Genomic DNA, 60,948 nt, shown 5'->3' on the forward strand with positions numbered 1-60,948 from the left:
CACCCCGTTGCGATCAGGTTGCAATGCTTCCATCTTTCGTGCCTCTAGGTTCGTACCTTCTTCCCCCATTAATGTAAAAGTATAAACATACTTTATAAAGATATAAAGTCGAAAACATATAATAACGTAAGGTCAAAAATAGGTATGTATAGCAATATAACTTCAAAATAGTTACATACTGAAATAAAGGTCGAAAACTCGTACTGAAATTACACTGAAAGTGGAAAAGATTCGACCAACATTTGTAACGTCAAAAATACAAATATATAACTATAATAAGGTAAGTTAAAATACTTGTATTGAAAATCCAAATCTAACATGAAAGTTCCTAGCATACGTAATGTCACGTACTCCAAGAACAGGTGTGTGTCTTTGGGTCGAGCCCTAACAAAAACTAACTAGTAACAATTATCATCGACGGGTCTACCTATCCACTTGCTTAATGAACCTAACGAAAAAGTTATCGATACAACAGTTGGCCGCCCGTGATATTGACAACAATTGTTGTCTCGATAAGCAAGCAATAATTTCCCAAGGGTACACAATTTCCCATATCGTAAATTTAATCCTCCGAATACTAGTTCGCAAAACTCCTCTGTCAACCAGTGTTGCTTGTAGAAACTCTTGTACCATGTCTCAAAAGTGCCACCCAAAACGGAAATAAAAGCTAGCATCGTAACCACTTCAAACAAGATCGGTGCAAATTCTAACCATGCTGCAACCACAGAATGAGCAAACACGACATGTCTTCCTAGGTCTAGATAGCTCGTTCAGACGTCTAACCGTCTGGGAATGAAATGCAGTACCAAACAAACAACTTAGTACCCAATGCCTCCAAGTGATACTTCACAAAACTTAGAAGTGGAATGCACAACATGATAAGGTATCAAGGTGACGACATACCCTAAAACCGAAAAAGTGAAACACACAACTAAGTGAGCTGATTCAATGAACATTTCCCTCGAATTTAGCGAATGGCTATTCAGAGAAGGCTAAAAGAACATTCAAGAATTTAAGGGTCAAAACAAGTCCAAGGCTATTCAGAGAAGGCTAAAAGAACATTCAAGAATTTAAGGGTCAAAACAAGTCCAAGGATAATGGTTCACATCATGTGGTTCCAATCGTCAAGAGGGACACGTGTTACTCGATCCTACTGCATCAACGTGCAACCAACATTTAATAAAACACCACCATAGAAATTTTGAAATGTAAAAGCTACGATCATATGAAACAATACCTCGTTGTCAGAAACTTCGTTCGTTGTCAGCATTGCAATAAAATTGACTGGTTTCTTAGCCAAAAAGGAAATAAGTCTAAGCTTAAAGAGTAGTTAAGAACTGTTGATAGGATTTGACGAGGCCAAAGACATTTCGTATATCACAACACGATGTGAGGATTTTCAATTTCTAACAGTCGTAACCTCTTTTGGAAATTGATGAGAATAGCGTCTGCTACCAAAAAAAATTCTTAAGAAAAGCATCGACTCTAAACAAAAACAACGTTCAAAGAATTTGACGTACAATTGACTGTCGAGGTTTAGTGAACTCAACTTCGTGGTTGGAGTAAGCAAGAAGGTTATCGATAAAACAATCATCGAGAATTGTTCTAAGGATTCACACGAGTTTCCTTAGCGGGAACAAGTCAAAGGACATTGCTTCGATCCCAACAACTAACACTTACTAAACTTCGCAACATCTAGCACTTACTTGTTCTCTCCAACACGAAATTCGAATGTTTCAAATAACTTCAATAAATATATGACTCCGCCCGCCATTCCTAAGGAACGCATGTCGCATAGTAACATCACTGATTTAGATCTTACAACTCAAACCACTTAAATCTTTCAGTTTCACGGTAGATACGACTCTGCCTGCCTTTCCTGGGGAACACATGTCGCAGAGTAGCATCACTGTCTTGAGTTTCCAGTTAGTCTTAACCACCTCATACCACAAAGATTTTCCATTTCCCAAAACTCGTACGTTGATCCGATTCCACCCGTAATTCCTAGGGAATGCATGGGCATCGCTATTTCGGTTCCTCAACTGGTCTCAACCAGCCTACCTCTAATTGAGATTTTCTAAATCATGTCACTTTAATGTAAACACCGACTCTGCCCGGAATTCCTAGGGAACACATGTTGCAGAGTATCGATTCAATGTTGAAAGTCGTCCAATAATCCGTTACATCACTGATGAGGCACAATCCCGACATGAATTTTCTTCTTCCTCAATATGATGTGACTAATCACACAAAATGAAGGTTGCACAATCGTGCCGAAAGACAACAAATCTGGAAGTCATGACCGACACACTACTACAGTAACAAAAGATCCTAAGTATGCTTTGCATAAACCATACTAAGTATGCTTTGCACGTGCTGGCCGACACCCGAAGGTGACGAAGCCATACTAACATGCATGCGAAGTAATGAACATAAATAAAACTTGTAAATTTAATTATAATGAATAAGCAATTGTGGATTGTGTTCAGAGCATACATCTAAATCAAGGACACTATAAAGGAAATAATATAAAATTGAATGAACAAAAAGATGGGTTCTACACCAAAAGGACTTGAAGATGCTGATGCGGGAGTGCCTTGACACCAGGATTGTATGCCTCGATTCTAAGTCCTGAGGGGGTGCAAAATAAAAACATAAGTGGACCAATTTGATATATAAATAGTACTAAAACAGTTATTCAATAACGTACTAACCCCCAAAGTTTAAAGGAAACTCAATAGTATAATATGTAATAGGTTTTTCTTAAAACCCTAGCATGCCATAAAACCTTCGTAAAACATATATCTTATATAATGTGCTAAATAATGGTATCATAATTGACCGAAACAACTACATCACTCGACCCGTATGCCAAATATATGAAATATCTTTCGACCCGTAGGCCATTACATCACCCGTAGGCAGAACAATGACCACTAGATAAGCACAAAAACATTGAATATAATCTTTCCAACATACATACATATATCTCAAAACATCTTCATAGTATATAGTCATCCATCATATATACTACAAAGAGTGTAAAAACATGTTCACAAATAGTATATAGTCATCCATCATATATACTAAAAAGAACATAAATTTGATAAAGTATGGTATTCCAAAATATTCTCAATAAAGCATGATAATCATAAAGTGTAAATCTAACTTACTCATAAAACGTAACCATTAAATCATGTTTTTCATGTATGCATTTATACTATTAAAACATGCATTTTAGAAGGGGTTCACTCACAGTTACTTCGCCACAAACTAGCGAAGACAGAAACGCCATAGTAAATGCACCTAAGCATGTAGAGGGTCCAATTAATAAAACACTATCAAAACAATTGAATTTGGGAAAATGGACGTCGAATTACCATAAGAAAGATCTCGAGTAAATTTCAAAAAAGTCAACACGAGAATATTCCAAGAATATTCTTCGAAATATTCCATCCGGGTCGAGTCAAACGGGCCGGGTCAGCTAGGCTAGACCTAAAACTGAGCCAAGGGTTAATAGGTATGGGCCTAAAAGTTTGGGCTGAGTTCCATTTGGGTTTGAGCTTGGGTGGTTAGGACTGGGCTGGGTTCAGGGTGATTGGAGGTCGGATTTCGATCGGGAAACTCTTGAGCTCCGATTGAGCTCAAATCTTAACCAAACCAAGTCATTCCACATATCAAAATAAGCCCGAAAGACTAGGAATCAAACCATACCTTTGGTTCCCACAGTCGTGGCCGGAAATGGTCTTGAAGCCACCGAAAACCTGGAAAAATACTCTCCAAGCTTATCTACAATCAAACCACACCAAAATAGTCTCAAACATCACGTAAACACCCTACTTAACCCTAGCTAGGTGTAGTTAGGAATGGGATCAATTTACCTTGAAGGAAGAACACGTGCATGGTGACTGTGCACAATGCAGAGAAAAAGATAGCATGAGATCGGATAGGTAAATGAGAGAAGGGAGGGTTCGAGTGGTGGTGATGCTGGTGTGATGGTTGTTGCCCATGTGTATGTATGTTTGTGCGTGTGAGTTCACCGGTGAGGAAGGAAGAGTGAGGTCGAGAGAGAATTTTGAGAGAGAAATAGAGAGTGCTACGGAAACAGGAAGAAAGACAAAGAGAGGGAAAATAGGTCGGGGACAAGAATCAAAGGTGGGCTCCTTGGGCACACCAAACAATTAAGGCCAAAAACAACCCAATTCAAAAATATCTAGCCCAAACACAATGAAATTACAAAAATACCCTTTCATTTCGTAAATTCCGGAACGGGTTGTTATAATGTTCAACATAAATTCCCATCATTCATTAAGGCCCTATTTTGTACGTAAGGGCGGCGAATCGGCACATAGACCACACAACCAAAAACGCGCAGATGCGATATATTGGGTTCGTATCTGGTAACTAACTAAAAGGCCCTAGATGGTTTGGTCGCAACAGGCCTCAGGCGGACCAACATGGCTGAGTGCAATATTACATAGCCCCAAGCAACGATTGGGAGCTTGGTACATATGACTAACGATCGAGTAATCATTTGTAAGCGCTTAATAAATGCCTCTGCCAGGCCATTTTGGGTGTGAACATGGGGTACTAGATGTTCAATTTCAACCTCAACCAACATGCAATAGCCATCAAAAGTTTTAGATGTGAATTTTCCAACATTATCCAATCGAATAAATTTGATCAGATAATCAGGGTGGTGAACCCCGAGCTTGATAACTTGAGCCAACAATTTGGAGAATGCAGCGTTCCTTGTAGATAACAAACACATATGTGACCAATGTGTAGAAGCGTCAACCAAAACCAAAAAAATATCTAAATGGTCTGCATGGAGGGTGAATCGGTCTATAAATGTCCCCCTGAATCCGTTGTAGAAAAATGGGAGGATTCGAATGAATCTTGTCATAAAAATGCTTAGTAATAAGTTTTCCCATTGAACATGTTTGACATGCGATTCCTTGAATCGAACCTAAACTTCGGGTTAGTGAATGCTCGTGTGATGATTTGAGGATACGGTGCATTGCTATTCGTCCAGGATGTCCCAAACGATCATGCCAAAGTTTAATTTCATGCGTGGTCTCAGAGGTAAGGCCGGCCACATAGTCTGTCTATGGGGCGTATGGTCGTAGTATACAAACCACTCAGGATACGCTTCTGGCTATATTTGTAGGAAGTTATGCATAGAAATTCAACTCCATTTTCTAAGTGGGTTTCAGCGTGGTAATTGTTATCTCTAATCTCCTAAAACTCAACAAGACTCTTCCAGAACGTGGAGATTAAAGTGCATCATCAATGGTCAAGATTGTACCATTTGACAACATTATACGTGCCTTACTGTATCCTTCGATCAGATTGGATAGGCCTGAGAGGGTTGTTAAAGGCGCATTCTTAGGTATGAAGTTAGTGCAATAGATGCGTTCATGCAAAACGGTGTGTGTGGTTGCACTATCTGTCAGACAACTAACTTCCCCACTAGTCATACCTAAAATAAAAAATTAATTTGAATCGGTCACATGCATAAAAGTTCTTAAAACAAATATCCATCCAAAATAATTTAAGTATTCAAGGACAGAAATTAATTAAAACTTAATATCCAAAAACAAATCACCAACAAATAATGAGGGGGTTCGGGCACTACTATGGAATTCGACCCCATTGTTTTATTTTAACTAGAAAATAAGTTTGTCTAAGATTTTAATCTTCTATAGGTGTGGTATCCTCTTGAAAGTTAGAAACCGCCATCTTGGTACTCTTCGATTCGTCCACTTGCACAAAGTTTGATTCAAACTTTTTACGACAAGAATGATATTCAGCTATAACCTTCTGGGGAACTCGGCAAACACAAGACCAGTGGTCCTTAGAACCACAGCGATAACACATATCCGCATTTATGGTTTCATGTACTTTACCCTTATTCTTGAAGTTTGGCGCCTTGGGAGCGAGATTAGGGCATTTTTGGGCTTTGTTTCCTCCCTTAGATAGGCCTTGGCTCTGTTGACCTTGACGAGATAGCTTCTGGCCACCCCTACCACGCCTCTTTTGATGTTTTGGGTGTTGGTTCATGCTACCGTGTGCTTCAGGCAAAACAGTCATCTTAGTAGGTCGAGCTTGATGATTCTTCATCAACAGATGATTCTGCTTGTTAGCGAGAAGTAAAACAAAGATCAAATCTAAGAACTTGGTGAACTTCTGAGCTCTATATTGTTGCTGCAGAACAATATTAGTAGCAGAGAATGTCGAATAAATCTTCTCCAAGAGATCATCTTTGGTCAAAGTTTCATTACAAAACTAGAGAAGTGATCGGAATCGACAAACTTCATAATTATATTCATTCACAGACTTAAAGTCTTGGAAGCGCAAATGTTGTCAATCATGTCTGCTTTAGTCAAGAAGATGTCCTTTTGGTGATCAAAACAATCAGCCAAAGCAACCCATAATGCTCATGGATCCTCCTCAGCAAGGTACTCAGAATGTAGTGCGTCATGAATATGTCTTCGGATGAAGATCATGGCAGTGGCTTTCTCAGCTTCGCCAACCGAGTTGTCCGTCTCATCTTTATTTTTTTCAATTCAATTCTTTTAATGCATGGACATATATTTGATGCAATTCATGGCAATATCAAATTTACATAATTCAACAATTATGAATATAATGCATACACAATTTATGTAGAATCTAAAATTCAAAAAATGTAAAGTTGGGTCATGCATTATGGTGAATGTTCATGCTATCAAGGCTGCAAAAATATCTAGATAAAAACCATTGTTTTGGAAGAACCTGATTGCATGATGATATGGATTAACTAGTTTGATGCAGAAAAAGCTCAAAAGTCAAATTCCTAAGCGCAGTGGTAGGAGCGTGCTGATAATATGTTGTAGCCTATTTTATCTAAATAAGGGGAGAAGGCTGGCAGCAAGGGAAGAGAGAGAGGAAAGATGTGTTTGTAGAATCGTAGTGGAATGTATGTTGAGGATGTGTTATCCCCCTACGTAGTGCCTTTATTTATATAATAAGAGAGAGGAAATCCTTCATCCCCAAGGAATACAAGTCCATATAGGAAATAATAACTAGAATCAAATCTAATCTACGATTTACACAATCACACTTAAATTAGAAAAGTTCACAACAAGTTTAAAATGTGTCTAATTATATATACGTGTATTATAAACTAACAACAAAAATTTTATGTTGTCACATGTAAGTAATGTGTTCGCATTGATGACAAAAGTTCCAACACAATGAGTGACGTAATCAATAAAGTACGAACAATTTTGTTTTATATAAAGATAAGTGTTGACAATACATATTTTAAATTGTGCTGACGACAACTATTTTAATGATTCGTGTTGATAATGTATTTTCAAACAATCATTGTAACCATCATGTCAAAACGATTGGGGTCTAAATTTAGGGCCATCAAACAGAAAGAAGGATTACAAACCAATGAAATGGTACACATATTGATGAAGTAATGGTCTTTATGTAACACCATTTGAACTTCTGTCCAAAATGGTTTCAAGTATGAAATAAGGAATGAAATTTCTAATAGAGTTACTCAAACTATTTCTTGTTTTAATTGAGAAAAAGAAGAGGTCGGATTGTGTTTACATGAAATTGAACAACTAGAATTTGGAGTTTTACAAAAGAGATAGAGAAGGGGGAATATAAAACGTGAATCTTACTTTTATGAAGAAATACAATGTGTAATACAATATGTATTACATGATACAAATAATTCATTTGATTTTAAAGTCATTCTACTTGCATGGACATCGAATGTCAAATCCGCATTTACAACAAATCTCTAATGTGTTCACAATGACGACAAAAGTTTCAAAACAATGAGTGACGTAACCAGTAGAGTGCACACAATTTTGTTTTTTTATAAAGATTAGTGTTGACGATACATATTTTAAATCGTGTTGACGACGATTATTTCAATAGTTTGTGTTGACAATGTGTATTCAAACAATCATTATGACCGTTATGTCAGAACTACCGCAGTCAAAATCTTGAGCAACCAAACAAAAAGAAGAATCTCAAACCAATGAAATGATACAAACATTTAGATTGTCTAACCCCACGCCAACAAAGATATTTAATCCCTAACCCTAGTAAAAAGTAGGGGAATCCTCCAACCAAGTTGCAGATTTTATTTTTGCACTTTTGGCCATGAGTGTTTGGATAGTGTTCTTGGGGACCTGTCGAGTTTTGTTTGCTTCCCCCGCCCCAAAAACCTTACAGCCACAAAGCACGACTGCAACCAATGCATGCCACTTCTACTTTTTTTGTTTGGCCGGCATGCATGACACTTGCCCCCAACAAAACACCAAACCCTAACCCTAATTTCAGTTCCATATTTATCCTCATCTTTTCAGTAATTTCCCTGTCAGCACGGCACTACGAAATAAAGTTGTCACCTACGCGAACTTAATTTAACCAAACTCAGTACGAAAAAACATAAATGACACTGAAAATACAGAAGCAAAGAAAGGAGAGAGTTCTCAGTGTCTCCTAAACACAACGCGTCATATGTTATTATATCAGTGAATGAATACTTAAAAAACTTTCTTTCACAAACAATTATATTATTACCGCCTATTTATACTATCACACAAATAAAGATAAGACATACACACGTTAACAGATCTTACTTTTATTAAAAAATATTATAAATAAATATTAAGTGTACCACCGTATACCAAGTCCATTAAAAAATCTCAAAAAAAAAAAAAAAAAAAAAAAGAGCGCAATTATATGTAACTCAATTGGTTACAAGTATTCACTATTACAGACCAATGTCGGGTTCTGACTTCTCTCTTTCCTCTATCACCTAATGAGGGGAAAAAAAAAAAAAAAAGAGGACTCGGAAACTGTGACACGTGTCACGAAAAGAGGCATGTACCACGAACAAAAGGTGGTGCGATGGGTGAGTGTAGCAAGCGTTTTTCAAGCAGAATAGTCAGGAGAGAAACTTGATAAGTTTCTTTGAAATGGCCTTGGAGTCGAGAGTCACGAGCGGTGACCGACAGATTTGCGAGTACGGTCAAGCAAATGGAGGAGTGAGAAAGTAGAGAGAGGCAGAGATGACGAGAAACGGTTGGAGCACTTTTCTTGCATGAGATCCATGTGTTGCTGTTGCTGGCAAGCAAACCACCAAAATTATATTTCACATTTCTTCACACCCTTAAATTTCGGTTTTGATCAAATGGGTTTTTGGATCTTAGCTACCAAACCCTATCCCTTTCTCATCCAAACAAAAATTAAATAAAAGAAAATATTTTCCAATAAATAAAAAAAACAACCAAAAATATTTTTTATTTTCAATTTAATACATAAACCCAAAAATTATAATCCAGTTAATTACCTCTCAAAAGCAATTTTCAAAACAAATTGATACACGTCACGAACGGTAATAAACTTTATATTCAATTCGCATAGTTAATGAATTCGATATTTAATTATTATAAATTATTTATTATGTGACGTGACTCAATCATTTTATAAACAAAAACCACCTGAAATATGCTAGCATTTATATATGTGTATTTATATGCTTGTATGTGATGTGATGCAGTGATAGTGCTTATGAGGAAGTGTTGGGTTTGAAGATCCCAATAATATGTTGACAGTTAATGTAGTTGGAAGCAATTGGTTTTTCATTTGTGTGAGTGAAAAAGTAGAGACACTAAATAAAGTTAGCGTCTGAAAAAAAGCGGCGCGCTAGACAAAAGAATATAAACATTTTTGAATAAAAGACGCATGATTAATTAATTTATTTTTTTATAAAAGAAGCTGCACATTCTTCCAATCATGGTAAGAGACAGGTGAAATGAAAACAGTTTATATGTTTGACTTTTGTCTAGCAAAAACTTGTTGGAATCTATTGATCATGTGGGACCTGTTTAAGATTTCATCAATTTTAAAACTTAGCTATGATCCGTACGACACATCGTTACGTAGATGTTCTGGAAATAAACTCGACACAACAACATACAAAAAATGCATGAACATATAAACTTTCAGATAGGGTAGCCCTATAGTATGGTAGGTTAACCAATCCTTAATAAATCATGAATTATCAACAATATTAAGCAGAATTAGCACTAATCAAGATTATATATCCTCACACAAACTCTTTAAATTTCTTAACGACCCACCATGGAATGACCATCATGAACCAATTCCACGCGCGCCAAATTCAATCAACACCCAAAAACCTCCCCACCTAGAAAATGGTGCACCATTTTCTCATCCAATGAGGGGACCACTAACGCCGTAACCGATGGCTCCGTTAGCTGGAATCTGCCGTAAGGGTAGGGGCCAAAATAAAGCAAAATACAACCCCCCTAACTAGCATCGTGTTAATCGCCCAATTACTAACCGTACGACGTCGCATTCGAGCTAAGCGGACCCATTATTGACTTTTCCACGCCTGCACGTGCCAAGTGTCAAACTTTGGGCCAACCTCGCCCAGTAAAACCTCTTTAATTTTCTGTTTGGTCTCGTGTATCAGTCAGGATTCGACGCTTCACACGCCGTGGTCGTTGGTCTAAAACCAACTTCACATATTACCCCTGTAGTATCATATAATTACACTACTACCCCCATGTGTACGAATTACACTTTCCATTTCGTACCTGATCCTAAACAGTCACAAATAAATGCAAAGAACTTGTAGTTTAAGTAATATAAAACATTTATCACTGTACTCGTGGTTCTAAGGACGATCCAATGTCCTATGTATTAAAAAATAAATATACAGAAAGCCAACTTGGCTTGTGGTATTTGCCTTTGTTTTGTTTCAAAAAATTTAGAGGGAAGAGAGGCCATTCCGTTCTAAATTTGGGCATACCGCAAACCTTTGTGAGGACTTGCAAACAAGGTCTTAACCTTTTTTTTTTTATTTTACAAATCGCCACCAAGAGAAATTGCCAACAGTGAAAACTCAAATGTTTTTTGAATTTGACTCAATTAAATGACGAAGATAATATATTTTTTAGTGAGTGAAAATCAACTAGTAGTAAGTCTAGTGTATTTGTCTCAACTCAATCTAAGAGGTCTCAAATTTAACCTACCAAAAAGACGGCGGCTTTATATATATGGGAATCTTTTGATATAGGCGTCTCATTTTTTAATTTTCTAAATCAAACATCCCTGCCTTTTAGTGATTTGATTAAACTTTTTTTGTCATAATTTTAGTGTTACATGCACATTATATTGTAACAAATTTCCTATAATCTAGCCTTTTGATTACACTCTCCTCCGTTAGAGATAATTGTAATAAAAAAAAATAAAAAATAAAAAAGGTGGTTAGATTCAATTTATTTTCACAATAATGCTACAATTTAGCAATAATTATCTACGAATTAAGATATTTTCTTTCCAAAATAGTTTAAAATATTCTTAAATCCTCCTAAATCAAACGTACCGAAATAAGTTTTTCTTTTGGTATGTTAAGAGAAAATAGGATTGAGAATAATATAAACGTACCAATACACAATGTGTACAAAATAAAAATAATGTACCAATATTAACAATAAGTATCAAATTAAACGTACCAAAATTACAAATAAACATCCAATTAATGATTTTTGTAAATTCAATCATACCCGCAGATAATATATACGTAATGTATTGTACCTAATAATAATTCGTCAACAACTATACTTTAAAAAAAAAAGCAAAAAAATTTATAATTTCACAAAAAAATTGAAAACATTCCACGAAGCTTTTATGTTGATCACCAACTATTTGAAAAAGAAAAAACTATTTGGAAAAAGAAATAATATTAAATGTTTGAATAACAAAAAAATTAAAAAAAAACTATGATCGAAAAAACATATTTAGAAGAGAAAATATAGTTTAATTACTAATATCTCCACTAAATAAGCAAAAGTGATAAAAAGATAAATTCAAAAAGTATTTTAATTTTAAAAAATAGAGATGACTATTAGCTAAAGCACTTTAATCAAATTTTAAAAAAGCACAGATGTTTAATCTAAATAATATAGAAAAAAACACTTTAATCAAATTTTAAAAAAGCACAGATGTTTAATCTGAATGATATAGAAAAAAAACACTTTAATCAACTTTTAAAAAAGTACAGATGTTTAATCTAAATGATATAGAAAAAAACAATGATATAGAAAAATGATAGAGGATTCTAATTTTCCCTATATATATATATATATATATATATATATTTTTTTTTTTTTTTTTTTTTTTTTTTTTTTGTGAGTGAGTGTAATACTTAGCCCTGCATGCTGTGAATGCATGGCTCCGAGACACCGTGAGTAGATTATAAAGTATTTGTTAATTAATGTACAAATACACAGAAAGAAACAGAAAAGTAAAGTAAAATTAGTTTATATAATTTCGTGTTTAGTATTATTATATTAATATAATAATATTAAAGACCAAGTCGCTTACCGGGAAAAGGTGTTATCAGTTATATCTATTGGCTCCATGGGACTTTGTGTTGTTTGGCTTCTTTCTTCTCTCTTCACATTTCTCTCACTCCCTCAATAACTTTTCAACATTTTCGATTCTTTCTGAGTTGAATGAGATCTGGGCGGTCACTTAAATTCAGGGTAGCTCTATAAATCCTCTCGGTTTTTACCTTTTATTTTAAATATTTTTCTCTGTTCTGTAGATTTCACCAAACAGCAGAGAATAAAGTGGCATTATCCGTGGAGATTTCTGTTTTTCCATCTTATTCAATAAAACTGAATTTTCAGTGATTTAAAGATCTGAATTTTTTCAACCAGATGCTGCTGGGTGTAATGTTTTTGGTGAGCTAGGTAAACTCTGATGGTTTGTTGTGTTGTTAGCTCAAAGCTGGGTTTTTTGAGCTTAAGATTCTCAAAATTTGCCTTCTTTTTTCTTTGTGGCAGGTGATTCGATAAAATGGGGAAGAGAAGGATGAAGAAATCTTGATTTCGAGAAATCGAAATCGAAAAATCCTCTTGGGGAGAACGGAATTGAGCGTGTTAGAAGAAATCTAAGAACTTAATAGGTGGGTGGGTCCCTCTGAAGGCAGAGGGATCGGCATGGGTGAAGAGGGAGGAGATCGGAGTTCTTGCTGTTGGATGCCAACAACTCCTTACAGGCCTATTCTCCCCAGACTGGAGCCCAAATTGCAGCCGGAGATTGCGACGGCCTCGAGACCCTTGGCGTTCGGGGTAGAAGAAACTCAAGAGAATAGAGTAGTTATAGACTTGGATCCGGATCCGGAGGAAGAGAGCGGGTTTGTTTACCAAGGAGCTGGGGCCGGGGCCGGAGCTGGAGCCGGCGTTGAAAGTTCAACGGACGCTTATTTTTGCCGCGTGGCGCAGTGGAGAGATGTTCCTTGTAAAGAGCTCATGATCCTTGCGGTGGCCTCTGCAAATGACGGGAGCGGTGGTGCAGTGCTTGGAGATACTCAGCGTAAGTGCAACCAATTGAGTTTTAATTGTTATTTGTACCACATTTACTAACCACGGTGAATGGCGGCGCAAGTGCGAACTCACGTGTGTCCGGATTCACATCCGACTCACGTGCGTCTCGACTCACATCCGGGTCCACGTGCGTCTGGCCCTCTAATTATTGGAGGACAGTCGACGCACGTGTTCTTTTTTCTTCTTTATTAGGAGAAATTCTTAAGTACGGACTTCCGTATATAGAACCACTCACGAAAAAAGTGGGCCTATAGGACGTCTCTCATTTCTTCTCACGTGATGAGAAATAAAAACACACTAAGGTCAACTAACTTTTCATAGAGTTGTTTAGTGGCGAATGAGTGGAGAGAAACTTACATGTATACTGCTTTTTTCCCTCACGTGAGGAGAGAAGATAGATATAAAAAGGGTACTAACCTGGTTGCAAGGTGAGTCCCATATAAGCTTTATACTTGATTTTTGCTACGAACTCTAATCTTTTACTATCTTACACCTCAAGCAAAGCATTTTTAAACAAATTCATCCGTCTTGAGAAGTGGAGAACATAGTTACCTTACGAGAAGCAAACTCGGCAGTCACTGAATTTAAGGGCAGGAGAGCCGCCTTAGCGTGGACAGCTAGTTGAAGTGACTACAAATAGCATGAATATGATAGTTGTCAGAACAAATTAAACATCCGAAATGAAAATATTGATAACAAGTTATAGGATTGTTCAGGATTACGATATCTAGAAGATAGTAATGAGCGCTAGATACGTGCACTATGTATGATAGAACAAGTAAAGAGCCAGTTTTCACACACGTCATTTGTCATATATTCTGACTGCAATAATGAGTTGTGTATTGATATGTCATATGAATTTCTGATTCTCGGTATGAATCTCATCATGGGGAACAAGTTCTCCATGATTAGTTTATTACCACCAATTGTTTTACCAGATGTCAGATTTATGTTAATTTTAAGTGCAACTCTATAAATCAACAACAAAGTTTGTAGTTTGTTTTTGTTACCTTTCTGATCAGTAGATGAACCAATGTTTCTATGCAGATGAATTTTTGTTCCCTGACAACCATCCTTATGATCTGAATGTTCCACCTCCGACTACATATGGCCAATTTGCACCTATAACACCGGATAAGTCCATGAGACTAGACAGTGTTCAAATGTCTCCAATTCCGAGCTCCAACGCAGATGATGGACGAGGCCAGGAGATAGAAGAGCAATGGGATGCTAATTCTGCGACAATTAACATAATTGATCTGGAAAACAATAAAGATATAGAAAAATCTGCCGTGGATTCATCACAAGCTACTTTCTCCACGCAGCTCCAGGAACATTGCAACCCTGACAAGGAGGTGAACATCATTATAGACTTGAACAATACACCACAACTGAAACAAAGAAGGAGAAAGCACAGGCCGAAGGTGATTATAGAAGGCAAGCTGAAAAGAAACCCGCAGCCTTCTGGTTCTATGGAAAATCCAAAACCCAAACGTAAGTATGTGCGGAAGAGTACACTTGAGAAAAACAAAACTCCTCCACCAAAGGAATCTACAGAGCATATTGATTCAAATAATGTGAAGCCTCCCAAGAGATCATGCAGAAGGACTTTAAACTATGCCGACACGGAAGAACCAATAGATGGAATTTCCTCGAGCAAGTCTTTCAATGTGGGTTCACAATCACAGGAGATGAATGTTGGCACCGATGGAGTTCAATCAAATTCAACTGGTCCGCGCAGGAATGAAGTTGAATTGGTGGCAGATAACACCCAAGCAGGCATAGCCCAAGATCTCGTCCGTTCTACAAGCCGAATGCTGAAACATTACTTGTCATTGCCAGACCAGCAACCTCCAATCACACCACAACAAATTAGAGGTTCTACTACATATGTTAATTCCCAAAAGGAGGCTGCAGAAGAAATAGGACAAGTGAGCACTTGTAGTGGACAGGCAAACCCTGCACAAACCATGTTGGATTCTATTCGATCATCCCAACGAAGTGCAAATGATTCCACCTGCAGCACAAATACAGTTCTGGCAACAGAAGAAGAGCAAGCAAAAAGATCAAAGAGAAACTATTCGAATGCTGTTGAGCAAGCAGATCCTAGAACCGGAAATTTGTTGGGGGCTAACTATAATAATTTGCCGGCATACTACAATGTAATGTCCTGGGTGCATTTTCCATACATATACAAGAAGAAGAGGACTGACAAGGCGCAAAATTCTACCATACCAAGCACCTCATATCGTGTGACTATGGCAGAAAATGTATGGAGACCATCGACAGCTGGTTACTTGACTTCTGGTCCTCAAGTGAATGCTGATAATTTTTCAACTGCACTTGGAGAAGCAGGAAAAACCCCTCAAGAGAGACCGCAAGGTGTTCACAGTTTCCTGCCTTTGTATCAGACAGAGAGGTCAACAAAGAGAAGATCTAGTTGCCCTACAAGGGTCCGTGACTTGGCTTCGCTAACCAGAACACCAGAGCACATTCTGCACAGAACCTGTCTCATCAAACAACCACCCACTGACGGCAATGGTCAAAGAGTGAACCACTTTGACAAATCTCAGACATGCATTGACGCACTAGTCACAGACGTCGGTGCAACACTCGCAAAAAAGAAGAGGACAAAGAGAAATCCACTTTCCAGTTCACAACGAGGTCTTGTAATCTATCAGAACCAGCAATCTTTCGCCACTGCATCAGGTTTGTCAGTACATTATTTGTTTCTGTATGCAGGTTGTTTCCAACTCTGCCAAGCAGCTTTCGTAACTATACTTGATCATCAATCGCAGGTGTTCCTCCAGAAGTACCATTTGAACAACTGCTTTCTGCTATTACTGAGCACTTAAAATGTTTGAACATAAATAGAGAAAATAGCAGCAGATTTGCCTATCAAGGGTATAATGTGATCTCTTCTTATAAGGCACAATATCAAGAGCACAATGCACTTGTTCTTTATAGAAGAGATGGCACTGTTGTACCATTTGATGGTTCGTTTGATCCAATTAAGAAACGTAAAGCGCGACCTAAAGTTGACCTTGATCAAGAGACTGATAGAGTATGGAAGCTTCTGCTGGAAAATATAAATAGTGAAGGTATTAATGGAACAGACCAGGAGAAAGAAAAATGGTGGGAAGAAGAGCGTAGAGTGTTCCATGGACGTGCAGACAATTTTATTGCACGAATGCATCTTGTGCAAGGTACAAATTCTTTCATTTTCGGGGAATTCATATTAAGCATATCATTTCAAATCTTATCTCATGACTAGAGTTTCTACGTAGTGCAAGCTACTCGATGAAAAAGAAATATGCATTCTACTGACCATCATGATAGTCTCAAGAACCTTGGGAACTCTCATGCATATGCATTATATACACATAGAATGCTATTCTTTCAATTTTAGATGTAAGTTACAACTTCATATTCTAACAGTATAATATTACTTTAACAGGTGATAGACGCTTCTCTCCGTGGAAGGGATCAGTTCTGGACTCAGTGGTTGGAGTTTTCCTTACACAAAATGTTTCAGACCACCTCTCTAGGTAAAGTGCCATTTCTATAAACTAGAGAATTTGACATTAGATAAATTCCAAGTGAGAAACTCTCTAATCTGTACCTCCTTACAGCTCTGCATTCATGTCAATGGCTGCACATTTTCCCCTGAAGTCGAGGAGCAACGAAAAATCATGTGATGAAGAGGTTGCGAGTTTGGTAGTAGATGAACCAGAAGTGTGCATTAGTGAGAATTCAAACCAGCCAGGTTGCGACTGGAGTTCCCTCACATTCCATGACGCTGAGCATAGTGAAGAAAAGTTGTCAATGGAAACGAGAACTCTGGAAGCACTACTGAGGGGGTTATCTCAACAAATGAAGCAGAATGCAAGCTATCACATCCATCTGAATCTGGTCCGGGGTTGTACCCTAACTCATTAATGAACAGGTCAACCACCAAGATCACAAGAACAGGATCGTACCTGCAGGAGGATATGAGAACTTATGATGTAGTTTCATCTCAAAATTCTGTGGATTCTTCAACTTCACAAACTGTGGAAAAGACAGGATCATGCGAGAGCAACTCAGAAACAGAGTATCCACCTAATAGATGTGAAAACAGCAGTTTAGATCACTCCACGTCATTTGTGGAGCTTTTACAGAGGGCCGAATCAAGTATGCTGCATTACAGTCTCAAGGGCACCCATATGTCCTCTCATGATACATCAAACTGTGGAGGTTACCAACCTGCATGCATGCAGCATAATGATCAAAGACGTGAGATAAACAGAGAAGAAGCATCCCTAGACCCTTCCAGTAACTGTTGTTTGAATCTAACCCCCAACCCAGGAGTACAGCAAGTTGAGTGCTTTGATTTGTTCGCAGAAGTAACCGAGTCTTCTTATACATCCAAAAATAAATGTGAAGACAGTCTGAGTGAAAGAAGTGTACTAACAGCAGAATCTCCCAGTCAAGATGCAATAAATAATAAGCTGACAGCAAATGTTCAAGAAGCACCAAGATGTTCCAGAAATTCGTCCAATAACATTCAGGTAGGCAATAATATGGCCCAGTCTCAACTCGGGTGGGTTGGGAACTTGAATAATGTTGACATACATTCTCAGGAGCAAAACAATAAGATACACCAAAGTTGCTTGAACATTTCTGGAGGGACCACAGATGTTAGGCAGAAGGCAGCAGAGTTGGGTTTAAATGAGCATAGTAATTCAGTAAGCAAGGAGTTCACTAGTACAAATGCTGCTACCTCCAAAACAAAGAACAGAAGAGCTGGAAAAGAGAAAAATGATCAGCAAGATTGGGACAAATTAAGGAAACAAGCAGAATCAAATGGGAAGAAAAGGGAAAAGACAGAAAATACAATGGATTCCTTGGACTGGGAAGCCGTAAGATGTGCAGATGTTAATGAGATTGCCCAAACCATCAAGGAGCGGGGAATGAATAATATGCTTGCAGAACGAATCAAGGTAAAAGGAACATTAAATATTATTCTCAAATTTTTCAGTGTGCCCATTACACACAGAAGACCTTTTAGATTAGCTGAAGTTGATTGAGAAATTTTGTGCAGGATTTCCTTAACCGACTGCACAGAGAACATGGTAGTGTTAATCTTGAATGGTTGAGGGACGTTCCACCTGACCAAGCAAAGTAAGCTTGCAGAATTATTCCAACCCATTTCTAATTATAAAAAATAAACTCTAAAACTAAATCACTTACCTTGCATGTTATATATGTACTGAACATGCATTATGATTATGTGGTTTGCATTCCATAACTATGTGGTGTCTATAGAGAGTATCTGCTGAGCTTTCGTGGATTGGGGCTGAAAAGCGTGGAGTGTGTGCGGCTTTTGACACTGCACCATCTTGCTTTTCCGGTGAGTACATATTAAAAATATGACTGACCAGCATAGATGCAACAGATCTCAATATATATGGTTGTACCTTTGAAGGTGGACACAAATGTTGGACGTATAGCTGTACGGCTTGGATGGGTACCCCTTCAGCCACTGCCTGAGTCACTGCAGTTGCATCTTCTTGAGTTGTGAGTTTTATGAGCCTCCTCCATGTTGCTTTTGCAAAGCATATCCAATTGGCACTGGAGCTGATCTTTCTGTCTTTTATAGGTACCCAGTGCTGGAATCCATACAAAAGTATTTGTGGCCACGACTGTGCAAGCTTGACCAAAGAACATTGTAAACACAAAATCAGATAAAATCTTCACATTAGGACACTATATTGTATTTATAAGCTTGATTTTGGAAGAGTTGCTCTTCCATGAAAATTGGATACTAACTGGACAAAAACATTTCAATATTTGTGAACAGGTACGAGCTGCATTACCAAATGATAACATTTGGAAAGGTATGCCATCTTATCATTTATGTGAAGTGATTTGTCTTCACCTGCAGACTAAGAACGAATAAAATATCATTCTTTGACACAGGTCTTCTGCACTAAAAGCAAGCCGAATTGTAATGCATGCCCTCTGAGAGCAGAATGTAGGCATTTTGCGAGCGCATTTGCAAGGTTTGCAATTCAATTGTTCCATCCTTTGCATCTAAAAGCCAATCTCCATTATAGTTCCAATAAATAACAAAACAATTTTGTTTGTCCACCACCAATTAGATCCCTTTGGGATGTTAAGCCTGATAAGTAAAAGATAAAGGGAAAAATGGTAAGCATGCACGTAGTTAGAACAAAAAATGGAAGGTCTCATTAATCAGATTATAATGTAATAAAAAAGTGTGAACAAGGAACATCAGATATCCTATTGCAAATCTGCCTTTTACATTCTCATAGAACGTACTGTACTGTAAGATTATCTGATTTGTTACTTACAAAGAATGTTGGATGCAGTGCAAGGCTTGCCCTGCCAGGACCAGAGGAGCAAAGCATAGTGAGTGCAACTGAAGACAGAACTACCCATCCAAACCCTGCTGGAAACAATAATAGAATGCCCTTGCCCTTCCCTCAGGCAACATACCAGCAATTGGAAGCAAGTCAGAAATCAGAAGTAAAATCTACAGTTGGTCATTGTGAACCTACAACATACCATCAATTGGAAGCAAGCGAGATATCTGAAGTAAAAGCTGCAGTTGGTAACTGTGAACCTATTATTGAAGAACCAGCATCACCAGAGCCAGTGTGTACACAGATATCAGAGGACATTGAGGACTTCTGTGATGATCCTGAAGAAATTCCTACTATTAAACTTAACATTGAAGAGTTCACTCAGACTTTGCAAAATTATATGGAAAAAAACATGGAGCTTCAAGAAGGTGACATGTCAAAAGCTTTAGTCTCTCTGACACCAGAAGCTGCATCTTTACCAACTCCCAAGCTTAAGAACGTGAGCCGACTGCGAACTGAGCACCAAGTGTAAGTAGGAGCTTCCATCTCTCCAGTAATTCAAGAAATATCTTGCATGCAGGATTTTGGTATTACTAGGATTAAATGGATTAAGTAATCCAATAAAAATCATACAACATCGCTCTGTCCAAAACTATATTGATTGTGCATCCAAAAAACATAACATCTTCCAAAATAAAGGTAAACATTTGGAACAAAAGCCCTACAGCTTTCTACACCATGATGATTGTGATGAATATTATCACATAAAGCCAAACATCTTATATGTTACTGATTCTTGTTCTTCACAATGCAGCTATGAACTTCCTGATACGCACCCTCTTCTAGAAATGGTTAGTAATATCTACATATCCATCTAATAACATTGTTTAACAACCCCTTCTTTGGGTTTCTATGAGTCCAATAAGTATCTATCCCCAATTTAATATCTGCTTTGCTTAATACAGTTGCATATGGATAAGCGAGAACCTGATGACCCCTGTAATTACCTTCTGGCTATTTGGACTCCAGGTATGCAGACGACAATAAAAACCAACCACTTTAATTCTTAAATCTGGCTATCTAATTTTCCTCTTTCACCCCCAAGTTCTCAACCCTTTTTGAGAGTTTAGCCTAGAACAATCTTCCAAAGTGGATAGCATAGCCTTATGAAACCTGACAGTCCCCAATGTCAGAGTGACTACTATCATCATTTGAACCACGAATAAAAACTGGTTTAAGATCAACACTAGAGACATGGCATAGAGCATCTCTACGTTTCTTGGGGGGGTACTGCCCATAGTTAATACCTATACTCTTTTTATATATGTTTACTAGGAAATTCCACTAAATGCCTTGATGTTCATACCAGGTGAAACTCCAAATTCCATTCAACCACCAGAGAAAAGGTGTAGTTCTCAAGAACTTGGCAAGTTGTGTGACGATAAGGAATGTTTCTCATGCAACAGTTCACGGGAAGCAAATTCACAAACAGTCCGAGGGACTCTCTTGGTAAGAATAAGCTAAACGAAACTAACCATGTATAACTTTTACTGCTATACAAAAGAACTAAACATTTGTCACACCAATAGAAGTAAAGACAACAATGATCAGTGGTTACTTGTTCTGATCATGAACAGATACCATGCCGAACAGCAATGAGAGGGAGCTTTCCACTTAATGGAACCTACTTTCAAGTTAATGAGGTGAGATACAGTTTCATTCGGCTCAAGGTGTTTCACATTGTTAAGGTATCTGTTTCACGTTCGGGTGATATTGATAACAAATACCGCCCAATGTAGGTATTTGCCGACCATGATTCGAGCATTAACCCAATTGATGTTCCAAGAGCTTGGTTGTGGAAGCTAAATAGGAGAACCGTGTACTTTGGAACCTCGATACCAACAATATTTAAAGGTATAGATTCTGAAATATTATCCTTTGATCCGTTTTTAAATGTTTCTAACAAAAACACTCAATATTCTTCTTCTTCTTCTTGCCAGGGTTATCGACACCAGAAATTCAGCAATGCTTCTGGAGAGGTATGAGAAAATGTCACTTACCCATTCTGTGTGATCCTAGCAGTGTTCAAATGGTTATATGTATGCACTGGCCTTAGTCTATTGTTGAATTATACACCCATTCAAAACCTTACTTGTTAGAAAGGAACATAAGACCTACTTCCCTTGGAATGTTGCAATTTCTAGCACCCATTCATAAATTACTTGTAAGAAAGGGACATAAGACCTACTTCCTTGGAATGTTGCAACTTCTAACATCTTACCCAAAGAGCTAAGGATATTGTAATATCTTCCTCCTGACATCTACCTAAGACACTACTAATTGCATCTTCAGATATTAGTAGATTATACTTTCCTAACTTCAAATGACAAATGCTGAACTTGCCCGAGGAAGGGATCTACAGGTACAAAGACTATGTTTTCAACGAACTGGAACCTAAAGCATCTTATGGCTAACTCATAGCAAAATCTGCTTTATTTCATTTTTCTATTTGACACGGTCTTGTGGCAAAAACTGCCTCTGGGCAAGTTCATAGCAATTTCTGTTTGCTCAAAGCTGCTGGCGTTTTTTGCAGGATTTGTCTGCGTGAGAGGATTTGACCAAAAGACGCGAGCACCGCGCCCATTACTGGCCCGACTGCACTTCCCAGCCAGCAAGTTGGCCAGAACAAAAGATAAGAGAGAAGAGTAGCCACCCAGAAGTCTCAAAGCAAGTCTATAGAGCTGCAGATGGCCCACATTGAGCCACCTAGAAATTTCAAAGCAAGTCTATAGAGCTGCACATACCCCACATTGAGTGGCAAAGCATTCAAAACTTGTAAATTGGCTCGTGTAGTAAAGAGTCGAGTTCTAGTTTAGTTGTTTGCTCAACTGAGAGGGCATTTAGCCATTTGTGTAAAAACGGCCAGGATACCATGCGGCTTTATACACTAGCTAGTTTCTTGAGCAAATTTAGTTCAAGGTTGTGAGCTTAGTATCCAAAGATCACCCCGCGCGCCCCCACAACCCCCCCCCCACCCCCCCTAAAAAATCAAAATAATGAGCAAAAGATGGAAATTAGGTAGGGACAGGAGACATAAATCTGATTTTACCTTCCAGAACGTCCAACCCCTCCCCCATATCCAGCAGAAATCCTTCTACTTCTTTCTAATCACAGTACCCAAAACATGACCAATACTACACTCCTCAATAGGACAATAAAGAATAAAAGTGATCTGCATTTTCAGTTTCACTCCTACATATCATGCACCAATGGCAAGAAAGACAAACATTGGGCCCTGTTCTCTCGAGGGAATCACAAATATCAACCCAACCAGAGCAATACTTTATGAAAGAAAGCGAAACCGAACCCTGGGAGGAGCTTTAGCCTTCCAAACCAAATAAAAATGGATCGAAAAAAGAGATATAGATCGGTAGTCAACTAAAAACCCTCCTAAATATTTGCTACAAGAAAGAAAAGCCTGAAGGACTAGAGCACCTTCTATAGAAACCAGGTGTAATCAAAATTACATTTCCTAATGATGAAAGTGAAGGAAGTTGAGGTTCCAATCATAAAACCAATTAACATCGGGAGATTAAACTCCTTATAAGCCCTTGCACAATTTCTTAACTTTCCGATTTAGGACAATACTTGGCATCCTCACATAAAGCTCCGGCACTCACAAGTCAATTAGATTCCTCCAGAAGCCAAAGCCTAAGCAATTTGGGGAAGAGTTTACTCACATTCATCCCAAAACCTCATTCTTTAGCCTTTTGTCTCCAAACGATTTCTTCTCTTAACACTACTAGCTCTTCAAATTTTAATCCTAATTTTGTCCTCTCACTCTCCCTTCTTGATTCAAATAGTTTTCTTCTTCTATCAAATTCGTTCCTCAATTCTCCTTCTACTCCATTTTTGTGGCGTCAAAAACCTCATTCAAATCCCTCCCACCTTGTTCTTCTCTATCTATCCCTCTGTTAGAAGTGTTCCAGAAATGTGCGACCGAGTAAATAGCTCTACGAACATCATTTAGATTTCTACAGAAGCCAAAACCTAAACAATTTGGGGAAGAGTTTACTAATACTCACATTCCTCCCAAACCCTCATTCTTTAGCCTTTTGTCTCCAGATGATTTCTTCTCTGAACACTACTGGCTCTTCAAATTTTAATCTTAATTTTGTCCTCTCATTCCCCCTTCTTCATCCAAACAGTTTTCTTCTTCTGTCAAATTCATTCCTCAATTTTCGCGACAACAAAAACCTCATTCAAATCCCTCCCAACCTTGTTGTTCTCTATTTCACCACCAATCATTAAACAATTGTCTAACTTCCTGATACTTTAAAACTTATATCCGCTTAAAAAATGCATCAAATGTTAAATTCGAGAAGTTCCAGATCTATGAAACATTTCCTAAACTTCTGATGCTTAAAAATTTCTCCTAAATTGAAAATTCCTCAAATTTTAAAATGGAGAAGTTTCAGATATATGATTTTCTTTTTTTTTTTCTTTTCTTTTTTTTTTTGCCTCGAGATTATACAGACAAACATGCTAAGTATTACTACCGGACTCAAGTTCTGATTCTTCTACGGATCAATTAACGGTGACATATTGGAAATCGATACAATCGAACATGAGCAAGCAAATTTCAAATCGAAAAAGATGCAGATGCAAAAAAATGAAACCGAATGCAATTACAGAGAAAGAAAATCAACTACGATAAGTCGAATCGAAGCGTACCATCGGATTTGAATCTGCTCGCAAGCCGCGAGATGTAGATCGTAGATTCGGAGACTGAACAGCGCTCTCGCTAACGCTGATTAAGGTGCAGATGCAGAAAATATGAAATCGAATGCGATTGCAGAGAAAGGAAATCGACCATGACAGTATCGAATCGAAGCGTACCTGCGGATTTTTATATGCTTGCGAGACGCGAAGAGATGGATCGTGGATTCGAAGACTGAAGAGCGCTCTCTCTCTCTCTCTCTCTCTTCAGTCGCAGATACAAAGGGGAGTGGAGAAAGAAACGCTCCTTTGCCGCCTTACCGCCATTTTCCTTTTCGGTTTCCCTCCCAAATTTCCCATCTCTTTCCTTTTGTGATTTTAAAGCGAGACGCGTGACGTGGCGAGCTGTAGGCTGTTGTGGAATTACTCGATTGAGTTGTGTAACGCGCGCGCACATGCGATCTCTTTCTTTTTTCTTTTTTTTTTTCTTTTTTTTTAAGTAAACTATCGATTTACTTTCTAAACTTTTACTTAGCTTTTGATTTTTCTCTCAAACTTTTCTATTGGAAAATTAAGAACTCAAACTAATTTTTTTAGCCGATTTGCCCCCTACCTTTAGTTTTTCATATATTTCATCCATATTTCTGTTAAGTGAAACCATTTGCACAACAAGTTACAATTCTTTAAGGTTAGAAAAAGTCATTTAGCAAGACTTTCACACAATATACCCTTTGCACAATCGCTGTTTAGAAATCTAGGGTTTACACACGATTTGCAAGGTGGGTGTTCACTGAAACTTGGGGGAAATTGACTTCATAGTTTGTTGACGGTGGATTCGACAAAATCATTGAGATTACAAAAAGTTTTGAGAGTTGAAGATGCCTTTGGAGGTGCGCAGTGGGGGGGAATGGTCCAAAGTATTGTAAGTATATTTTATACCTTTTGTAATTGTTTGTTTAATAGGAAGATGTCGGCTTTACATGGTTTTTTTCTCTTTTTTATAGCTTTGTATGAAATTTCTTTTTGGTTTCAAATGGTGGTCAAATGTATATGTGGTCTTAAAGAAAAGCATGTGGACCTTAACACGGAAAGAAGAGGAAGGGAATGGGTGTGCCAGGCAACAATTGGATTTTTTTTTTAACAATTGTGTATTGAATTTTTATGCATTTCTTTTTGGTGAAGAATATATACTTGATTTATTCACAATAGATTTTTAGGTCTAATTGCCATCTACCGCAATCTTATTGATATAGAAGTACAAAATTTAATCACTAAATAATCAGTTTGAGCCTCCATTTGGTTAGCATTTGCCAATTATAACTTGTAGATGATGCGTTCAACAATTTTACGAATTGGTTGGTTACTACCTTGCAGCTACTTTAATCAGTTTGTCGTCCCATATCTTTTTAAAGTCAATATTGCACTATCGTTCACACTTATATAATAGGAGTGAATTTGTAATATGACATGCGTCAATTCACTAAATTAAAATTATTTTTCCAATGTATTTGAATTATATTAAAATATTCATGTTGTTTTGTTAGTTATTATCTAATAATTATAGGATATCAAGATATCAAGTTTAGCGGTATCTCACCGTAATTTTCTAGTAAGAAACAAAACTCATACATGTTCAAGCAAATGAAAGTGCAGTCACGCTGTTTAAAATATGTGTTGTGCATTCGAGTTAGCCAATCCCAAAACACTTATAGAGAGACCGAAGGCTGAAAGCCAAAGAACAATAATCAGCAACTTGCCATTAAGTGGAAACATAAACCTGAAAATAGGAAAACAGCAATGGTGCCACTGAGTGGAGACAGCAATCATGCCGCTGTGAGTGGACATATGGGCGGAGACAGCAATAATTTATTCATTCAGTCATCAGCTCAGGAACCTCCCCGTAAACTTACCCTCCACACACTCCAGCTTTCTCTCTCTCTCTCTCTCTCTCTCTCTCTCTCTCTCTCTCATCTTCCCCACTCCTCACTCTGTTAGTTCTATACAACTCATCCATCGCCTGGGGACTGACCTTGGGCTTTTCAACTGCCAAGCAACTCCAGCATCTGTTCTGATCAAACTCAAAGTTGTAACTAAGGAGTTTGGAGAAAATAAAAAGATGATCAAGGTTGAAGTAATTCACAAATTATTAAACCATCCTCACCAACTCCTCACCACCTTAGACATGTGTGCCTCTCCCTTTTTGACCAGTTTATACTTGAACTGCATATGCCGCAAGTTCTCTTCTATCCTAGCAGCAGTGATGAACATTCTTTGGTCGCTGAAAAGTCCGAGCTTCTAAAGAAATCATTATCTGAGGCCCTCACTATCTTCTACCCTTTTGCAGGGGAATTCAAAAATAACGTTTCCATCGACTGCGATGACCGCGGAGCTCTATTTCTTGAAGCCCAAGTCAACTGTCCCATGTCCAAGATCCTGGACAAACCCGATTCTGAGATTCTGAGATCCTGAGACAACTGATTCCAACTCCTATGCGTTCCAAACAAGCACAAGTAGGGCATCTTGTACTAGTCCAGGCCAACGTATTCGAATGTGGTGGATTGGCAATTGGCGTCAGCATTTCGCACAAAGTCGCCGATGCCTTAGCGAACAGCAAATTCATTGAAAGCTGGGCTGAAATTGCCCGCTGCACTGCCAGCACTACTGACCATCACGTAGTAAGTGCTTCCTACAGAATTTGGTGTTGCAGCTACTTTCTTCCCACCACAAAAATTTTTAAGAAGACCCCCCTCACGCTACCTTTTATTGACAATGTTATCGGAAGGAGGCTTGTGTTTGATGCCTCAAAGATTGCTGCTCTCAAGGCCAAAGCTGCCAGTGCAACAGTGCCAAATCCGACATGAGTTGAAGCAGTTTCCGCGCTCATTTGGAAATCCGCATTGGAAGCATCAAGATCGAACTTGGGTTTTGCAAGGCCATCCATATGGCGGTCCTTTGTGAACCTGAGGAAAATATTGGCTCAGCCCTTCGCAGAAAACTTACAAGGAAATTTTGTGTTTTCTACCTTGCCGAAGATTGAAGAAAATGAAGAATATGATCTTATTCAAACCTTGGTTGCAAAAATGAGGAAAAGCGTTGAGGAATTTAAGGTAAAATATGCCAATGAAATTAGAGGGGAGGAAGTAGTTCAATTCCTGAAGGAGCATAGTGAGCTCGTTCAAAAGGATGATATGGACAACTATATTTGCACCAGTTTGTGTAGGTTTCCTTTCGGCTCGGCCGATTTTGGATGGGGAAAGGCATCATGCATACGCATCCCTTGGAATGAAGATTTCAAAAACAGAATGTTATTGTTGGATGCAAGTGATGGCATTGGCATCGATGCATACATGACACTGAAAAAAGAAGATATGGTCATGATTGAAACCAACGAGGACCTGCTTGCATATGCTTCTCTGCATTAGACCATTACTGAAAGGTAAATCTCGTCTAATCCTTCTCTATAATTACTTAATAAATAAAAGGTTTGCTTCCCTAAGTCATTGGAGATTCAAACTATAAATATCTTTCAAATGTCGGAAAATAAAATGCAACTATACTAAGAGCTAGTTGCCAGTGTTGAGCATTTAGAATTTGTTTGGATGCTATGTTGTAACCTTTGGTGATTTCTTTTGTTGCTTTTGATTCCACAATTTCCTTGTTTTGTGTGAACAGTGAGTAATGTATTGCTTTTACTATCGACTTTATTTTTCTTTCAATAAATGAATTTGTTTTATTGCGTATACCTAAGAAAATATAGATCCTTAACAAAAGAAAATGAAAAGAGTGCTGAGAAAGCTTTTCTATGAAAATAAAATAAAATAAGACAGACTGACTAAGAATGCTTTCAAGTAATTTTTAAAACTAATTTTTATGTTTATCGGAAGGAACACAAGATTACAACACATGTGATAATATGATGGACGATTGATTGAGTTGATAAATTTTATTTTAAGTAGACTCATATAAAATGGGTTCACCGCCACCCGAAAACCCCAGTTGTAAAACGATGGCACGAAACTTGCTAGATTCGGATCGAGAACGGCTCACAGTCACGAGGAAATTAGAGACTATGATAGAGAAAAAAAGGGAGAAAAGAGATGCGATGAATAAAGGGTAAAGCTAGAAGGTGAGTTGATTTAGTCAATTCGGCTCCACCGTAAGGGATGCGTGTGGGCAATGGGGGATCCAAGATTCGAAACTTGGGCGTCCCAACATTAAAGGTTCACATTTTTTAAAGAAACAAAGCGCAAAGCGCATTAAAAAAAAATCATTTTATTCAACTGAGGCATTTCGTCGAATACTTAGTAGGTTTATTGACGAAACCAAGCCATGTTGCCAATTTTGTCAACAAGTTACGATATATGCTGAAGTAATCTGATGAATGCTATCAAGAATATATGTCGAGTAATGTTGATGCAGCATGTCGAGATATGTGTACCAAACAATCGAAAGATCTTCAGAGGACCTTCATATGCGTGTTTTCCACCTTCCGACTGGTCCTAGGACCACTTTGGTTCCAATTTACATCCACCCTTGCGGTGGGTGGAGTTCAAGAATTCTTGATGTGGTGTGGCTTGTTTTACTTATCCATTTTTGTTTCTTATATTTTGTTTTCTTAAGTAAATTACTAAGGGTGTGCTATCCACACACCACTTTTTACTTCTCACACACCCACTAATTTTTGACCGTCGAATCAAATGAATTGAAGGAGATCAAATAACATAAATTAAGTATAGATGTGTGAGAAATAAAAAAAAGTGTGTGGATATCACACCCCAATAACTAATGTTGACGTGGGAAAAATATGATTGGCTAATATCATTTTAATGTCATCTAGTCATCACAATCTAATAATCTAGTCTAATCTAAGACTAATATCAAAGTATAGAAGTAAAGATAATTAAGTGAAAAACATCTCATCGTTATAAGTTAAAGGAGCTAAAGTGGTATTTGAGATTAGGATAACTCTTACTTTAGTCTTGATAATAAAAATCAATAAAAATGATCCCGTCGTGAAAATTATTTTAACCTTTCCGAGAAAAATTTGTCAATCTTCTAATAACTTTTTTTATGTGTATTCACCGGAAAAAAAAAAAAAAAAGGAAAAAAGAAAGAAAGAAAGAATGTCATAACTCATAATCCCATCATAGCCAATTGCACCGCTGCCCTCTGCCGGCTCGCCCAACTCTAAAATACCTTTTCGGCTAAGTCAAACCAGCAGCAGCAGCAGGCCTTTTCTCACTCTAAGCTCCCTCTGGTTCTCTCACTTGCTGTCCCTCCAGTTCGTCAAGTTCGGACCTTTGGCTTCACAAGGCCAGACAGTGACGGCAGATACGGTGGAGGAGGAGCTTCAGGAGGAGTTGAGGTATTGTTTACTTGTTTTATTTATTTTTCCTGAAAATTTTTAGAATATTTTCTTTTGTTAAATTTCAGAAATGTTTTGAGTTATGGATTGAGAAATTGCAGTTTATCAGCAAACTCATTTATTTATTTATGGACCACTTGGATAATGTTTTTAAAAAATTGATTTTCGCACACCATTTTGCTTCCCTTGCATATCTTGTTTGTTTCTAACATTTGGATTGAATAAATCAAAGAAAAATGATGAATAAAAAATTATGAAAAAGAAAATCCTTCCTAAAATCTTTTGAAGATGAGAAAATAGGACTTGAAATGAAAGTGGCTTCTTTGTCCGAAGAACAATATTTGACTACTTAAAGATACGTAGGAACTCTCACTCAAAATTTCTTAAAATTGTTCGTTGTTAATTTATAGAACTTCGTCTTTATAATCAGAACCGTTCATACTATAAATCATCATATAAAGATCGTCTCTGCGAAAAATCAATTAAAACTAAGGTCGTTTAGTTATCAAACAATTTAAAAACAAATGAATGATATTGTTAAAAGAATTATGAACCGTCTATGTATTTGTTACAATAAATTAACTAAACGATCTTAATTTTAATTTATTTTTTTACAGATATATCCTTTTACTGGACGCATCAATTACAGCAAGGCAAGTGAAACCACCGAGAAGGGAACCAAGTCAGCTTAAAGACAACATATTTGAGTCTAGTTCAGTTTTGAAACATAAATTGTAACTTCATTTGTACTTCAATCAGCAAGGTAGTAATTTTTGATGGCCGTGGCTGTTTGCTGTCAACTTTCTTTTCTATTGAGATAGCGATATCGCTTTGAGGGAACCATCATATTTTTTTTTAAACTTCGACGAAACGAGATAAATTTATTGATATGATAAAAGAAATTACATTTAGTTATAAGAGACATAAATTTTACTCTTCATAGAACAAGATAAACAAAATACAAGAAAAAAAGCGGGACATACACCTTATCCCTCTTAAAAATAAAAATACAAGAAAAATAGGGGCATGGACTTTACCTCTCTTGAAAAAGAAGAGTAATGTTACGGATATTAAATTTGTAAACATTATCAACACTTAAGTAATTGTCTAATCATCATCTTTTATGTCATTTAACTTTTTAAATTTTGTTTACAAATTTAATCTCTCTAGCATTATCTGCTTGTTTTTATGTTGTTATAACCTAATCGGTCACTAATTCTATTAAAATATTCATGTTTAAGATGTTGTTTAAATATTAATATAATAAAATACCAAGACAAATGCTTGGTGTGTAAGAGGCCCTTGTGTATTGGTTTGGAGACCCCTGAGCCCAAGCTCACGAGAGGATCCAATTCCTATATCAATGGTCCATTTCTTTTGGATATTACTAAAAAATATTTATAGTAATTATGTCTAGTTCAATGAAGCATGTTACATTATTTTACGTCACATTAGAAGATGATTATTGAGGTAGTTTAATTTAAGTAACCATATTAATTCAATTAAAATAATAAATTATATTTAGCTTATGACCCTTTGCCCCTCTTGGTTGGAGATGGTTTTTTGTCACAGGGCTATGTTTGGCCTATGACCCTTTGGCCCCTCGATTGGAGATGGTAAGAAATATGACCTGACATTGTTCATTAAAATATTAATTTCTTGGAGGGTTATAAGGCTAAAAGAAGCCCTTTGGTCTTCCTTCGATTAGAGATGACTTTATTTGAGTGTCTTATTGACGTGCATCCAATAAGAATTGAACTTACGAATTTGTCGATTATGTGTTAACAGACAGATCAAAGCAACGAACAAGCTAATACAATAAGTGCATCTAGTAAGAATTGAACATACTGATTCGCCAATTATGTGTCAACAGACAGATCAAAACAACGAATAAGCTAATTTGAAAATTATGTATATAAATATGGATTTGGATCCCTTCCGGATCCAAATTGCGGGGATCATCACATCTTAATAATTCATCGTACATCGTGCAGTTAGAAATCATTCGACTTTTTTTATTTAAAATTAAACAAAAATGATACCTGACGAAAACTGACCGCACTATATATTATGAACGATTGGGATGTGAAGAGCCTTAAAATCTCTACAAAGTGAATCTGGAGATGATCATCTTCCTATAAATATAAATTCGTATTAGTCCTTTAAAAGATATGGACAAATTTGCCCTCACCCATGCACTTGACCTTGATAGTTCTTTTTATTTTATTTTTTATTTTTTTTAAGAAGAACTACAAGTTGCAGTTATCCATCATTTTCGGACCCACAGAGTCACCCCTGGCCACAACTTGATCTTGATAGTTGAGTTTTGTAAGATGGAAGCCTCAAAGGCCTCGGATCGCAACGGCTTATTCAATCACATATTTCTCCTGTAAAATACCATCACACCCCGAACCCCGCCACTCCGATCCCGATACGACGTCGTCCGGCAATCAGTCATAGATTTCATAGCTGAACCAGAACTAGACTTCAAACAGGCCACGTCAGCAAGTCAGTTAGTCGTTAGTTGCTGGGATCGAGCGGGAGGCAAAAGGGAGGGATTATATAAGTGCACCGAAGGTGTTTGATAGAATGTCGCTGAGAGAAAAGATAGAGGCAGAGGCTTCATTCAAGATCAGCAAGAAATACCCTTTCATCTTCGCGGCACACTCAGGCGGAAAGAACGGTCAGTTTTTCAGAAGCTTTAGAAATTCTGCAAGATATCCTTAAGGGCTTACACAATTTTCTTTCATTCTCCAGAAAATGTTTATATTTCTTCATGTCTTTTCAAACCATTGAAGAAATCAGCAAGTTTAGTAGTTTTCTTGTGTTTATTCATTGAATTGTTTAATGGGTTTTCTAAAGATTGCAACTTTCTAGTTTTTTTCGGTAAGAATATGGACTTAGATAGATGTAGAACCAACCCATTCTATAAATTTCCACTCTAAGTTCACGAATAATCACGAGGTAAAAATGTTGTTCTTGGACCTTGGTATAGATAGATTTTCCCGGTTTTCCTTTTTCTTTTCCATTGAATTGTTTCTTGTTTTGGAGAAATTTAGAAGGTTGTCGTGTTTCGATCAAAGTTTTAAATTTTTAGAGTTGGCTTGAATTGGCCCTCAATGTGCTTGACTGGGATAAAATGTTCGTAAGGGTTGAGCATGACAAGATGTGGCCTTCTTGAGTCTAGTTTTATTTTTCTCCTGCCTTTTTTTTTTTTTTCGGTTTTCTGGGATCAATCCTAGCTGTGCACATGAGAATAGCTTCAATGGTTTAGGTCTTGATATCTTGTGTGAATATAGGATGAAGAATTTGATGGCATCTTTTGAAGCGGTGGCTGGCAATGAACCTGGGAATAGCAGTAGCAGAGAGGAGCCAGTGCAAAGCAGTGATGCTATGAGGAAGCCTCGGATTTTACTTGCTACTACTGGAAGTGTAGCTGCCCTAAAGTTTGTCAGCCTCTGCCAGATTTTTTCTCAATGGGCGGAAGTAAAAGCAGTTGCCACAAGAGCATCTTTGTGTTTCATTGATCGAGCATCGCTTCCAAAGGATGTGATTATTTACACTGATGGGGATGAGTGGGCCAGTTGGAGGAAAATTGGAGATAGCGTGCTTCACATCGAGCTTAAAAAATGGGCTGATATCATGGTTATTTCTCCATTGTCAGCAAACACACTAGGCAAGGTGATATTTCATATTATCTGGAAATATCATTACTTAAAATTGTTTCCTTGTTTTCTATGTTGTCAGGTTAATTTCATGTATGAAATCTATACTTTTTACTTCTTTATATCTTCTATATTTTAAATAAACGTCCCATGCTTTTGTAGATTGCTGAGAGATTGTGTGACAATCTACTCACCTGTCTTGTAAATGCATGGGACTGGAAAAAGCCTTTGTTTGTTGCGCCAGCCATGAACGCCTTGATGTGGAGCAATCCCTTCACCGAGCTACATGTGATGTCTATTGATAACCTAGGAATTTCACTCATCCCACCTATCCGTGGTGAAATGGCTGAGCCTTCTACAATCAACTCCACTGTAAGACTCTTTTACGCTCACAAATTCAACAGGGTTGCTGCATTGGATGCACTACAAGACAATTCTCTGAGGAAGCCACGGATTCTACTCGCTGCTAGCGGGAGTGTAGCTGCCATAAAGTTTGCTCACCTCTGCCATAGTTTCTCTGGATGGTCAGAAGTAAGAGCAATTGCCACAAGTGCATTATTTCATTTCATCGATAGAGCATCACTCCCCAAGGATGTAATACTCTACACCGACGAAGAAGAATTGTCCAGATGGAACACAGAATATGATAGTGCGTGTCCCATTTATCTTCGCCATTGGGCTGATATAATGGTTATTGCCCCATTGTCAGCAAACACACTAGCCAAGGTAAATGTTTAACAATCTTGAATTCTTCGTTACTGGTTTTTCACATGAACTTTGTTTCTTTGATTTATTATCTGGTTTCATGTGTAAAATTTGTATTTTAATCGATAATCTCCTGTATTATTGCAGATTGCCCGGGGATTGTGTGACAATCTACTCTCCTCAGTTGTATATGCATGGGATCACAACAAGCCTTTATATGTTGCACCGGCCATGAACGCCATGATGTGGAACAATCCTTTCACAGAGAAACATTTGAAGACGATTAGGGATGAACTCGGAGTTAAACTTATCCTTCCTCGTACAAAGAATGGTGCAATGGCTGAAATTGATGTGATTGACGGTTTTGTGAAAGACCGTTTACTAGGCAAAATTTGATTTGCACCGTACTACTGTAGAATTAGGCAGGTGCATGTAATGTGTTTTGGTATGTGGAACCAGGCGAAACGAATCTGCAGTTGTAATTGGGATTGATTACTTGGTTTCAGGTTGTGATCACTTTCTGCTTCGGTCCTAAATATGTTTCCACTCCACATATCAGAAGAAAATTTTTCTGATCAGTTTGAATGGTAGTTGTGTACTGCAATATATGGTCCTTTAATTCTCAAATTTTTTTAGCAGAGCAGTACTGGTGCAATTGCAGCGGTTGGTAGGAGAGATTCTCTCGTGTAACCAAATTTTAGTATTGTTGTATTTTTCGGCCATCGATGAGATGCAAGTCTTGTATGTCGGAATTCTTGCGTACGAATACAATTGATCATAAGAGCAACTCCAACGTGTGAAACCTCCCCCCAGGCAATACACTATGCTATCCACCTAATGAATAGTAACTGCCCTTAATGAACAGTAATCGCCTTTTGCATCTCTACTGTTGCACTTCAATAGCACTGGCAATAGGTAATAAAATATTAGTATTTTTTATTTATAAAATAATACAAAATAATTTTATTGTAATTTCGGATAAGATTTTTAATCGTTCTCGTTGCGCCACGTGTCATTATCCGAAGTATTATTAAATAATGCAAAATAATTTTATTTGTAATTTTGGATAAGATTTTTAATCGTTCTCGTTGCGTCACTTGACATAAAATCCGAAAAGACAATTATTGGGGATGGATTTCCGATAAGATTTTTAATCGTACTTGTTGTGTCACGTGTCATTATCCGAAAATACAATTATTGGTAATGGATTTCTGATAAGATTATTAACCAATCACGTTGCGTCACGTGTCATAATCTGTTTACAATATTTGAGGATAGATTTCCATCAGATTTTTAACGAATGACGGCATACCATGTGTCATTATCCGAAAATACAATTATTGGTGATGGATTTCTGATAAGATTATTAACCAATCATGTCGCGCTACGTGTCATAATCTGTTTACAATCTTTAAGGATAGATTTCCATCAGATTTTTAATGAATGACAGCATGCCACGTGACATTATCTACAACCTAATCATTTCTGAATTCTCCATATAATCCACTATCCATCCTCACAAATCTCACACTAATTTTCTCAAGATCTCTATCATTATTCATAGTTTCTACTTCATTCTTCACAAAAATTTCTATCATTATTCATAGTTTCTACTTCTTTCTTACAATGTCTTCTTCTTCCTCAAGGATGATGCAGGAACTCGATCAGAAAGAGGAAGAATTGTTTGACCAATCAGAAGGAATGTTCAATCTCCAGGTGGCAAAATGAGAGGGAAGAGGATGAAGAGCGTAGAAGGAAAGATGACGAATCAGATTGTGCCACGTGTCACAACGGTAACTTTTCTTAATTTTAAAACTATTTTTTCTTTTATTTTTTTTATTTATAAAACAGATTAATATCAACCGTTGATCTCATATCAAACGGTTGATATTAAATCAATTTTTTTATTACCATTGCATATCGGACGACCCATTTTAAAGAGCCGTTGAGATCGAACGCACCGTGGGAAGCAACATGGCTTCCTAATGGTAACATTTCAGTTTGAAAAGTGGGCTGATTTTTTTGAAAATATGTCAGGCAACGCACCCTCACGCGCGAGTGGGGTGCACACGCCTGACAAAAAAAAAATAAAAAAAGGCCTGACACCGGGCTGACGTCAGCGCTAGCGTCACATCCACTCGGGCTCTCGGACTGGCAATTCTTCACAGGCCCGGAACTCGGGCCTCCACCTCCACTTGGGCTCCTTCACGTTGGAGCGAATCCACAAGGCCTCGACCCCTTTTCTCTGGCCTGTCCCCTGAGCAATCCACCACGGTGGAGTTGCTCTAAGAGTACTTATGAGGCAACGACTTTGGGTATGTTTACTTACATGGTACGTGGATGAGAAGGAATAGGCGTGATAGTGTACGAGGAATGAGTAACAACCACACTCTATGTTAATGAGATCCCTTCATTTTTCAGGTAGGCCATACCCAAAACCTATGAGACTCGCTTATTTTTTCATTATTTGAGTTGTTAGTGAACACGTGAACAAGAATGATACTCATTCTTTTCCATTATATTCTTTGTGAATGAACATATTATTAGTTTTTACCAATACTCTATGTGGGTATAGCACTTGTCACATGACCTCCACTCACTACAAACATATATTATAACATTTGGATTAGTAACACAAATTTACACTATTATTATCACAATAAAGAATAAGAACGCTTAGAAGGGAAGGAATGCAAATAATTACATTAAATTGCAAATATTTCAGGATTAAAGAAGAAGCGGCCACATTTTCTCATAAACCTATGTCATCGTTGTTTCTAGCAACCTACGTCGTTGTTGTTTCTAGCAACCAAGCCTTTACTATCATGTCTTTCTTTCCTAAGATTTGTCGGGAAGCTCATAGTGGTTTGGACCTGATTCGTTGAAAATCTGAATCACACCACTATTCGCTATGCACTTGGCTAGCTGCTCAGTGTTTGTCATATACACTACAAATTGTGTGGTTCCAAGTGTCGTTTCTTGATTGAGATATGCAGAGCGGCGAGGACTTTAATCGCTTTTTTTCGAGTTATAACTAATAGATCATTAAGAAAGGAAAATGATCCTCATCCTTTTCCTTAGGGATCTTATAATCGTGACCGTTTATCGTACATTGTGCGATCAGAAATTATTTCAAAATTTAAAATTTAAAATTAAATATAAATAATATCTAACGAAAATTAACCGCACGATGTACAATAAACGATTATGATCACGAAATCCCTAGAATCTCATAACAAGAATCATTCGGGGATAATTTTCCATTAAAAAATAACAAGCAAATTCAATTAAAGAAAACCATAATAACAAAAGAAACTGACAAGATGCATGCATAGAATTGAACCCAACTTAAAAAAATTTAAAAATAATGCATGTACCTCAACCTAAATAAAGCTGATAAAATCACTAGATTCACTACCCAACTGCCAACTGTCATAACCCTATAATTTATTATCCCCAAAACCCCCATTAAACAAGTCTTAATCGCGGACAAAAGGAAAGAATAAAATTATTCGAGTCGAGCGCGTGTGAAGGAAAAAAATGATTTTAATTAAATAAAAAAAGATATAAATTAAATTAAAAGAATAATATTAATTACGATGACGCCACCGAATGAAACCTCACTGTCGCTTTCGCTTTTTCTCACTCCGACAGTGGAAGTTCTAGAGAGAGAAACTCAGACCTTCTCTGTAGAGTCCTCTGAGTCCTCAGACTTCAATTTTTTTGAACGATGACGGGTTTAAGAATTTCTAGGGTTTTCTGACGAACTGATTTGTCCCAATTCTCGATGGAAATGCCCGGTAGGAGATCCAACTACAAGCTTCTGAGCCAAGACCCCGACGACCAGACAGCGGCGTTTTACGAGACGGAGAGCAAGAACAAGGGGAAATGCGACAGAGGGCTCGATTGGGTAACCGGAGCCGATTACCGGGCGAATCAGCAAGCGATTCGTGCCGGGAACCCGTACTCGTCGGCCTGGTTGCAGAGGCAGTCGAGCGGGTTCGGGTACGTGCTGGACGATGTGTTCAAGGTTAGTGGTGTAGGGGGTGAATTTCGAATGAAGAGTGTGGATGGAGCTGTTGCGACCACCAGCGGTAGCTGTGGCGGCGACTCGTCTTCCTGGAAGAGCTGGGCTCAGCAGACTGAGGAGAGTTATCAGCTGCAGCTGGCTTTGGCTCTTCGGCTCTCATCGGAGGCCACATGCGCCGATGATCCTAACTTCTTGGATGCAGTGCTCGATGATTCAATGTCTAGGACATGGGGCTCCGTTGTTGCCATTTCGCATCGGTTTTGGGTAAGGTTTATTCTGCTTCTGAGACCATGTTTCATTAGTTGCATGGTTTGCTGCCTTGCTTTGTTAATTGAGTCGGTCTCGTTCTCTAGAGCTGAGTTCTTTGCTCAGTGTGTGAAATATGTTATAGAATGGTTAGTTATCAATGGAATGGCCGGAGCGATTTCTGAATATTTTTGTGAAAACATTATGCATTTCTTCATGGAATTTGAATTCACAAGCTGCATTATCTCATTATTGCTCTACATTTACATAGCTTGAATTAAATTTCCATTGCGTGTACGAATGACATGTGGGATTTCTAAATACCAGGTTTGAAAAACTAACCTTTATCTCAAATATCCTATTATTTCATTCTTCCACACGCTCCACATCAAACAAGAAAGCAATATTTCTGATTGAACTAGATTCCATTTACAATCTAGCGTATTGGTTGAGCGAGCAATTGATCACTGAACAATGTATGACCTCATGTTAACAAAAAATGGGGCAATTCTGACATTATATTATGCATTCTATTTCTTAAAAAATGGTGTTGTATATACTGACATACTGTTTGATCCTATGTCAGATTGCAGCTCTGTTTTTGAGCGGATCTAGATAACATCGTTAAAAGTAAAACTGATCTACCGGATTCACAAAAATGTTATGAAAGAGAAGATAATCAGTAATGGAAATCAGTAATATGATGCATTTTGGGTCTAACCGTACAGTAACTGGGATTTTGAAGTTGCCAATGAATCAGGACTCACTTAGTACAATCGTTTTTTATGGAAGTTAGGTTTATGTAATAGCTATAACCGTAATACACTTATGTTTATACATGTATATAGGTATGCAGGGAGTAGTTTTCTCTTGTAAGACAGTATGGTATGCTATGTTGCCTGACTGGATCAAGTGAAATCATGTTATTCGTCAAATTTACAACCTAATAACGTTACATGTCAGATATCTAAAAAGAGATTATTTATTCCATTTTCTTTCTTCCAACCCAAAATTTCTCAGAAAGATAATGGAGTTTAGAAATGATTTTGAACAACTTCGTTCTTACAAATGGTTTATGTTTTGTGGTGATAGATGAATTAATCCTATCGTATTGATATGATGTGCAACAGGTGAATGGCTGCCTGTCGTACTTTGACAAAGTGCCTGATGGATTTTACCTAATTCATGGAATAGATCAGTATGTATGGACTGTGTGCACTGATCTGCAAGAAAATGGTCGTATACCATCAATTGATTCATTAAGGTCTGTTGATCCTGGCATTGGTTCAAGTATTGAAGTGGTTTTAATTGATCGACGTAGCGATCCCAGTCTAAAGGAGCTCCAAAATAGGGTTTTAACCATTTCTCGTACTTGCATAACTATGAAAGAGATTGTAGATCAGATGGCAAAACTTGTATGCAGTCGCATGGGGTAAGTTTTCTGTATCTTCTGTCCACATCTGTCTAGGACATCTATGTCTGCCATTCACATGTAACTGAATTTTGTTGCTATCACAAGGGGTTCAGCTTCCGTAGGAGAGGATGAAATATTGTCCATATGGAGGGAGAGCAGTGATGATCTGAAAGATTGCGGATCTGTAGTTGTTCCAATAGGCAGCCTTTCTGTTGGCCTATGTAGACATCGTGCTTTATTATTCAAAGTAAGGAGCCTGTATGATTTGATATATTTACTTACCTTGAAAGAAGTCTATTTAACTTGATAATTTGTATGTTAGAGCTATGTTTTTCATGAAAAGAGAGAATTGTTCTCTTTTATTTGATAATAAATAAAACTTTTTTTTTTTTTTTTTGTGTTTTCGGTTTGAAGGCTTAGTTTGATAAGGACAGAGAGAATTTAACCCTTGACTTATATACTAACGGAATTGTTATTGGCATTCCAAAACTCTCAGTTGGCACTCCAATTTTTCTATATTTAGAAAGAAAAATACACTTGTGAGGAGTGCAAATTGAGATTTTTGGAGTGTTAATAACAGTTCCTATATACTAATGGCAATCTTTATCTGTTAATTATAGTTCGTCTGATTCATAAGTTAATATTATTCTTTATTCATTTGATTACAATATGATACTACTAACAAGCTCCATGTCTATCTTTGAAGGTTCTGGCTGATACAATTGGTTTACCTTGTCGAATTGCCAAAGGCTGTAAATATTGTACAAGGGATGATGCCTCCTCTTGTCTTGTCCGGTTTGAGCAGGACAGGTATGCTATTATTTTTGAACTTTTGTGTTTATCAATAGTTCGAATTGGTAACGCTGTTTACTTTTAGAGCTGCCTGGTGCATAACTGCAAAAATTATTCGAGTTATGCTTTGGTAAAAAGTTATTCATCATATTTGTATTTGTTTGAATTTCTTTGTCTATACCTTTGGTTTTCTGTCGTTCATCAGTCATTGCCACCTTCCTGAACAAGCCGTCGAGCCTGCTTTGCACTGCCTTCCTCCTTTGTGTTAAAAAAATTATATAGGAAAACGAGCATGGTCAAATTAGAGTTGGAGAGAATATTTCTCTATTTGGAGAATCAAGAGTGTCCCAAATTTAATTTCCTTGTTATCAAACTGGTGGAGACATCTGATATGGTGTCTTTGTTTCACTTCAGGGAGTATTTAGTTGATTTGATTGCAAATCCAGGTTACTTGTGCGAGCCTGATTCCTTGCTCAATGGCCCATCATCCATCTCAATTTCTTCACCACTGCGCTTTCCAAGACAAAAGCCAGTTGAACCTACCATTGATTTCAGGTTACTGGCTAATCAGTATTTCTCGGACTGTCAATCGCTTAATCTTGTTTTTGATGAATCTTCTGCAGGTAATTGTTTGATTGTAAAAGCAATGATATGTATGTATGTATGTATGTATTTACAAAAAATTAAAAAAAAAACTGAAATGCTGATCATATAGACATATATACAGAGAAATGGTGTCATATGTGGTCGTTGCTGATTTGTTTTATGACAATCTGTTCTTGAATAAACACAATTAGGAATAGACATAATTATAGGATGCAGGTACAGTATGGTGTAGAATTGCAGATACTTTGATCCAGAAAATCCTAAAAGAAAACTTGGAATATGGTTCGATGCATTACTTATATTATGATTACAATTGCAGAACCTGTAATAATATATGCAGACACAGTTGTGACTGTCTCTATGGACACGCATACACACATTTCCATGCATGCTTTGACACATACATTTAATAAATCTACTGTACAGGCTCTTCCACAATAAATAATCTTATTTATTCTAAATTTTAGTTGCCTGAGATTAATGCAAGCACGCCTTCCCTAGTAACAATAACTTGGAGGTGTCTTATGCTACATACAAGAACTTTCTATGATACCCTCTGCCTGAAAGTAGGACCTCAAAACAATTATATGGTGTGCTGATGCTTTATTTAGTTTGACCTCATTTAGCTCTTTATTGATTCTTTGGGGTTAGGATAGATGCATATTAATGTCAGATAACTGCAGATGGTTTTGAAATTTTTAGAATGGAAAATTGAATGTTGATGATCTAGTTGCAAATAAGTGAGCTTTATTTTCTGTTATGCCTTTGCACATGGTTCAAGTAATGGGTATGCCAGTCATATTTACATTGGGATCGTATAAAACGTTATCTATTAATACAACTCCAAATTTCCTCATCTATTCACCCTTGGCATGTAGAATTCTAGCAATAACTATGTTGTGGTTATGTTTACATTGAACTGTAAATTAGTATTCATCATCATCATCTCTTTTGGATTTTCATTATCTGTTAAACCTGTACCTATAATTCAAGGTATAACTATGTTGTGGTCTTGTCTATACTTTGTCTGGTAAATTGGCATTCATCTGTCATGACGATTCTAATTCACCCATGGTGCTTTCTATCATCACAGGAAGTGCTGTTGATGAGGACAATATGTATCCTAAACAATTTGATAGGAAGAGTACAGAGGGAAAAAACCTTTTTTCAAGTTTCAGTGGCTACACCTCTGCACATGCAAAAATTCCTGAGACAAGTGGTGATGATAGAAATCCCCAATTGTTTAATCGTTCTCAGAATATTGTGCACACACCACCCATGGTAAATGTTCCAATCCCTCTAACACGTATGCTGCCTGTAGGGCATAGAGATCGCCCAAAGGTGGATACAGTTACAAACTCTAGGTTTGTTGAGGGTGTTCGACTGGTTCCTAGTAAACCAAGTAAAGGGCTCGCACTCAACGTAGGGAATTTGGACATCCCATGGAGTGATCTCGTATTAAAAGAGAAAATTGGTGCAGGTATCTTACCCTCCAGTTTCCTTCCATTAATGTTACAAACATGAAAGCTTATGTAATATCATGAACATGAAGAGCTCATATGCCCTTCATGTACGTAATGCAGTTCATATTAGTTAGTTTGAGGCTGTAAAAAATGGTATTGTTCATTTGCAGGTTCTTTTGGAACTGTTCATCGTGCTGATTGGCATGGCTCTGTAAGCACCTAATCTGTTTACACTCTGCCCTCATAACTTCTTGTATAGCCATTTATTCATAATACTGATAAAAAGTTGTACATTTAAGGATGTTGCTGTAAAGATTCTTATGGAGCAAGATTTACATGAAGAACGCTTTAAAGAATTTTTGAGTGAGGTACATGATGGCAGAATGTTTGGACGCATTGAATTTAAGTACATAATTGGTTCCAGTGTACTTTCTTCGTCTTGAATTTGAGATAAGCTTCACCTTCTTTTGTTTGATAGGTTACTATAATGAAGGACCTGCGGCATCCAAACATTGTTCTCTTTATGGGTGCAGTTACCAAGCCCCCAAACTTGTCCATAGTCACGGAATATTTATCAAGGTTTTGTGATGTCCTCTTTTTGTACACCGCCCCACACTGCCATCCCCACAATAGGAACTTTCATATGTATTAGACATTTATACCATGTTAAGAGATTTTTTTTTTTTTTTTCAAAGTCTTTAATGATCTGAATTGTTGGCTCTTAATTGCAGAGGTAGCTTGTTTACGCTTTTGCAGAAACCTGGCGCAAGGGAGGCATTGGATGAGAACAGCCGCTTGAAAATGGCTCATGATGTGGTGTGTATATGAAGACTTCTTATTCTTCTGTAGCATCTTATTCTTCCTTTTCAGTTTTTATATTTTAGTTTCTATTCACTGTGTGCTTGTACATGATCTGAAATTTTTCACAGGCAAGGGGAATGAATTATCTTCATAGACACAAACCTCCCATTGTTCATCGTGATTTAAAATCTCTAAATCTGTTGGTAGACAAACATTATACAGTGAAGGTAAGGATCTCCTACAGCATTTAGTTTGCTTATGCCTTAAGCGCTTGGAATGGACCATTGATTTTCATTTAACTGGTTACTGAGCTTGGTGAATGATCAAACTGCTACATGATTTCTCTAGGCTCACAGGAGTTTAATTTTCAGTGGGTCGTGCTCGACTATAAGTTATGTATTTGAAAATGAACATGACTAAGTGCGCCAATATTTGTTTATTTACTGCATCGTTTACACCATTTTTCTTACCTGTTTTGTGGTTTAGGTTGGTGATTTTGGTCTTTCCCGTTCGAAGGCAAGCACGTTCCTTTCCCCAAAATCAGCTGCTGGGACTGTAAGTTTTTTTAACTAGACAAACAACCTGGAAGTTTCAATTATAAGGTGGTTGAAAATTCCCCTCTATTTTCTTTAGGCTGAATGGATGGCACCAGAAGTCCTGCGTAATGAACCGTCAAATGAGAAGTCAGATGTTTACAGTTACGGTGTAATATTGTGGGAACTCGCAACATTGCAACGGCCGTGGGGTAATTTAAATCCACTGCAGGTTTGTGTTATGATGATTATGCTCTGTAGATTAGAAAAGGGAAATGCGGAATATCTTTTAGACCTGATGACACGTAGCCTTTCTATTCTATGTTCCGTAGGTTGTCTCAGCTGTTGCGGTTTATAACAAAAGGCTGGACATTCCGCATGATGTGAATCCACAGTGTGGCGGCTATAATTGAGGCTTGCTGGGCTAAGTGAGTTTGAGACTCTAATTCAATAAATTAAACTGACTTACATATAAAAATTTCCCTGTTTTCTCTAATAACAAATTCATGCTGCAGCGAACCCTGGAAACGACCTTCATTTGCTAGTATCATGGAATCTTTGACGCCATTGATAAAAGATCCTGTGACTCAACCTAGTCATGCAAATATGCCATTACTCACCTGAACGGGAACGAGTCTTATTCATGCACATAATACACCATTCTTTAGAGAATCGATGTGTGGCGGGCATACGTGCTGTTCATAGTCTCGGGTATGCCCATTACTTAGATATGTATTCTTAGTTTTAGTTTGCTTGGTCAGTTTCCGGTCCAATGAACTCGTATGCATAATTTCCGATGCTTGTTCTGTGTCAACTGGTTGCAGAGCCATTGTACATTTCTGCTCTTATCGCCGATTCAGCATTTGGATTCTTAACCAAATGAAGGCAACTATGAGTGCCAACAGTGTCTGCATTGCCGTCTCTTCTCGCCATCATGGGGAAGTTATATAATTTCTGTGTTATAATTTTGTACATAAAAGAGCGTTACTAGAATCGATTACATCTTTCCTAGCATGCTTTGTTTCGCATTTATGAGGTAAATTTAGGTCAGGATTTTTCCTGGATTGGTGGGTTGGCTCATCAGATGTGTTTTTTGTTTGTTTAATATTTATAAATTCATTGAATTTAACGGTTAAGATCTAATATCATCAAATCCAACGGTAAAAGAAAAAGATCTAACGGTTCAAATTTAAATTGGTTTAGTAATTTTTAATATTTATTGCAATCTAAATATTTTGAAGTTAAAATGTTCATAAAATAAAATTTGGCTTTTAATATTAGCACTCCACAAAATGTTGAATGCACCTCACATTAAAATTTAATATTAAATAACTTATTTATCCCACTATGCAATGTTAATTTTAACCTTATTAGGTTAAAAAATAAAAATAAAAAAATTCTAAATACATTTCAAATTACTTTTAGCGTATTATTCCTCTTCTTCAACTATTAAAACCCCTTCCACTCTCAATTATTGAACGAAATCTTAACCAATGAAATTACATACATATTGATTGAGAAAAATTATTTTTGACGAATGGTACACGAAATCAATGTACCTTCCACATGTATTGAGAGAAGGTAATTTCGAAAGTCTAATGGAATCATTTGGTGCCAATCCCCATCAAATTTGTTGGTTCTTTTATGTTATTTGTATTAGAAAGATGGAGACCTAGTTCTTCAATATATGAATGACAGCATATGTCTGGGAAAACCTATCTTGTCATCCTAAAGTGAAAAGTTTAGCGATTAAGAAAGGCAACATTTTCTGTGGCCACCCTTGAGAAAAAGGGTAGCAACTATAGGAATCTATTTCAATTGAATGTTAGTCAGTGTCAAAGAAAGTGAAATGCAGTTAAAAGACACATAACCCTCTAGCCAAGAGAAATCTAAGAAAATGTTAACATTCAACAAGAAGGGGCATTCTTTAAATCATTGGAAACCGAGACCCAAAGCAATTCCCAATACTTATCCTTTATTTTTTAATTCAGTCTCCAAATTTATGTTTAAACATCCTGGTATTTCTTTCTAGACAAACCATCCAGAACATTACCATTGCACCAGTCCTATAAAACTCTTACCTTTTTTCTCTAGTCTAAACATTTTTCGAATCGTTCATTTTGAAATCATTCAGCAAACTAAACATTCAAATGTTTAGATTCAATCCCTTGAAAATTAAAAATGATTGTTATAAGATTTGAGAAATGTGGTGTATAGAAAATGTGAGGTGTATGTGTGAACACGAAAAATTCATAAAACAAGAGACAAGAATACGTGTACAAAAATAATATTTTTGTGTTAATTAATTTTGGGGTTACGATCTCTTAAATTTGGTCCTCTGATTCAATCTCCGTAAGATGTAGATTTGTTGATCCAAGGGCCGTCGAGGCTTGATCTTGGATGAACAGTTGTAAGTTTCTTCAAGGGCCTTCGTGGCTTTGATCTTGAAGGTTGATGGAAGTTTCTTCAAGGGCCTTCGGGGCTTGATCTTGAATGTTGATGGATGAACGGATCTTCAAGGGCTTTTGGGCTTGATCTTGAAGAACGGTTGGTTTTCTTCAAGGGCCGTCGAGGCTTGATCTTGAATGAACAGTTGGTTTTCTTCAAGGGCTTTTGGGCTTGATCTTGAAGAATAGATGTGTGGATTTGTTTGTTGATCCAAGGGGCCGTCGGGGCTTGATCTAAGGATGAACAGTTGATGAATGGATCTTCAAGGGGCGTTGGGCTTGATCTTGAAGAATGGGTGTATGGGTTTGTTGAGGTTGTTGATCCAAAGGGCCGTTGGGGCTTGATCTTAGGATGAACGGATGATGAATGATGAACACTTTCTTCAAGGGCCTTCATGGCTTTGATCTTGGATCTTGAAGGTTGATGGAAGTTTCTTCAAGGGCTTTTGGGCTTGATCTTGAATATTGATGGATGAGCGGATCTTCAAGGGCTTTTGGGCTTGATCTTGAAGAACGGTTGGTTTTCTTCAAGGGCCGTCGAGGCTTGATCTTGAATGAACAGTTGGTTTTCTTCAAGGGCTTTTGGGCTTGATCTTGAAGAATAGATGGTTTTCTTCAAGGGCTTTTGGGCTTGATCTTAAAGAATAGATGTGTGGATTTGTTTGTGCTGTTGATCCAAAGGGCCGTTGGGGCTTGATCTTAGGATGAACGATGAACACTTTCTTCAAGGGCCGTCGAGGCTTGATCTTGAGTTGGTGGAAGTTCTTCAAGGGCCATCGGGGCTTGATCTTGAAGGAGGATTTGACGAAGAATGAAGAGTGATTTCTCCATTCTTCGGGATTCTTGGGAATTTGGGGGTTGGATGCTTGAGAGCTTTAGAGTTTCAAAGCTTCAAGGGTTTTGGATGTGTGGGGAGTATTCTCTTCCATTTTGGGAGTAGAGAAATGTATTTATGAATTGGTGTCTTTGTGAATTGGTTTTTGGTGTGTGTCTATTCCTCTTGATGGAGAAGCCTATTTATAGGCTTTGAGAGTGAATCACCACCATCCATTTTTTTGGTGAAGTGAGCGGATGATGTAGGTGAAGTGAGTGGAGGTTGTAGGTGAAGTGAGTGGAGGTTGTAGGTGAAGTAAGTGGATGTTGTAGGTGAAGTAAGTGTGTGAGGTTGGTGAAGTAAATAAATGTTGTAATTTTAATACATTGGTTAACATTTATTTTACTGAAATTTCGATGTCTACAGTATGAAGAAAATATAAGGTGTATATTGAGAATGTGAGGTGTGGGGTATTATGGGGAAGTATGTGAGGTGCATTAAGATAATTTTTAAGTGAAAAAGCAAATGTGGGGTCTATTAAGTATGTGGGGTTTATTCAACAATTGTGGGGTGTTAATATACTAAGCCTAAAATTAAGATAGTCTACATAATTTATTTATTTTTTAAAAGTTAATTTAAGAAAAAAATTATTTTAAAATTATTTTTTAATAATCTCGTGTTAAAAATTTAGTTCAAAAAGATTGAAGCAAAAAAAATTATTTTTCGTTTATAAATTTTTTGGGTTAAAAAATTCAGATTTTAACCCAGATGTTCTTAACTCAACCTAAAAAGTTTACAAATCGAATTCCATTACCATTTTTTAATAAATGTAGAGTGTTTATTATATTCAAGCTTTGCTTTTTGCTTGTTGAATTGTGTGACATATTCGATGTACCTGACCAAAGTAATATTATAAAGGGTAAGTTTCAGTTTACTACTCTCAAGTTTTTTGGTTTTCAATATTGAGTATATAAAGTTTTTTTCGTCCAAAAGTTATACCTAAATTGTTAATTTTGGGACAGTCTCATACATCCGTTAGTCTGACGAAGTCTCCCATTAACGGATGATGTGATGTCCATGTTGACAATGACCGGACGTCATGTGAAAATTAAAAATTCAAAAAAAAATAAAACCAAAAATTCAAAAAAAACCAAAAGATTTAAAAAAATTAAAAAATTCAAAAAAGTTAAAAAAACTAAACCTAAATCGGAACTAGTTTGTTACATGTCCTTGATGTTGAAGGAAACAGATTTTTGGGTCAAGTTCCTGTGTTTTTGGGAGGAATGAGGAGCTTGAAGGTGTTGTCTTTGGGTAGGAATTTATTCTCCGGTGACATTCCAGCGAGTTTAGGAGCACTTTCGCAGCTCGAATCCTTGAATTTGAGCAACAACAATCTGACCGGGAAAGTTCCAGATGAGCTCATGATGCAACTAAGCAACTTGACTAGTTTGAATATGAGTAACAACAGATTTTCTGGTGAGATTATTAATGTTGGAGATTTGAAGAGCTTGCAGGTTTTGAATTTGAGCAATTGCGGGTTTTCGGGGAGCGTTCCTGCCAGCGTTGGTGATTTGGTGAAGCTTGAAACACTGGATTTGAGTAAGCAGAAGCTTTCCGGGGAGTTGTCGGTTCAAATTTTCGAGTTACCAAATTTACAGGTGGTTGCTCTGCAGGAGAATCACTTATCTGGAGATGTGCTTCAAGGTTTCCCCATCGCCCAGACCCCTTCTTCCTCCTTCGTCCTCGCCAACTCGATTTCCCTCCTCCGTCCCTCTCCCCACTCGCACTCGTCGTTCTCCCAACCCGACCCATCCCTCCCCTAGTCCCGCCATACCCAACCCGTCCAATCCCTCCCCTAATCCTTCCATACCCAACCCAACCCAACCGACTCGGTCTCCCTGTGTTCGAAATCGAGAAGGCCCTGACCTCGCTGATGAAGATCACGCAGACCAGAGATGATGCTTGGGCGCGAATCTGCACCATCTCCTTTTTTTTTTTAGTTGCAAATGTCCAGAGACCTATAGAGATCTCCTTTTTTTTTTTTAAGTTGCAAATGTCCAGAGACCTATGGGCTATGGCTTTCTACTCTGGTTTGGAATCTCCGCGATGAATGCCCCGTTGTTGTTGTCGACAGAGAAGAAAGAGAGAGAACCCAGGCCGTGGTGGTGCTGATTTTCAGATCAGCTTTGGTGGTTGTCGAAGAGAAGAAGAAAAAGCGTTGGTGCGGGTGGAGGAATGGGAAGCTCCGCCTAGGTCATTTTTCATTTGTTTATTTGTTTATTTTTTAATTTTTTAAATCTTTTGGTTTTATTGAAATTTTGGTTTTTTTTTTTTTTTGAATTTTTAATTTCTACATGGATCCTTGATGACACGTGGCACCCAGTCATTATCTATATCAGCGTCACGTCATCAGTTAACAGAAGATTTAACAATCAGACTAATAGATGTATAAAACTGTTCCAAAATTAACACTTGACGTATGACTATGAGACGAAACAAACTTTATGTACTAAATGTTAAAAATCACGAAATTTGAAGGTAATAAACTGAGATTTATCATATTATAAAATTTGAAAAATGATTATAATATTAAGATTTTGGACCCTTATTTTTGTCTTGTAAATGATATTTTAAGCACTAAGTATTTAATTTTAACCAGTTTGTAAATTGCAGCCTGAGTTGGCATTCGTGTGACAAGTAAGTCTAAGTTGGCATTCATGTGACAACTGTGTCCAAGTTGGCAATGGCATACATGTGATTAGTGTGCTACAGCAATTAAATTTCAAACAAAAAGTCGCTTTCCTTCCCTTTTTTTTTTCCTTTTTGGGCAAGATCCGGCATAAAAGATTGAATTAGATTTTCTTTTAATTATTATTATTATTAAGTGTAACTTTGAAACTATTACAATAATTTTTCAATGAACAAACGATATTATCTAACTAAAGAAGTGGGAGACTGGGAGCCTCACAATGGACCAGACATAACAATTTACATTTGACGAGAATCGAACTTAAGACCTCTAACTAATAAGTGAAAAAGAATACCACAAACTGTATAATTAAGTAGTGAAACTATTACAACAATTAGAAAATAGGGAAATTTTCCGACCCATAACACATCGGTCATATCACTATGATATTGATTAGATATAAAGAAAAAAAATTCTCTATTTAATCCTTTTAGAGCTCATACTCAAAACTCTTTGATGTCCGCTTCATTGGATATCGTGTTATGATAAGAAACATTCATATAATAATGCAAAGATTATTTTTTGCAAAAAATCAATTAAACTAAGGTCACTTAGTCATTGAGCTGTATAAAAATAGATGAACAAATATGGTAAAAACCTAAGAATTGTCTATCTATTTGCTATAGTTGATTGACTAAACGATTATAGTTTTAATTATTATTTTTTTGGCAAAGATGATATTTACAAAGTAATTTAAAATATGCAAGGTTTATCATAATCATTGTTCCTACTTATTGTTAAGTAGCCAAACATTGTTCATCTTTAAATTAAGTAATTTACACCCTTTAATTAGTTAAATACTTGATTAGCATGCATAACCAACTGAGCTACAAATATTTTATTATTAATTAGAATTTTTAGCCAAAATGATCCATAAGATTAATATAACTCATCATTTTGGTCCATGTGATTTGAAATCAATAGAAGTAGTTCATGAATTTGTCAACTATCAATTATTTTAGTACTTTCATGAAAAATTATATTAAATAAGGATAAAAAGACAAAAATACTCTCAATTTAATAAACAATGGGTCAAATGATTTGACAAAAATTAGAGTATTTTTTTTATTTTAGCCTTATTTAATGAAGATTTTTCATGAAATGGTCAAAATAATTGATGATAGGCAAACTCAAAGATTAGTTCTATTTGCTTCAAATCTTAGAGACCAAATGAAGAGTTATGCAAATTTCAAACATCATTTTTGTGACGAAGAAAATAATTATACATTTCTTAAATCAGCCAGTAGGACGTAGACACGCTAATCACGCGTTGAACCCGCGTCCCCAACTCTAACACCTTACCAAATGGCGTGTCCTGATTGGTCCTCCCCGCTACCTTCATCCCCAAGTATTACACGGCGATCCACCATATCACTTTCAAAAACGCACGGGGTCCGGACAGAATATCAAGAGACAAAAATATCTCCAGCCCAGTGGGCCCCTTTCAAAGTACAACCACCATAACTGTTTTTCAAAACAATCGTCACACCCTGGAAACTCTCTCCCTTTCTCTCTCTCTCTCTCTCTCTCTCTCTCTCTCACTAGGTCGGTGCTGAAACGCTCTCAAATTTCAGGGAGCCCCACATGGATCGGAGCTGGGATGACCAAGAAGGCGACTGGTACAGTAGAAAAACCTCCACCGCCTTTGACCGAACTTTCAGGATTTTTATCGAACACCTAGTCGGCGTAACTATTCGAGCCCCTTATATACCCACTCCCAAGCTCCCCAAACCGCCATTTTTCACCCACCACACCCACCTTCCCTCCCTCTCTCTCTCTCTCTCTCTGTCTTACCCAGTTCACTGCCATTAACAAAGAGTGAGAATTTCGTTCTATGAGCCCAAAAGACAAGAGCCACCCAAAGTCTCCACCCACTTCAGCTGAATTCGACCCGGAATCAATTGGGTTATCGGAATTTCGACTCGAAGTGTCGGAACCGTTACTGGGTTCTCAGCCGATTCCTTCGTTCACTTCTCTGTAATGGAGTTCGAAGCCTTCTCTTCTGTAAAACCATTGGGGGCTTTTAACTTCACTGAAAAAGTTTCAATTCCAACGTCCGTCTATGGGCGGCGGTGGTGCGGAGGACGTGGTTGTTCCGCCGCAGCCACTGGAATGTCTGCAGGTCACTCTGGTGCCTCCGTTTCTGTCCAAGACTTTCGATTTGGTCGAGGACCCCTCGCTGGATTCGATCATATCGTGGGGCTCCGGCGGCCGCAGCTTCGTGGTGTGGGACCCATCGGAGTTTTCCAGATTCATCTTACCGAGGAACTTCAAGCACAACAATTTCTCAAGTTTTGTGCGGCAGCTTAATACTTATGTGGGTATTTTGCAGTAACACAGCCTGTATTAGCTGCTGTGATCTGTATGTAATTTTTTTTTCTTGTCCTTTAATTTTTTAATTTGTTTTTCTTTCTGTGTTTTAGATTTTTTGTTTGTTGTCTGAATTGGGTTTGATGAAGTTAATTCTGTATAGATGTAGCTGAGGCGATTAGTATTTGTATTAAGCTCGCGATGTAAGATTCTGTAGGAGCTGGTGTTGTATTCTTAACTCCCAATTTGTTGTATGTGTAGAGGTTCATATGTAATTGACCAAAATGAAATAATAAAAGGATTCTTTTGTGAGAAAAAGGTTTCTTCGATGAAAAGCTTGGCAATTTGTTTTCCGGTTTCCAATAGTTTACGCAGGTGAAGTGACAGAAGAAATGAATTGCTGCTTTTGTTGTTCTTGATGATGATGATGATGTTTATGATGTTGTTGATGCTGATGATGATTGATGTTGTTGATGATATGATGATGATGTGGTTCTACTTTAATGGGCATGTAATCATCTCATCTCTCTGGATAATATAAGATGTTTTTTAGGATTGTCTTTAATCATGAAGCTTAGAATAGTGAATCTAAATGGAAATGCTAGAGGTTGTTCTTTTATTTATTTAGTAGTTAGGATCGGAGGCTTCTACGAGAAGAACATCTTCCCCTCTTGAGTATGTACTGTAGAGGGGAGTCCGTCAGTTAGAATTTGGGTTCCCTTCGAAATCTGTTATTATACAAGTATATATTACCCCAATAAATTTCTCTTACTGTTTTTGATGTGATTTACAGATTGTAAGCAAGGTTCAGTTCTTCATATGCATGAAAGTTGATGGCCTCACATTGTCTTCTGTGATGATTAGATTGCTACTTGAATGATTGTATATATCTTTTGATTTCTGTTATATCGCTTTCCCATTCCTTTTTTTTTAATTATTTTGGGTCTTGCATTCAGGGTTTTCGCAAGGTTGACACAGATAAGTGGGAGTTTGCGAATGAAGCTTTTCAGAAGGGCAAAAGACATTTGTTGAAGAGGATCCAGAGGCGCAAGTCACCTCAGTCTCTGCAAGTTGGGAGCTTTACTGGGCCTTCTGCGGAAGCAGGGAAGTCTGGAGTCGAAGGTGAGATAGAGACATTGCAGAAAGAGAGGAGTATGTTAATGCAGGAGGTTGTTGAATTGCAGCAGCAGCAGCGGGGCACAGTTGACCGTATGAAGGTAGTGAATCAGAGGCTTCAGTCTGCGGAGCAGAGACAGAAGCAGATGGTTTCTTTCTTGGCCAAGATGCTTCAGAACCCGGCATTCGTGGCCCGACTTCAACAAAAGACTGGACAGAAAGACAGAGGCTCTTCAAGGGTGAGGAGGAAATTTGTTAAGCATCAGCAGCATGAACTCAGTAAGTCAGATTCAGATATGGAAGGCCAGATTGTGAAGTACCAGCCTGCTTGGAGAAACCAAACCATATCCTCTACAGCGCCGGATTCAAATCCAGTTCCTTTGAACAATCTCCTCATTATCCTTCACAAGTTACGACAGGAAAACTGGGTTTGGATGCTGAAAGCACGGCATTCCAATTTGTGGACGCTGCACTAGATGAATTAGCAATCACACAAGGATTTCTTCAAACACCAGAGCAAGAAGGCGAAGGGGCATCAAGCATGGTAACTGAAGATCCTTTTTTCAAAGGGAAGAGTGTTCTAAGCCCACAACAAGAGGCTAATCCCGAGCATTATGTCTCTTTCGAGGAAGGTTTGTTGAAGGACAGGACTTTTCCAGAACTGTTTTCTCCAGGGTTGGAGAGCATGATTAAACAAGAAGACATATGGAGCATGGATTTTGATGTCAGTGCCGGTATGTCAACTTCTATGAATGAGTTATGGGGTAATCCAGTCAACTATGATGTGCCAGAGGTGGGAGTGACGGGTGGATTGTTAGATGTCTGGGATATCGATCCCCTGCAAGAGGCAGGAGGGTTGGGAATCAATAAGTGGCCAGCCCATGAATCTGCATTTGATGAGCCTCAGAGTCAAGGTGTCCAGTCTGCATCTAAAACTACTGATCCGTAGGGCTGCATTTGCTGCCCTTTCGGATCCTAGTCATTTTAAGTTGCAGGGGTCAGGGGTCTATTATATGGACGGTTTATTAATGAATATATTAATTTGATAACAAAGTCTTACTCTTTCTTAATCATCCGCTTTTATTCCTTAAATCTTCGATTTCCGTCCGTCCTGATATTTGTTCTTTTCCCAACTCTGTTCTCACCTATTTTGTAGGTTGCATTCCTTCTAGTTGTAGGCTCCATTAATCTCAAAGTTCTGTTGCTAACAAATAATAGAGCTGTGAAACTGCAGGTCTTTATCCTCTGGAAAGGTAGCATCGCTTCCGCTGGGAAACGGGGTCGTCCGTATTGGATTTTGCCCTTCTGAGCTCGTGAAATTCCAGAAAGGTAAACTGTTTGAGTTTAACAGGTACAGAAATTAGTAGGCCAATCTGTTGAGATCATTCATCTTCTCGTTGGTCTCCCAACTTTTAACGTTTACAATTTTTTGGACTGGATTTCTCCAGTTGGTGTGCGAATACAAACACCGAAGAAGCATTGAGGTGCATTACATTAGCGAAGAGTTGCTTTGAAGAACTGCCAGCCTTCTCAAAAACAGGGAGAAGAAGATTAGCGAACGTTCAAACTTGAAGCCGGCGAAATGGGTTAAGATTAGGCTAAATCAAAGATTCAGACGTCCACTGTCATCTTAAGGTACTTTATATTTTTGGGTTCATCTTTGGTAGTCCGGACTACCGGCTAGTTCAATCTTGACCATCAATTTTTCATACAATTGGATAGCGTCCGAATCAGCCTATGCCCAATCCGATTTTAAACTTGATTGGGCTGGTTAGAATGAAGTAATAACCTGCTCAAATCCAATCCGACCTCTACTGATCATTTATTGTGTTGGGCCCATGTCAACCCAAATTCCACTCGATTTTTATCTTAAATAGCTCGTGCAGATATTTACCTTATCACATTTCATATTATATTGAGAGGGCTATACTTGAAATTTGATTTCTGGTTTCTATTTGAACAATGAATGATAGTGTTGCTTTTATGTTTCTTTTGGTTAAAACTTTGGTGTTGTCTTGTAATTAATTTCAACTTTGCATATTTTAATAATGTAATACAATATTAAACTTGATAGAGTTAGGCAAACTTGAACCAAACCTTTGTAAGCCCAAACCCAATTTATACCCGGATAAACCAACATGAACTCGAAGTCAACCCAAGCTTGAATTATGAATTTCGGATTAGGATTGAGTTGACCATCTAAACCTCCCAACCCACCCGAATTGCATCCCTACTACTCGACTATTTTAGAAAAGTTGTATATTTTGTGCTTTTATTTAGTTCAACTCTGAAAAAGGAGTCCTTAGCATCAGAGATGGCAAAAGTTGATCAGAATTGTATCTGCTATTACTTGAAGAATTGAATTAAGTCATATTTAGTTAAATGTGGCAAGCAAACTCTCAGAAATATAACTAAAGAAAGAGACAACAGTACATAACATAAAGCCAATCTTGACATTGGAATGTCGAATAACAGAGCCTTTCAGGCAACAAATTGCTGACGCAGTAACTAATTTTAACTCGCGGAGACGGAAGAGGCTATTGAAGCAGAAGGAATACAACAGATATAACTCATGCTGGGAATGCAACTAATTATATAAGCTAGATCTGTGAAATATGGAAGAACAAAAATCCCGAGCTCCGTGGAGATCCATTACACCTGCTGACTCTAATCCTTGCAAGCACTGGCCGAAAAGCCAAAGTCTGTTAGTAGCAAGGGAGTAACTCAACTTAAACCCCTGCAGAGTCCGTTTGTCTGAAGACTCACTCGGCATACTTGGTTGTTGTAGGATCATGGCGCTCCCTTTTAAGTTTTTTTGCTTTCTTGGGCTCTAGCATGTCTTGAACCTTTGGTGTACGCTCATTACCCTCGTGTTTCATTCTAGCTTCGCGTCGCTCCCTTTTAACTCCCTTCGTTTTGCTAGGCACAAATGTATCACCAACCTTTGTGTGATAATACACCGTATCTCCAATCTAAACACAGAGTTTGTCAACAAAAATGATAAAGAAATATTAGTTAGACATGCTTAACATCAGCGTACTGGACAAAATGTACAGTAGAAAAAGACGCAAGTAGAGAAGAAATGGTTCAGGTCATGTAAACTAACACTCGCCCTCTAGACCACAGAACAACTGCTATAGTGAAATAATCTATGTTCGCCGTTTACCTTTTGATCTGGGATGTTGATTTTCCCAACCTTGCCCCGCAGTAGGTCCTGTTTAATATTCTTGTCCTGGAAGTAATAAGAGGAATTGCGTTACAGACATGTTACATGCAAAAGAAACCAGAGAAATCAGAAGGAGATTTAGTATTTCAACCTTCTTAGGCTGATTTTTGCCTTCTCTCATTGCTTCTTTCCTTAGGCTTTCATTAGGAAGGCGATGCCGACGAACTACTAAATCCATGGAGGGGCCAACTTCAATTAGCTCTATCCGTGGAACTACTGTGCCAGATTTTTTAAGTCGCAGTGCACATTGAGTAAGAACCACTTTTTTAGAAGATATAGCTGTACATACATATACACGATCTAAACCGGCAAGATTTAATTTCTCTACAACCTGCACATGTCATTTTTATGCATATATTAATATCCCTCACTAAATTCAAAAACGAGTAACGTGCAACAAAATGGCAGCAGAGATAAACCTCTCCTCGCAACAGATCAAGCAAAACTTCCTTCAAATGTTGCAGCTCTCCTGCGCTTTCAAATCCTTCTCCAATAAAGCAAATGAAAGGTTTCGTCCCCACCCGTGGTGCTAGTTTCTTGTCATATGTAAACGATTCCAATGGTTTATAGTTTTCAACACCAACCTCTACAAGATCATATATATGGTGATCATAAGTTCTCCCTATGACAAGATTGTCAGGCCGCTTCTTTGAGTGAGAGCCAAACTGCAATATAAGAGCAATTAACAACTTCAAAATTACATTTGAGAAATCGGGAAATAAACACAAACATAAGATACAGTGCCTGATCTTATTTAGGCAGCACAGGGGCTCAGCATTCTAAATAGGGCGAGTCAAGAACTCAGTTCAGAAAATGGGATAAACATCGATCATCATGCATACATTTTGAAAAATGAGTAGATGTAGTTGGAATATAAAAAATTCAAGATATAGGCTTGCATTTAAGATAAAGTCCACATCAAAACTAAAAAGGTAAAATGGGACTAACAAGAGGGCAACGAGCATCCTTGGCATTCCAAAATGAAGGATGATAGATAGAAATAAATACAAATACTTTCATTGGTTGTGAGCTGCTTTTAGTTATTCTGTGTTACGAATTCTGCGTCTGCAATGTCCAAACATATAACTAAACTAGTTTGTCACCTACCAAATCCATTGCAAATGCCACAACAGGATCAAAGAGGCATGTTCATCATAGAAACATAAACTGAAAAAAATCAAAGATTTCCAGAACATTGAAAGAATAGTAACAAATTGAAACCAAAGATTTCTACCAGAAACGCATTCATTCTAATGAGCAACTCAAAGAAATAACAGAAAACAACCAAACATCTTCCAAAACGTTCATCAATGCTAGCAATAAATCCTGTAAAACTAAGCAAATGCTGCAACACTATCGAAATCCAAATAACCTTTCAAATCCGAAACGGAAAACAGTTGCACAACACACACACACATATATCTATATGTTTATTTATTCACACACACACACACACACACACACATATATATTTATTTATTTTTCATACCAAGCTCACATGAAATCAAATTATTGGAGAAGCAAAATGCTGAAGTAGTTTTATACTTACGACGAAAATGCTGCAATCGGTTTTGTGAGAGAAGAACTCAAGGGAAGTATCACCCCCACTTTCAAAAGGGTTAATATCTTCATTCCTGCGGCTGAATTTCACAGCACTGTCCTTCTTCAAATGGTAAAGGTCCGATAACGCAGAATTAATCACACTACTCGTCTTCCTACCGTGAAGAATCAACGTCTTCTTCCCCGTCTCAACCTTTAAAATCATACAAAACCCAATTGAAAAATCAATAAAAAAATCGAAAAAACCAATACTCAAGTTAAAAAATCTGAACTTTTGCTTTTAGCCATGAGAAAAGAACAAATTTTCCCGAGAAACAAACAGATGTGAGGAACTTACGATCTTGGGGGCACGTTTCTCTAGCTCTCTTCTGGCCTTTCCACTCTTGGGAGTTCTCACTTGCAACCAGGTTGGCTGCGAACCCTCTGGCTCTCTTGTGGCCTTTCCTTTCTGGGCAGTTTTCACAGGCAACATGGTTGACTGCAAAATGTAAAACCCTCTGAGAAATACAGTTGCAGGACTTTGGAAGGGAAGCTAGGGTTTTATTCCAAACCGACGGTGACGACTGTGGACCCTGATATGATGTCATTAGGGTTTTGTGGGCTCGTATGGACTCGGAAAATTTGCTGCTTTACTCGGCCTTCTTCGGCCCATCATTTGTAACCCATCTTAAGCCCAATCTCTTTTCTCTTTCCCTTTCTCTTTCTGTCGAATCTCAATCGTTCACTCATGAAAAAATAAAATGTGAGAGCGAGAATTTCCTTTGTAGCCTCGTAGGTGTTACATAAAGAACGTGTCGTTATGTAGATTAAGAGTATTTATTTTTTGCATACGAGCCTAAGGTTCTAAATTCGATTTTTCTGTCATCCAATATAGGTAGTTAATGTTGTCTTTTCTATTTCAATATAACTCAAGCTTTTAAAATATTGAAATTATACTAAAGATATTACGTACAACTATTGTAATTTGACGTGTGTCATCTTAGCGGCAAATGTTAAATGTAACCAGGTATATATAAAAAAAAAAAAACTATTACACAATATAATTTCTTCACCTTATACAAGTTACACATACTTACACATGAGAGTGCTCCTTGATTACCAAATAAAATGGTTATACGCTGCCTAAATGTTTCCCCAAAAATTTGTACATGCGTTAATACCCCACCGCCATTGCCACCATGCCTTCACCGCCACTGAAACCACCGTTGTCTCCACCATCGTTGCCCCTTATCATGACCATCACCACTAACATCACACATGATGACTCATCATTATTTTGAATATTGAATATTTAAAACTAGTGGAAATGCCTATTAAATAAGCCATTAAAAAGTTCATTATTTGAATATTAAAATTTAAAACTAGTTGAAATGGCCATTAAAAGTTCATTATTCATTATTTTGAATGTTGAAAACCTAAAACCAGTGGAAATGCCATGTTAAATAAGCCATTAAAAAGTTCATGAGAATCCATGAGAATACACTAAAATTCAAAATAAAGTCCTCACAAAATCCATGAATTTCTATAAGTTTATAACTTGCTCACAATCCCTTAAACTTTTATTTGAATATCATAGTTTGTAAAATACAAAAAATATGTAAAAAATACGTGCGCATATTATTCGACATTAAAGAAAGTTTGAAAAATTCGACCTTTTTAAAATTTTAATATTTATTTAAATATTATAATTTTTGTTTTTCAATAGTATTTTAAAAATACATATATAATATACAAAATTTATGTGCATTATTGTTCGGTATGAGTTACCGAACCGAAATTCTTGTCCCGATTCCCAAACCGGAATTTTCAGGACAAGAAGTCGAGAGAGACTTAGAGAGAGATTAGAGATCACAGAGGTGATTGGTGACTCAAGTGAGTCACTTGTGTGGCCGGATTCGAAAACGGAGAGAGAAATCGGCGAGGAATGTCGTGACGCTGAGCAAGGTTTGAGTTGAGAGTGAATAGTTTTGTTCTTCGGTAGGTTTGATAAGATTCAACGGTTGAGATTACATCTCAACCGAATTCAACGGCTATTAAAATTCTAAATATATATTTAAAAATTAAATAATATATATTTTTTTCGATTCTGTTGGGGATTATCAAAATGTCGAAAACTTGAGACCGATTCCCATACTGAAATTTTGGGATTGGTTAGGTATTGGGTACCGAAATTATCTGGATTTTTGGTTTGGGATTTTTTCGGTTCAGTTTCGGGAATTTTTCGATTCGGTTTGAGATTTTTGGTATTTTTTTTCCAACCCTAGAAAATATATCTAAATAACGTGTATTAGACGTGAAAAATATGTTAGTACTTGTATCATAGGTTGAAGTACTAAAAGACGTGCAATTTAACGAATCATTGATATTTGTACAAAAAATGTAAGTATTTTTAAAAAATATGTTCGTACGTATATGTATGATACGTTAACTTTATCTTATCATGAGGGCCAACTTTTGGGGAAGAGATCATTTCCAGATCTTTCCCGCCCACCAATCAAATAATTCGGACCTTTAAAATTTGATCTAACAGATACAAACAAGAGATCATTTTAAAAGTTATAATAATTTTACCATTGAATC

At 37.4% G+C, this 60,948-nt stretch overlaps 5 protein-coding genes and 1 long non-coding RNA gene across 6 annotated transcripts; 4 read left to right on the top strand and 2 right to left on the bottom strand.

The window, feature by feature from the left end:
• The first annotated feature begins 12,452 nt into the window (after positions 1-12,452).
• Positions 12,453-22,798, top strand: LOC103944304 (DNA glycosylase/AP lyase ROS1). The gene is given in 21 exon segments (XM_009354732.3): positions 12,453-12,803; positions 12,897-13,428; positions 14,487-16,148; positions 16,238-16,645; positions 16,897-16,987; positions 17,072-17,256; positions 17,259-18,421; positions 18,523-18,602; positions 18,747-18,831; positions 18,907-18,998; positions 19,081-19,149; positions 19,282-19,318; positions 19,401-19,483; positions 19,814-20,335; positions 20,622-20,658; positions 20,773-20,836; positions 21,177-21,316; positions 21,445-21,510; positions 21,607-21,721; positions 21,808-21,846; positions 22,401-22,798. Coding segments are annotated over 20 exon segments (5,430 nt in total). The 5' UTR covers positions 12,453-12,803; positions 12,897-13,052; the 3' UTR covers positions 22,517-22,798.
• LOC125473548 lies at positions 22,484-25,942 on the bottom strand. The gene is made up of 2 exons (XR_007255400.1): positions 24,707-25,942; positions 22,484-24,617 (listed from the first exon to the last, which is right to left on the bottom strand). It is a non-coding gene; the product is annotated as an uncharacterized LOC125473548 (long non-coding RNA).
• Positions 25,943-32,155: 6,213 nt separating this feature from the next.
• On the top strand, positions 32,156-34,888 carry LOC103944302. The gene is made up of 4 exons (XM_009354726.3): positions 32,156-32,574; positions 33,191-33,572; positions 33,719-34,282; positions 34,409-34,888. The coding sequence occupies exons 2-4, from the start codon at positions 33,192-33,194 to the stop codon at positions 34,655-34,657; spliced, it is 1,194 nt and encodes a 397-aa protein (XP_009353001.2). The 5' UTR covers positions 32,156-32,574; position 33,191; the 3' UTR covers positions 34,658-34,888.
• A 2,986-nt stretch (positions 34,889-37,874) lies between these two features.
• On the top strand, positions 37,875-45,160 carry LOC103944303 (serine/threonine-protein kinase CTR1). The gene is given in 17 exon segments (XM_009354728.2): positions 37,875-38,555; positions 39,668-39,969; positions 40,057-40,198; positions 40,658-40,761; positions 41,158-41,366; positions 42,443-42,568; positions 42,671-42,829; positions 42,983-43,023; positions 43,112-43,180; positions 43,291-43,391; positions 43,544-43,628; positions 43,742-43,840; positions 44,100-44,168; positions 44,247-44,378; positions 44,479-44,538; positions 44,540-44,574; positions 44,662-45,160. Coding segments are annotated over 17 exon segments (2,349 nt in total). The 5' UTR covers positions 37,875-38,048; the 3' UTR covers positions 44,771-45,160.
• A 6,501-nt stretch (positions 45,161-51,661) lies between these two features.
• Positions 51,662-54,647, top strand: LOC103944300 (heat stress transcription factor A-3). The gene is given in 5 exon segments (XM_009354724.3): positions 51,662-52,129; positions 52,132-52,214; positions 52,216-52,473; positions 53,423-53,960; positions 53,963-54,647. Coding segments are annotated over 5 exon segments (1,587 nt in total). The 5' UTR covers positions 51,662-51,990; the 3' UTR covers positions 54,532-54,647.
• A 1,334-nt stretch (positions 54,648-55,981) lies between these two features.
• On the bottom strand, positions 55,982-59,310 carry LOC103944299 (ribosome production factor 2 homolog). Its single transcript, XM_009354723.3, has 6 exons — positions 58,706-59,310; positions 58,358-58,561; positions 57,228-57,473; positions 56,900-57,139; positions 56,749-56,814; positions 55,982-56,554 (listed from the first exon to the last, which is right to left on the bottom strand). Exons 1-6 carry the CDS (start codon positions 58,838-58,840, stop codon positions 56,345-56,347), a joined length of 1,101 nt encoding a protein of 366 aa, XP_009352998.2. The 5' UTR covers positions 58,841-59,310; the 3' UTR covers positions 55,982-56,344.
• Between the last annotated feature and the right edge of the window lie 1,638 nt (positions 59,311-60,948).

The sequence above is a fragment of a genome, unplaced genomic scaffold (assembly GCF_019419815.1).
Source record: "Pyrus x bretschneideri cultivar Hongxiangsu unplaced genomic scaffold, Pyrus_bretschneideri_v1 Contig9, whole genome shotgun sequence".
Taxonomy (NCBI): Eukaryota; Viridiplantae; Streptophyta; class Magnoliopsida; order Rosales; family Rosaceae; genus Pyrus; species Pyrus x bretschneideri.

Excerpts from the sequence above, each read along its gene's own strand:
- LOC103944302 (XM_009354726.3), top strand. The coding sequence starts at position 33,192 with ATGAAGAATTTGATGGCATCTTTTGAAGCGGTGGCTGGCAATGAACCT. Across the intron at positions 33,573-33,718 it reads CAGCAAACACACTAGGCAAG|ATTGCTGAGAGATTGTGTGA; the intron begins GTGATATTTCAT and ends ATGCTTTTGTAG. Across the intron at positions 34,283-34,408 it reads CAGCAAACACACTAGCCAAG|ATTGCCCGGGGATTGTGTGA; the intron begins GTAAATGTTTAA and ends GTATTATTGCAG.
- LOC103944299 (XM_009354723.3), bottom strand. The coding sequence starts at position 58,840 with ATGTTGCCTGTGAAAACTGCCCAGAAAGGAAAGGCCACAAGAGAGCCA. Across the intron at positions 57,140-57,227 it reads TTGATCTGTTGCGAGGAGAG|GTTGTAGAGAAATTAAATCT; the intron begins GTTTATCTCTGC and ends TGACATGTGCAG. Across the intron at positions 56,815-56,899 it reads GCAAAAATCAGCCTAAGAAG|GACAAGAATATTAAACAGGA; the intron begins GTTGAAATACTA and ends TATTACTTCCAG.